Genomic DNA, 72,089 nt, shown 5'->3' with positions numbered 1-72,089 from the left:
TTTATAGTATACTAGAGGCCCAGTGCACAAAATTCATGCACTGGTAAGGTCCCTAGCGCCTGTCGGCTGGATGCTCCCTCCCTTCCCCAGGCCAGCCTGTCCCTTGGTCGAACTCCCGAATGAACTCTGGGTCGAGGGAACAATTTGCATATTACACTTATATTATATAGGATTTTAAAAAATATATATTTTATTGATTTTACACAGAGAGGAATTGAGAGGGACAGAGAGTTAGAAATGTCGATGAGAGAGAAACATCAACCAGCTGCCTCTTGCACACCCCCCACTGGGGATGTGCCCACAACCAAGGTACATGCCCTTGACCGGAATTGAATCCGGGACCTTTCAGTCCGCAGGCCGATGCTCTATCCACTGAGCCACAAACCAGTCCCAGCAATATATTATATAGGATTTTAAAATATATATATCTTTATTGATTTTTTTTTTTACAGAGAGGAAGAGAGAGAAGGACGGAGAGTTAGAAACATCGATGAGAGAGAACCATCGATCAGCTGCCTCCTGCACACTCCCTACTGGGGATGTGTCCGCAACCAAGGTATATGCCCTTGACCGGAATTGAACCTGGGACCTTTCAGTCCGCAGGCTGACGCTCTATCCACTGAGCCAAACCGGTTTCGGCATTATATAGGATTTTTAAGTAACAGTAATAGTTACAAAGTAGTACATATTAAAAAACTCTGGTACTTCTATTCAAGGAAATATTCTGCAGCTCTTTATTTCTTTAAATTTATTTTTATTGATGTTAGAGAGAGGAAGGGAGAAAGATAGAGAGATAGAAACACCAATGAGAGAGAAACATTGATCAGCTGCCCCTCGTCAAACATACCCCACTGGGGATCGAGCCTGCAACCTGGGCATGTGCCCTGACAGGTAATTGACCCAGGACCTCTTGGTCCATGGGATGATGCTCAATCCACTGAGCAACACCAGCCAGGCAGGAGACTTACTTTTAACTGCATTTTTTTTTTTGGTGCTTCTGTACCTTTCAAGTTTTATATTGTGCACATTATCACCTATTTGAACAATAAATAAAATAGAAATAAACCACAATATGTGTATTATGTGATACCATTTTTATTTTCTAAAGTAGATGTATATTTGCATGAGAAAAATTCTGATTGTAAAAATAACAAATAGTCATAATGATTATTTTGGAAGGGGTTATAGGATCTCTGTAGGTTTAAAAAGATATCCATAAATTCTTTGATACTCTTTCCTTCAAGAGTGTAGGTCTAATCCTATATAATAAAAGGCTAACATGCAAATTGTCCCCTTTACCAGGAGTTTGACCAAGGGGCAGGGCCAGCCATTCAACCACCCTCGTCCCCTCCCCCTTGGCCAGCCTGTCCTGATTGGCCTGATCAGGGCAGGCTGGCCGGACCCCACCTATGCACAAATTCATGCACGGGGCCTCTAGTTAGAACATAAAAGGCTTCGTGGCTTCTTTCTTGATCTCTTTCTTGGATCACTTTCTCAAGGGACAGTCATCTGCCATGCCATAGACACTCAAGCAGCTACTGAGAGGTCCAAAAGCTACAAGGCAATCAGGAACATTTTGCCAGGTGTGAAAATCAGACACTTTGGATATGAAACCCAGCCCCCGTCAAGCCTTCAGACGATCGCATCTCTGGCTGACACCCTGATTACAACCTCATGAGAAACCCAGTTCAGCCACTCCCAATTCCTGAATCTGAGAAACTCTGAGAGAATAAATGCTTGTTGTTTGAAGCTACTAAGCTTTGGAGTAATTGTTGAACAGCAATAAATACAATAATACAAGGTAATTTTAGAATTTTACTTTGTTTATTATATTTATACATTTTTATTATAATTAATGCTTATTCTTTGGGAAATTCAAACCGAGAAAAAAAGAGAATGAGCAAGAGAGCAATGGGAATACAGTTCCATCTGACTTTCATTCACTCAGCTCTGTATTCCTTAGATGGGGGCACTTTGGCCTCTTAGCAGATTGAGTGAAGAATTCTTGCCGAAGCAGGTTTGGCTCAGCAGTAGAGCGTCGGTCTGCAGACTGAAAGGTCCCGGGTTCGATTCCGATAAAGGGCATGTACGTTGGTTGCGGGCACATCCACAGTGGGGGGTGTGCAGGAGGGGGCTGGTCGATGTTTCTCCCTCATCGACGTTTCTAGCTATCTCCCTCCCTTCCTCTCTGTAAAAAAATCAATAAAACATATTAAAAAAAATAATTCTTAAGGGTGCTAGAGAACCAAATGTACAAGTTACCATCAAAAGGCTGCTGCCTTCCTAGGTTGTGTTCATGGGAATGTCGTGCCTGCATTAGGGTAGCTGACCTCGTGGTTCCCCAGACCTCATATCAGACCAAATCTGGGCCTTAAACACAAACACTGGTGTCCAGAAGTTGCTGAAGGACTTGAAGGTACCTCCTCCTACTTTTTGGGCTCCTTGCCTCACTGCTCCTTCCTCAGTTGCACTAGTACATTCCAGTGAGACTGGGCCTGGTTGGGCTCCTGATACTCCATCTGACTTTCTCACTATCTGACTGGCTCTTCCTGCTCCCCACACACCGCACTTGTCCCCATGATACTGCATTTCCCAAATGAGCAAACTAAGCTCAGGGTACCGGCAAAACTCTGCAGTTTTTCTTTAAAACCATTGATATTTGAACAGCATTGAAGCTGCTCACTCTTTGCCTGACCACAGGAAGTCTTCGCAGGCCCCAAGCTGAGGGCCGTGCCTCCTGCTCTGTGTCAGCTCAGATCTCTCCTATTTGGCCTCATGCACACTTTATTTTTATTTTTCATTTTTTTAATTAAGGTATTATATGTGTACATATCTTACCATTGTCCCTCCCCAGACATGCCCTCCCTCCCCAGAGTTTTGCTTTATGCTTATATGCATGCATACAAGTCCTTCGATTGATCTCTTATCTCCCCCATATCTCCCTACCCTCCCCGCTGTAATTTGACAGTCTATTTGTTGCTTTAGTATCTCTGTATCTATCGTTTTGTTCATCAGTTTATTATGTTATTTATTATCCATAAATGAGTGAGATCATGAGGTGTTTTTCTTTCATTGGCTGGCTTATTTCACTCAGCATGATGTTCTCCAATTCCATCCTGGTTGCTGCACACTTTATTGTTTTCGGGTTTGCTTGTTGACTTCTTGGAAAGCCTAAAGGCCGGGGAGGACAGGAATCAACTTGCTTGTTCTCTGCTATGGACTCACGGCGTAATATACAGTAAATGCTCTATGTATAGTCATGAATGATGAGTAAACAAAGAACCTCAGGGGAATTGAGTAATCGCTTCAAGTGTCTGAAGGGCTGTCTGAGGCAGAAGAGGCTTCCTCTCTGTGGCCACAGGAGGCAGAAGAACTAGGGCAAGTCAATGTGAGTGCCAAATTTTGGTTCCTAAGACAGGAAGAATCTTATAACAATACAGGCTGCTTGTGAGGAGGTAGCTGTAGTCAGTCACCAACCGGGTTTCCAAGAAGCCTGGTGGGCTCTCTGAGGGACAGGCTGCAAAGAGAATTCCAGACTTGTGAGTTGCCAAGGTCCCAGGCAAGCTGGACTGTTCAGAAAGTCATGAGGGTGTATTTTGGGTGGGGGAAGGGCAAGGAGGTGAATGGTGTTTTTGTTTTTTTTCATTTGAGGAACTTGCTCTGGTTCAGGCTGGCTGAGGGGAGCTGGTCAGATTCACTCATCCACACTTCCCTATTCCAGCTCGCCTTTTCTCAGACCTTGGAGAGGCCTTATGACTGGCACTGGTGACACCTGGTGGCCAATTGGACTTGAACAAAGGCAGCTTCAACACCTATCTGTCCAGTTGGTTCATGGCTGAATTCCTGGGCCTAGTACAAAGGTGAATGAATGAGTGAATGAGTGAGTGAATTAATGGTTAAATACAGACTGTAAAGAAGAGAAGGAAGAAGAAATACTGTCTCTCTGAGCCTGAGGTCTAACCAGGGGACCAATTGGAATGGCAGGAGGGGGCCAGAGAATTCATCCACTTAGAGATACATAGACAGAAGACCCTCTGCTCTCTCTCCTGTCTCCTTCCTCTGTGCCTGTCCTGTGTCCCAGGGGGACCTGTGAGGTGAGGAAGGGGCCTATTTAAGGAAAAGACTTAAGTTAATTAAAAACTGCCTCTGCATCTGAGGTTAACTGTGCTCTGGAGCTATGGATAGAGAATGATGGGCTCGCTTGGAAGTTCCCAAACAAGGCTTCTTTCTGAGATAGGACACTGAGGCCCAGAGAGAGTGGGAGCCTGCCTAAGGTCCCACCGCCAGGATTCCCACCTTCAGTTCTTTAGGTCAAATCACAGCATTTGACCACCTACGATAGAAACACAGGGGACAGGAGCAATTGATATGGGGCCTAGAGGAGCAAGTAAATGCACCTTCGCCTGGCAAATAGGACTTACCCACCAATGGTGATGCCTCTAGCACATGCCTTTCCTTCCAACTAAAGAGCTACGGCACCGTCTGCCCCAAACTGAACGTGCATCACTTCCTCACTCACCCAGAGCCCTCCTCACAACCACTCTGCTTTATACCCTCCTTCCAACTGCAAGGACAGGGCTAACCTCCCTGAGCCTTAGTTTCCTAATCTGCAAAGGGATTGTTTGAGGTGTGAGAGAGGCTGCATGCCAAATGCTTAGAACAGTGTTTGGCACCTGGTAAGAATTCAATAAGAATCACAGCTGTTATTGTTGTTGCTATGGTAATCCAGACCCAATTCAAGCCCTTCCCACAACCCACAACCAGATGGAGACATCCTTGAGGGCAGAGGGCAGAATTCCTTGACTCTATACCCAGAGAAGACTCAGGACATGGCAGTGGTCCCTATTGGCGCTCGAGGGCACCTGCTGGCTGACTTCCCTTAGTGCCTTCGCTATGGGCAGGACTGCAGCCTGAGCCCGGCTTTCTGGCTTTCATTCCTTGAGGTTGTAATAAGTCATTTGTCTGGACTGAGTCTGGGATTTCTCTGATGGGTCAAAACAGAGTGACAAGGTGCTGCTAGAGTACAAAGATGTCTTCCCCCGTTGCCCTGGATGGCATGGAGAGACTCAAAACCCCCATTAGAGGGAGAGGTAGTATGCCCAGATAGTCTTTCATTCCATATTCAAGAAGTACTTATTGAGCCAGGGCCCTTCTCTGTGCCAGTCGCCTGGCCACAGGAGCTTACATTCTGTTTGGGGGACAGGTAAACTCCACTTATGAGGGCTGTTTTATTTTTATTTTTTAATATATATTTCTTTATTTCAGAGAAGAAGGGAGAGTGAGAGAGAGAAACATCAATGATGAGAGAGAATCATTGGTTGGCTGCCCTCTGCATGCCCCCCACTGGGGATCAAGCCTGCAACCCAGGCATGTGCCCTTCGCTGGACTCCAACCCGGGATCCTTCAGTTCGCAGGCCTACACTCTATCCACTGAGCCAAACCAGCCAGGCATGCAGGGCTGTTTTAGAAGTAAGCCCAGGGCTTGGGAGAGCAGGAGAGAGGTGACCTTTCAACTCAGTCTGAAAGACGTGGAGAACCTGTGTGCAGACCAGGAGGGAAGAGAGCCCTGGTATTTTTTGAGGAGCTGAGCCCACGGCTGGACAGAGACCAGAGAGGCCCAGACCGCAGGCAGCTGGGTGCATCCCCTGCCCTTCCCTGTCCCTTTGGTAACCTGCCCCCAGCGGCTGCCTTTCCCAGCATGCCTTCTGGCGGTGACTTCAGGAGGCGCGGGTGCCAAGGCCTCGGCCGCCGCTAGATGGCACTGTTCCCAGCAGTCCACCTCGGCCTCGGCTTCCCGCCGGCTCCTGCAGCAGGGCCGCTGGGGCAGCAGGTCCGAGGCCTAACCGCTCCATGAAAATAAAACCATTTACCTCCTCTCCTCCACTCCAGCTTCCCTGCATGAGTGCCCAGTCTCCCATCCTCCAGGGCCTCCCAAGGGAGGCAAGCCTAGCCCCTGTGAGTGGGGACAAGAGTGTCTCCACTGGGGACCAATGGTGCTAAACTGATGCCCTAAACCACTTTGCTCTTTCTCAGCTTTTAATTTTAAGCATCGTGCTAAATGATTAGCAGACACTACATAATTTAATTTTCACCCAAGTTTTACCCTCTGATCCCCACCTTTTCCTGATGGGAGTGGAGTTCTTGGGGTACCAGGGAACAATAATTTCCTGAGGCCACACGGGAGGAGGAGGGATGGCGGGAAGCTTTATTGATGATATAACGTTAAAGGGGCTCCCTTCCAAGGTCCCATTTCCCTCCGTCCCACCATGGAAAGAAGTCCAGCGGTGTCTTTAGCGGGGCAAGAATGAAAGCCACTGCCCAGGGTCTCCACTCCATATTGCTTAAGCGCCCAGCCTGTTTCGTCTTCTGGAGGGAAAGTACAGTGTCAGTCACCGGTGACTGATAGGGCATTTAATGTGTTCAGTCCAGCATCTGGATCCGTTAGCTTGTGTTCCTAGCGGCAGTCCATTGTGTGTGGGTCTGCATGGCCATGGGCTGCTAAGGCCACATGGCTACAGAGGTGAGCGCAGGTCATGGAGCAAGTGAGAAACAGGAGTGCAAGAGCGAACAAGCAAGATGACAAGAGAGAGAACTCTTTTGTCTGGGGTTATAACTAAGCGTTTAATCAATGAACCCTTCAGAATTTTGCACTCTTGCAGTAGCTCCATCCCTTATAGTCAAGTATCTGTTTCCAAAGTTAGGCTGACAGGTAAGCACCTTCCCTATGTCACCCGGACTTCACTATGCACGCACCCAGTGATTTGCAGAAAACGGACTGGTGATTCCATGGGAAGTGTGAAGTTGCAGCTTCCTGTGAAGCTCCCCAGATGACCATGCTTGTAAGATCCGGCCTCCCCTTTGCCCCTTTCCTATCACTAATAACTAGCTAGTTACGACAGTAACAAAAGTTCCAATTTCTGGATGTGGACAATGAGAACGCAAAGTTGCTAATGGAATAGCTCTGAATCTTGATTTTGGTGGTGATTACAGAAACCTGCACATCTAATAAAATGTCATTATATATACACATTGTACCAACAGTATTTCCTGGTTATGATATTGTGCTATGATTATGTGATGCAATCAGGAAGGGAAACTATTATAGATGAGGGCACACTGACATTTTCTGTATAATTCTTGCTCCTTCCTATGAATCTATAAATATTTTTAAAATAGGCTTAAAACAGTACATTCATAGAACCATCTATGTAGTAAGTGTCCACATATGTAAAAAAAAAAAAAAGCAATTATTACTTATTATCCTCATTTTATATTTGAGAAAACTGATGTCCAGATTAAGTGTTGGTTGTCAAAGTCAGCCTGTATTCTTAACCACTATGTCATACTGTATATATATTTATATATACAATATTTACATTAAAAAGTTTGGAGGGATACACATCATTTGTAATGGTGGTTATTCCTGGGAAGTTAGAATTAGGGAAGGGAGCTTGAATTTTCAGCTCCATAAGTTTCTATACTGTTTGACTCATTAACAACAAACACTTATATCATCAGAGTAAAAATATTTTATTATTATTTTTTTTAATATATTTTATTGACTCTTTGTACAGAGAGAGGAAGGGAGAGAGATAGAGAGTTAGAAACATCGATGAGAGAGAGTCATTGATCAGCTGCCTCTTGCACACCCCCTTACTGGGGATATGCCCGCAACCTAGGTACATGCCCTTGACCGGAATCGAACCCAGGACCTTTCAGTCCCCAAGCCAACGCTCTATCCATTGAGCCAAACCGGTTTCGGCTGGAGTAAAAATATTTTAAACATTTTTATTTCGGAGAAGGTAAAGGTAGTGAGTGAGGCACCCCTCCCCCATGCCCTAATGATGGAACTGCAGTTTCTTTCTTTTTTTAAAAAATATTTTTTTATTGATTTCAGAGAGGAAGAGAGAGATAGAAACATCAATGATGAAATAAAATTATTGATTGGCTGCCTCCTGCATGCCCCCTACTGGGAATCAAGCCTGGACATGTACGCTTGACCCCAATCAAACCAGGGACCCCTCAGTCAGCAGGCCGACACTCTATCCACTGAGCCAAACCTGCTAGGGCTGCAGTTGCTTTCTTAAAAATATTTTTGTTTTTACTTTTTTAGTTTTTAAAAATATATATTTTATTGATTTTTTTTACAGAGAGAAAGAGAGAGGAATAGATTTAGAAACATCAATGAAAGAGAATCATTGATCAGCTGCCTCTTGCACACCCCCTACTGGGGATATGCCTGCAATCAAGGTACATGCCCTTGACTCGAATCGAACCTGGGACCTTTCAGTCCGCTGGCCGACGCTCTCTCCACTGAGCCAAACCGGTTTCGGCCTTTACTTTTTTAGTTTTAAAAATTGATTTGTGTGTGTGTGAGAAAGAGAGAAATATCAATTTGTTGTTCCACTGATTTATGCATTCATTGGTTGATTCTTGTATGTGCCCTGACAGGGAATGATACTCCAACCAACTGAGCTATCTGGCCAGGACATATTTTTTATTTTTTAATTATAGTTGACATACCATATTATATTAGTTTCAGGTGTACAGTTGTCTTTTTGTTTGTTTGTTGTTGTTGTTTTGTTAATCCTCACCCAAGGATATTTTTTCCATTGATTTTTTTATAGAGTGGGAAGGAGGGAGGAGGAAAGAGAGAGAGACATTTATTGGGTTGCCTGCACCTGAGACCAAACCTGTAACCTGGGCATGTGCCCTGACAGGGATTGAATCAGCGACCTTTCTGTGCATGGAACAACACTGAACCAGTTGACTACACCAACCAGTGCTACAATTGCTTTTTTTAAAAAACCTCATAATATTGTAATAGTTCTTCTACAGTGGTACATATAGATGAAACCCAATCTTTTCATGATGGCATAGTATTTTGTAGTATAAATTATAGTACTCTTTGTCCTTTCCCAATTAATGAGTAATTAGACTGTGTCCAATTTTTTTTTGCTATCAATATATGTCACCTGATTTTAAAACTTTGATTTATTTAAAAAATATTTTTATTGCCAAAACCAGTTTGGCTCAGTGGATAGAGTGTCGGCCTGTGGACTGAAAGGTCCCAGGTTCGATTCCGGTCAAGGGTAGTTGGTCAATGGTTATCTTTCATCGATGTTTCAAGTTCTCTATCCCTCTCCCTTCCTCTCTCTCTGTAAAAAAAACAAAACAAAAAAACCAAAAACAATAAAATGTATTTAAAAAATATTTTTATTGATTTCAGTTAGAGGAAGAGAAACATCAATGATGAGAGAGGATCATTGATTGGCTGCTATCTGCACGCCCCCTACTGGGAATTGAGCCCCAACCTGTCACATGTCCTGACTTGGAATCGAACCCTGACCTCCTGGTTCATGGGTCAATGTTCAACCACTGAGCCACTCCAGCCAGGCTTATTTTTCTTTATATAAAATTAGAGGCCTGGTGCACGAAAATTCATGCACTCTGGAGGGTCCCTCAGCTTGGCCTCTCATAGTCTGGGACCCCTTGGGGGATGTCCACCTGCCAGCTTAGGCCCGTTCCCCAGGGGATTGGGCCCAAGCTTGCAGTCAGACATCCCTCTGGCAGCTCGGGAGCTCTTGGGGGATGTTCAACTGTGGCTTAGGCCTGATCCCTGTGGGGAGCCGCAGTCAGACATCCTTAGTGCTGCCAAGAAGGTGGTAGAGGCACCCACCAACACTGCTGTAGTTGCAGTCAACCTAGTTTGTCGCTGAGCAGAGCTCACCTTGTGGTAGGGGAAGCTCTTGTATTTAGTGTTTGCCCCTTGGTGGTTAGTGTACATCAGAGCGACCAGTCATTCCAGGTTGTTCAGCCTTTAGGGTCAATTTGCATATTACCCTTTTATTATATAGGACTAGAGGCCCAATACACGAAAATCACCCAAGAGTAGGCCTTCTTCTCCCAGCTGCTGGCACCGGCTTCCCTCTATCAACCAGGACTCAGGCTTCCCTCCAGCACCTGGGACCCGGGCTTCCCTGGAAGCCCCAGCTTCATCTGGAAAGTCTTCCGGAAGGATGTCTGAACTAATTAGCATATTACACTTTTTAAAAATATATATTTTTTATTGATTTTTTTACAGAAAGGAATAGAATGTTATGATAGAATACATAGCTATTAAAATGATAGGAATGTACATTGAAAAAGAAAAACCCTCTATATTGTTTATTTTAAAAGTAGATTCAAAGATTTCAGGTGCTCTCACTTCCTGCTAAAATGAGGAGATAGATATGTTATCTTAACTGTAGTAAATGATTTCACTATGCTTATGTATATCAAATCATCATGTTGTCCACCTTAAATATTTACAATTTTTATTTTCAAATAAAGGTAGATGAGCAAATAGTATTGTGGTATGTTATTTTTTTCAAAGACAAATATGTATATTTATATGTAAGGAAGAATACTGGGAGGATATAAACAAAATGTCAAAAATAGATAATCATTGGATGAGAGTGTAGTTCACTTTTATTTCTTTCCTTTTGCTTACCTGTATTTCTTTATTTTAAAATATATTTTTATTGATTTCAGAGAGGAGAGGGTTAGAGAGTTAGAAACATCGATGTTGAGAGAGAATCATTGATCAGCTGCCTCCTGCATGCCTCCCACTGGGGATCAAGCCTGCAACCTAGGCATGTGCCCTTAGCCAGAATTGAACCCAGGACCTTCAGTTTGCAGGCCGACACTCTATCCACTGAGCCAAACCTGCGAGGGCATTACCTGTATTTCTTACACAAATAAATATATATCGCTTTTTTAATACCAAAATAAAAAGCTGTTGTTGAAGAAAATATATTTTTTTATTTATTGATTTTAGAGAGTGGAAGAGAGAGAGAGAGAGATTTGTTGTTCTACTTTTTTATACATTCATTGGTTGCTTTTGTATGTGCCCTGACCAGGGATCAAACCCAAAAACTTTGACATAATGCTTTAACCAACTGAGCTGCCCAGCCAAGGCTAAAATATTTTTAAAAATATGACTGATGGGCATTTTTGTACTTCTCCCTCACATTTATTAGGAAGAAAAGATTTGGGGCTGTGGAATGTTCCTCTTCACCTCCAACCTCAAACACTCCCACCCTGGATGACTAGTTTTTTCCTCTTCTGAGTCCACAGTGGCCCTGTCTTATTGGCTTAACATTCTCTACTCAGTAGGTGAGACAATGTTTTCTAACTGCCCTACTGTGTGACTTTGGGCAAGATCCTTCTCTTAGGGGCTCGTTTCTCCTCTTCAAATTTAGAACTTAGAATCAATGATCTTCAAGGTCCCTTCCAGACAGAAAACACACACACATAGATTTAGAATCAGAAAACCTCGGGGTGTGCTTGAGAATGGTTATCCCCTCTCAGGAAAAGATTCCTTATTACTCTCCAGTGAGAGTGTGTCCAGCCGGATAGTGTGTCCAAACCTCTCAGTTCAGGCCTGGCCTTATATCTCAATGGTCCTGATGTAGGGCTTGATACAGAGTAGTTGTTCAGTGAATTAGCTTTTTGCCTCCACCTCCTAAAAAAAAACAACCCTCAGAATAGGTTTGCTATGCTTGCTCCTGATGGTGATCTAACCCAGATTGGTTTTCTCTCTCTGCCCCACCACACACTTCCTCTCTCTCTCTAAAAATCAATCAATAACTTTAAAAATATTAAAAAATAAGAGCAGAAATCAATAAAATAGGAAGTAGACAAACAAGGTCACACATTTTACTGGAGCACACACTTTATTTTATTGTGTACCACTTTTCCCTCCCCCTGAGGTAATTGGTACAGTACTTGTTTCATCCATCCATCCATCCATTTTAGTGAGGAAGAGAAACAACCACTGATTGTTTCTTTCTTTTTTTAAAATATATTTTATTGATTTTTTTACAGAGAGGAAGGGAGAGGAATAGAGAGTTGGAAACATCGATGAGAGAGAATCATCGATCAGCTGCCTCTTGCACACCCCCTACTGGGGATGTGCCCGCAACCAAGGTACATGCCCTTGACCCGAATCGAACCCGGGACCTTTCAGTCCGCAGACCGATGCTCTACCACTGAGCCAAACCGGTTTCAGCTGATTGTTTCTTTTTTTAAAATATATATTTTTGAGCGGCCAGGCCCGGAGCAGCCGGGTCTGGTGCGGCCAGGCCAGGAGCAGCGGCTGCCAGGCTGGGAGCGGCCAGGCCCGGAGCAGCAGCTGCCAGGCTGGGAGCGGCCAGGCCCGGAGCAGCCAAGTCTGGTGCGGCCAGGCCCGGAGCAGCGACTGCCAGGCTGGGAGCGGCCAGGCCCGAAGCAGCCGGGTCTGGTGCGGCTAGGCCCGGAGCAGCAGCTGCCAGGCTGGGAGCGGCCAGGCCCGGAGCAGCCGGGTCTGGTGCGGCCAGGCCCGGAGCAGCGGCTGCCAGGCTGGGAGCGGCCAGGCCCGGAGCAGCAGCTGCCAGGCTGGGAGCGGCCAGGCCCAGAGCAGCAGGGTCTGGTGCGGCCAGGCCAGGAGCAATGGCTGCCAGGCTGGGAGCAGCCAGGCCCGGAGCAGCGGCTGTCAGGCTGGGAGCGGCCAGGCCTGGAGCGGCCGGGACCGGAACAACCGGTCCCAGAGCAGCTGGGTCGGGTGCGGCCAGGCCTGTAGCAGCAACAGCCAAGTCCAGAGCAACTAGGTCGGGAGCGGCAGTGACCAGACCCGGAGCAGCTGGTTGTGGAACGAACCAGAGCAACAGAGGCCAGGCCCGGAGCAGCCAGGCCCGAAACAGCTCGCTCCTCGCCTGTACCTGCCCACGGCTGCCTCTCAGACATGGCTGGAAACTTTTGCGGGAACTTGAGGGTCTGCTGAATCAAGTGATGAAGGCTTAGATCTGGATGTGTTGAGTTAGTATAGCGCTGGGGTGTTGATCTGTGAGTGCCTTGGGTGGGGCCTGGATGAGGCTGGTTGACCTATTTGGAAATGTCTTTTGTGTGAAGTATCATTGGGCATGTGGAGGTATTATTGATATGAGAAAATGCTAAGTAACAGATTTACTATCTGAAAAGGGATTTACTATCGGGGAGAGGGAGGGAGGAAGAGACTGAACATAAACTGTGCACCTATGGATGAGGACAATGGGGGATGGGGAGGGGGCAGAAGGTGGGGTGGGAACCTGGTGGAGGGGGGAAGAAATGAGGAACCTTTGTAATAATATGAACAATAAAGATTGATTTAAAAAAAATCAATAAAATATATTTAAAAAATATATATATATATATTTTTTTTATTTATTTCAGAGAGGAATGGAGAGGGAGAGAGAAATATCAATGGGAGTCACTGACCAGCTGCCTCCTGCATTCCCACACTGGGATCTGAGCCCGCAACCCAGGCAGGCGCCCTGACCTCCTGGCTTATAGGACCACGCTCAACCACTGAGCCATGCCGACTGGGCCATTGATTGATTCGTTTACTTGTCCTGCCTGGGATTGATCCACAATCACAGCTTACCTGAACGTTGCTAATTTAACCGAACGAACTACCTGGCCAGGGCGGGAGAGTGCGTGTTTGCAACAATTTACCAAAGTGAGGTCTGGGCACTTCTACGATTGCCACGACTGAGACACATTCAAGCTGTCATCTAGCTGGGGCCTTGATTTAAAAAAAAAAAAAAAAAAAAAAAAAAAGCCATATCAGGGCTGCCTGCGTTGTAGTGGAGGAACACGTCCCTCGCAGGTGACCAGGCTGTTACCACGCGGCTTCGGGAAAGGACCTGGCGAGTCCGTTTTGCCAATGTGGACCTGTGTGACCTTGGGCAAGTCCCTTCTCCCTTCGGGAACGCTGCGGGGGGCATTAGTGCCTCCTCCCGGATCGGCCTATGCTATGGGGACAACTCAGTGACCTGGAAGGCATTCTTCTTTAAACGTTTACCGATCTCTGAAGACCCTCGCGTGGGTGGCCAGGAGCGAGAGAGTCGAGAGTCCCTGCGCGTGAGGTGCCTCGTCCCGCGCAACGGCTCTCGCGAGATTTCCTCCCAGAGCTTCTCGGAGTCAGCCTCTCCGCGGCCGCAGCGGAGGCACGTAAGCCACTCACAGGGGCGGCCCGTATCCCTCCGCCGCCGCCGGCGCAGCCCGGCCCTCCTTCCCCGGGCCCGCCAATCCCCGCGCCTCCCGACCTGCCCCTCGGCCTGGGCCCACCCCGCGCTCGGGCGGCCCCACCCCGGCGGCGACGCCCGCGCGTCCCTCGGTCCACCTGCAGCAGGCTGCCCCTCCGGCTGCGCGACCGGGAGGCGCCGGCCGAGCCCGAGGCCTGGGCGCCTGCTCCGCGGCGGAGGGATTCGCGACGGCCGAGGAGGCGGCGCCGAGCTCAGAAGGAAGAGGCCCTACCGCGGCGGCGGCGGCGGCGGCTGCTCGGGCGGCAGCGCATAAAGAGGCCGCCGCCGGGTGATGCGGTGACCGCTGCGGCAGGCGCAGGAGCCGAGTGGGCCTCGGCCCTCAGCAGGTCCCGCCGGGCCCGCGCCTCCGAGCCCTCCATCTTCTGTCGACCCGCGATCACCGAGGCGGCCTCGCTCTCCTTCACCCCTTCCCCGTCCCTTCCCTGTCCCCGTCCCCGCGCCGGGGGCGGCCGCCACCCGCCTCCCACGATGGCTCTGAAGAGGATCCACAAGGTAAGCGGCCGAAGGTCGGCGGTGGGTTTGGGCCGCTGGGCGGGCCGGCTGAGCGGGCTGCGGCCTGCACTCCCCGCCGTCGCCTCCGCCTCCGCCTCCGCCGGGCTCGCGGCCTCTTCGGACCCGGCTGTGGGCAAGGGCCTCGCCGGCGGCCTCACACCCGCTCCCAGTGATGGCGCCGCGAAGGCCCCGGCGCACCCCGCGCTTAGGCCGGAGGTGCGTTCGTCCGCTCCGTGCTTCTCCCCGGCCTCCTTCCCAGGTTCTGCGCGATGCGGCGTCCCAGAGTCTCTCCCGGGCCTGGGGCTGCTGCGCCGGAGGGCCATTGTCCGAGCTGCCGGGAGGGGGGGCTGGGGCTGGGGCAGCCCCTTCGACCCAGGTCGAAGGTGCTCGCCCCATCTTTGCCCGTTGTCTCCCCCGCCCTCTTCCTGGCCCCCTGCACGGAACCACCTGAGCTGGGGCCGGGATCTCAGATAGACCCAGAAGGCCTTTTCTCCGATCCACAAGAATTTCTTAAGTTCTCTCACCTCGAGGCCAGCACACACCGGTCCACTCACTCTACTTGTCCAGAAACTGTTAAGAGTGGGAAGTTCAGAAGGAAAAAAAAAACAGAGTCTTTTGATGGGGAGGGAAGTAGAGGGAGAAGTATTTTATTCCTTGAGATAGTCAGAAATTAACACTGCAAGTTTGCAGGACTTGATCTAATAGAAAAGCTGTTAAATTGGCAAGGGTAGAGGTAGAAACGTGAGCATTGAAAGCCACAGGAGAAAACTACGCAATTTTCTTTTTAAGATTGAATTAGGTGATACGTTCAGAGAGACCGTTTTAATTTAGAAGGGATTTTGTTAGTCTCCCCCCCCCCCCCCATTATAATGGACTTCTTTGCCCTTTAAAGACAAAGCGTTCTTTATTTCGTTATTTATACTGAGGTTTTCCTAATACTGCTTCTAGAATATTGGCTTGGCTTAAAATTTAGGGTACCCCTCTCCTAATACTGTAACTTTCTAGTGCCTTTCACTATCTTCTTTTTCTTTCTTTCTTTTTTTTTTTTCCTTTAAGGAAGTGGGGAAGTGCCACTGGTGATTTTTGGTTGGTGTTTCTCTTGGTTGTATTAAATCTAGCGACTTAGAAGTAGATCCTGGAATTATGTGTCCTGAAGGATGGATGGAGATACAAGGGGAAGAGAACCAGTTTTCACTTTGCCTTAAACTCAGTGAAAATACAGGTTGTTGGACAATTTAAACACTGCAGCTCAGCAGTTGGTCTTCATTTCATTTCATTCTTGATAAAAGACCTTTAAGGTGAAATTAATCCCACTGGTTACTGTAAATTAGGTTAGATGCTTACCAAATTCTTTTGGCTTCTTTGATTTCTAACAAATGAAAAAGGGCAGAATTTAGAAAGTAAATCTTGTATTGAAACGAAGCAGGTTATTTGTTAAAAGAAGCTTTACCTTAACCAAATGTATCTTAAAGAACCATTCAAGGGCAGGAGCACTTCAAGGTAATCGAAGTGAAAATATATATGCATTATTTTTAAGGCTTTTAGGAATTACTAGTTTCCTATACAGGCTAGTTGGGAAGTTGTCAACTTAAGATTCTACCTGTACAAAATTGTGCACTTACTTTAGAACCTGAAGAGGAGTGAGTATAATGTGTGATAACTTATAGTCAAGAAATGTAGCCTTTCATCTTTACATTGATTGATACCTGTGTTTCTTTCAGAGGGGAATAGCTCTCAAAACATGAATTTTAATTTTTAGGTATATTTGCCCCCAGTATTATGGTTTCTTTGAATTACTACATATTCTCTAGATTTTCTTTAAAATATGGCCATATAAAAATTTTAATAAGGAGTATCAAGGTTATTCAATGATAATTTGAATTTTTGAAACCCAATATTAACCTATTTTCTCCCTGGCTTGTTACCTAGAGCCTTCCTTAAGTATGGTTCAGCGTCTGAGACTACCAGGGATTAGAAAAATAAAATTTATTTGGTATACTAGTCAATAAGATTGTGAAAACAAAATGGAGGTTTTCCCCTCAAACTTTTTGTGTGACCAATTTTAAGTTGTCTTACCTAGGTATGGGTGAGATCATCCTATCTTATCCTCAGCCCTAGTAATGTATCTATAACCGAATCCCCAAAAGATTTACGTTTAGGTGGCTTATATAATTGGACTTGGTTTTGAACCTTCCCAATTATTATTCTCTGGGAAAACTAGTTCTATGTGAATACCCTCTCAACTATCAGAACCGCTGCATCAGGGTTCTAATAAAATTTTGCTAAGCACAAGTACATTTGACATGTGGCATCTTGAGGAATTCCTTATCTTGTTTCTTTGATAGAGGGAAATAGTATTCTGTGAATTTGACAATGCTATGTCTCATTTGGAAAAAGCTTTTGATGGACTTCATTTTGATATACACTTTAAGCCGAAACCGGTTTGGCTCAGTGGTAGAGCGTCGGCCTGCGGACTGAAGGGTCCCAGGTTCGATTCCGATCAAGGGCATGTACATTGGTTGCAGGCACATCCCCGATAGGGGATGTTTAGGAGGCAGCTGGTCGATGTTTCTCTCTCATCAACATGTTTCTCTCTCATCAACATTTCTAGCTCTCTATCTCTCTCCCTTCCTCTCTGTAAAAAATCAATAAAATATATTTTAAAAAAATGAATAGATATACACTTTAAGATCTCCTGACCTATGTTTTAACAGTGTACCAAAGAGGGTCATTGTGGACATCCAGTGTAGTTTTGTGCAGGGATTGGGACCCTCTGGGATTATTTGTATCTATAGCAAATGGCCCCAGCCTGGTATGTTTTGAGGTTTTTCTGCTGACTTTATTAGTCTTGAGCTTTGATTTTGTTGCTTTGAGTGTTTGCCTCTAAAAGCACCACCCCCAGACTTTTTCTAGTTGGCTGCATCTCATCTGTTGTGGGCTGGGAAACCAGATCGCGGAGCTTATTAAAATTATGTCTAAAATAAGATCCAGCAGGCTCTGAATGAAGAGGGCTTCATGTATTCTGTGAACTGTGTGGTCTATTTGGCTGATCAGAGATCGCTTCCTGTTTTTCTTTTTACTTTTGTTATACATATGCAGGAGGCTAAGATTGAAATACAGGGTTAATTTCTTTATTCTTGGGAATAGTGTAAGGCTGAATATTTTGATTTTTAGAGGAGCTAAAGACAGACCAGTTAGAACACTAAAAACTTTTCTTAACATCAACAATGCCTTGTACATTTTAATGGTATTCTGCTAGTTATAGTTAACATTTGTTATACATAGCTTTATTGCCAGGATCATTACTGACTTAGTCTGTTTCTTTTCTCTTTTTTTTCCCTTCAAAATACGATTTTATTGATTTTAGGGAGAGAGAGAGAGACACGGATCACACATTCCCTACTGGGAATCAATCCCACAATCCAGGTATGTGCCCTGACCAGAATTGAACCAGCGACCTTTTGGCACAATGCTCAACAACTGAGTCGTACAGGCCAGGACTTCATTTAGTCTGTTACTATGTTGAAGATTTTAAAAAATACGGTATATCTTCCAATTACAGTTGATAACAATATTTTTATTAGTTTTAGATGTACAACATAGTGACTAGACAATTACAAAGTGATTACCCCAATATAGTGTACACCTTACACCATACACAGTTATTACAATAGTATTGTCTATATTCCCTATGCTGTGCTTTATATTCTTGTGACTATGTTTATAACTGGCAGTTTGTATTTCTTTCTTTTTAAAAAAATATATTTTATTGATTTTTTACAGAGAGGAAGAGAGAGGGATAGAGAGCTGGAAACATCGATGAGAGAGAAACATCCATCAGCTGCCTCTTGCACACCCCCTACTGGGGATGTGCCCTTGACCAGAATTGAATCTGGGACCTTTCAGTCTGCAGGCCGATGCTCTATCCACTGAGCCAAACCGGTTTCGGCCAGTTTGTATTTCTTAATCCTTTTCAATTTTTTTTCACCCATTCTCTCAATACCCTTCTCAGTGACCATCAATTTGTTCTCTGTAACCATGTTAAGATTTTTATGACTAGCTTCCGTTAAGGCTGCTTAAGAGTCAACACATACATACATACATACATACATACATACATACATAAATACAATTCTCAGTAAAATAAAGATTTCAAACTCTGATGGTTATAAAGGCCAGACAGGTGTAACACCAGTGAGCAAAGAGAATTGGGGGAAGGGGGGAAGAGCTAGAAGTTGCATGTGCTGTCAAAAGAGGGCAGCTGCTACCCAATCTCCCCAAGTGTTGCTATTGCTAGAATCTGTGAGCCTAATGTTGCCAGATTTATCTTCCTCCTTTCTCCTCCCCTTTCCTCCCCTCCCCTCCCCTTCCCTCCCTGGGAAGCCACAAATCCAGATTTTTGATAACCAATTCAAATCTTGAAACAGCCACCACATTCTTTTGGGAGGTTGGTAGGCATCAGTTTAATAGGTGAATTAAAAATAACAAAAGTGAGGTTTAATAAGTAATCAAGAGTATAAGGATTAAATAATTTAAACCTTATTTTCTTTTTAAAAGTTTCAAAGTATTGCTTTATGTAGATGGGCAAGATTAGGTAGTTTATGTAAACTTCTAATTAATTTTGCTTAGATTTTATATGGTTATGTGTAAAGTTATAGGGAAAGCCAATTTAGTAGATGCACCGATTCCATAGAAGTAGTTTACATCTTAATCTTAACTTCATTATGATGTGTTCATGTTATGAGTCATCTTTCTGTAGGCTGCTTACTTTCAAAATGTCTCAGATTTGAACATTATCAAAGCTTGATTCTTAAAGATATAGGAAAGGAGTTGAAACACTATAAATATACTAAATTAAAAAAATTATTTTAAAATACTGTACTAGAAGTGTAATACAAGTAGTATTACATTAATGTTATTAGAGGTAAGGGTTGAGTGAATTCCAGTCAAAATGATGAAACAAAATTGCAATCGTCTGTGGGATATTGGGAATCTTAATGTAATCAATGGTTGGCCAAAGATAGCTGTTTGAATTAATTCTGTCTTGGGAAACAGACATACTTACTGTCTTACTCCAAAAGGTAAGCTTCTTAAAATATCCAGGAAGTTATTTTTATTTGTTTGTTTAGAAAAGGATGCTTTGCTTTACAAAAATTTCATTGAATTGAAAAACTTTGCCTTTTCTAGGTTGCTATTTACATGTAATTTAAATAGCCATCATTGAAGAAGAATTATTACCAAATCTAGGTTTTCTTTTAAAAATATGTATATATATTATATATATTTATTGATTTCAGAGAGGAAGCGAGAGGGAGAAAGATAGAAAAATCAATGATGAGAGAGAATCATTGATCAGCTGCCTCTTGCATTTTCCCTCTTGGGATAGATTCTACAACCCAGTGATGTGCCTTGACCTCAGGTCAGTGCTTAATCACTGAGCAACACCATCCAGGCAAATCTAGGTTTTCTTTAAAGTCTCCCCTGAGTATTACTCTACTGTTGCCTGATAATGAGGAAGTGTTGACAAAGTCCATTTCTGGATATTTTAGCCCAGAGAGAGAGGACTGCTAAAATATCCTAGGCAGTTCTTAGGATAGGAATACCTGACTCATGCCTGTTGCTGCCAGGAACATCTGCAGAAATGCAGAAGCACACTTGTTTTTTTCTGTAGAAATAAAATTTTGCTGGTTAGGTTCCTAGGCAAATCTTCAAAGCCATAATAAATGATAACAGAAAAATAAAGTATAATTTGTTCTTTTGACTACAGAGTCATCGAGATATCAAGTAATCTATATATATAAAAGCCTAAGCGACTGGCCGACTGGTAGCTATGACACACACTGACCACCAGGGGGCAGATGCGCAACACAGAAACTACTGAGCTGCAGTGACTTGGCAGCTGCGGTTCTTAGGTGATGCACCGGGAACCAAAGAAGAGGGAGCCTGCTTCCGGAGTGCGGCACCCGAGAACCACCCTCTTGGACATCCGGGACCCCTTGGGATGTTGGAGAGCCAGTTTCAGCCCGATCCCCGCAGGCCAGTCCGAGGGACCCCACCAGTGTACAAATCCATGCACTAGGCCTCTAGTAAAATCATAAATGTTTAGCACTGCAACACATCTCAGAGCTGCTTTCTGAAAACGCCATGTGACTTACTGGGGTTGGATCAAGAACCTGGATTTCTTGACTGTTTCCAGTGTCTTTTTGGCAGGCCATGTACCCCTTTTATAGCAGTTAAGTTAGGTATGTAAATAGAAGATGCAGTCTTTTTCTTTTGTTCAAACAATTGAGTATTTAAAACTGTGCTCTGGAACCAGGAGATCTTTTCCTTAACATCTCTTTATTGTGGGAGAGGTATCTCTAACTCCCTTAAAACTATGCAAATTTTGGATGTTATGTCCTCCACATATTCATGAGTCAAATGAGTTTTTTAATTTCTCTAAAAGATTAAGAATCACTTTCTTGCCTCCTTAAGCACTTTTAATCTCAGTAGGTGACCCAATTACCTATTTTACAGAGAAAATAGAAGAATTTTAAGTGTGAAAAAAAATTTTTTATTTCATTTGAGGCCTTTCAAAACAAAAACAAAACCCCACAGCTACCATATTTAGAGTACTCTGTGTCAGAATTACTTAATCTGAATATCCCTATTAGAATTCTGTTCTCCCTGGTTAGATGAGACAATGGAAACTTGGAGAAGTAAATAAACTTGCCTATCTATCATTATATGGTTATGGTAGGAAGAGCCAGGATTTAGATGAAAGCATTCTTGACTACAGAGCCAGCCATTGCTCGAAAATTACCTTAATCATTGTTCTTTCTCTTTTCTCCAGCCTTTTTTCTCCGGATAAGCTATGCTTTCCCCTTTGCCAAGCTAACTTTGGTTTCCAGTTTTTTCTTTCTGCCAGATCCTGTGCTCCTAGTTCCAATGTCTTCTCTATTAATTTTCCTCAGCACCCAAAGTTATCCAGGATTTCCCTCATCCTAAAAACAAAACAGACAAAAAACCTTTAATTCCCTTTCCCCACAAGAGCCAATGCCTTCCTCTTCTTTTTTTTTTTTTTTTTTTTTTTTTTTTAAATATTTTATTGATTTTTCACAGAGAGGAAGATAGAGGGATAGAGAGTCAGAAACATCGATGAGAGAATCATCGATCAGCTGCCTCTTGCACACCCCCTACTGGGGATGTGCCTGCAACCAAGGTACATGCCCTTGACCGGAATCGAACCCGGGACCTTTCAGTCCTCAGGCCGACGCTCTATCCACTGAGCCAAACCGGTGCTGGCCCTTCCTCTTCTTTATCCTTCCCATCTTTGGCATTTCAGTGCTAAAAAGTTCTTGAAAGAATAGTCTGTTCAAGTTTAGTAAGGTTACTTAATTGCCAGATTCAATGGATACCTCATTTTTTATTTAACTTTTGTAACAGTTAACATGGTTATCACACATTTCCCTCAGATTGTGATAAACTGTCTTCTCTTTCCTCATATCTATGTTTTCCAACTTTATTAGAATACTTTTCAAACTATTATTATTGATGGGTACAAATGAGTTCATGAAATAATGCACACTTGGCTTAAAATTGACAGCACAGCTCTAACTGGTTTGGCTCAGTGGAAAGAGCGTCAGCTTGCAGACTGAAAGGTCCCAGGTTTGATTCCAGTCAAGGGCATGTACCTTGGTTGTGGACACATTCCCAGTAGGAGGTGTGCAGGAGGCAGCTGATCAATGTTTCTCTCTCATCAGTGTTTCTAACTCTCTCTTCCTCTCCCTTCCTCTCTGTAAAAAAAAAAATCAATAAAATATATATTTTTTTAAAATTGACAGCACAAATGGGACCAGGTAAATTAATAAAAATATATAATTAAAATACCACAAGCACAAATTTAAGTAAATTATTTAAAAACAAAATATATTAAGATGGACCTACATTGTTGTTTTGTTATAAAATAAAATACACTTGAAGAATAGTGTTTTCTGCCGGGACCGGTTTGGCTCAGTGGATAGAGCGTCGGCCTGCGGACTGAAAGGTCCCGGGTTCGATTCCGGGCAAGGGCATGTACCTTGGTTGCGGGCGCATCCCCAGTAGGGGGTGTGCAAGAGGCAGCTGATCGATGATTCTCTCTCATCGATGTTTCTAACTCTCTATCCCTCTCTCTTCCTCTCTGTGAAAAATCAATAAAATATATTAAAAAAAAAAAGAATAGTGTTTTCTTATGTAATAAAAGGGATACTCATCAGATTCTGCATTAAATATGTTATTGTATATAGTTTTCATTATAGTATAATATGTAAATTTGTTTCAAACAGGTGCATTATAGCAAAAGAATGAAAGCTGCAAATTTCCAATATTTATACAATTAGTCTAGTACCAACATTGTTTCATAGGCCACCTAGTTTAAAAAATGAGAAGTCTATGCTTTGTTCATGTTTATCTTAAAATAATCTAACTTTGGGTTTAAAAATCGAAGGACTTTATTTTTTATTTACATTCTTTTTAAAGATTGAATTTATTGGGGTGACATCCTATATAATAAAAAGACTGATAGGCAAATTGACCAAATGGCAGAACGACCAGTTGCTATGACGTGCACTAACCACCAGGGGGTAGGTTGAGAACCACTAGCAGGGTCGCCTAAGACCATTGGAAAACACAGATATTTATGTTACGATTCATAACAGCAGCAAAATTATAGTTCTGAAATAGCAATGAAAATAATTATATGGTTGGAGGTCATCACAATATGAGGAACTGTATTAAAGGGTCGCGGCATTAGAAAGGTTGAGAACCACTGTTCTAGTGGTTCCTGGGTAGCCCCAGGTTAGAACCACTTCTTGGTGACATTGAGGTGGCTGAAAGGGTCGACCAGCATACTATGTCGTGGGAACTTGGCCTTGATGGGCCTGGAAGGCGGCTGCCCTGAAGGCGCAGTGTACCCAAACTCTGGCATGGCCAGTATAGATTCTCTGCCTCCATCTCCAGGCAGACCAGATTCTGCTTTGCATGGAAGGACACAGATTGCAGTCGCTGCTTTTTGATCCACTGCTGTCCAAGAATGCGATTGTGGCACGGGAGCGCTGTTAGAAGCATGGCGCCAGTCCTGTGCCTCTGCACCCTGGCTGAGGCACCGCTGAAAGTGCCAGCTTTGATTTTTATTTATAACTTCCATATTCTAGCTATAAGTCGGGTAATGGGTTAGTATATTAGAGATATTTAACATACAATAATTTTTGTTAAATAACTTCTCAAATGTATATTGAATTATAACAAGAAGCAAGAGATTAGTGGAATCAAATAGTAAGGCCTATGATTTTTCTTTAGGCAACTCACTTAGCTGGTTTTCTTTCTTTCTTTTTCTTTTTTTAAAATATATTTTATTGATTTTTTACAGAGAGGAAGAGAGAGGGACAGAGAGTCAGAAACATCCATCAGCTGCCTCCTGCACACCCTCCACTGGCGGTGTGCCCGTAACCAAGGTACATGCCTTTGACTGGAATTGAACCTGGAACCCTTCAGTCCGCAAGCCGACACTCTATCCACTGAGCCAAACCGGTTTTGGCTTAGCTGGTTTTCTTTAGCCTCAGCTTACTGTGTACAGAATGGGGATAATGTCACATACCCTGCAAGCCTGTGGAGGGTGAGTAGAAAGAAAATATGGACTACATAAAAGGTAGTTTTTGTTTTGAAATCCTCTCCCAGTGATGTTTTTATTGAGAGAGAAATAAACATCCATGAGGGAGAGAAACATTGATTGGTTGCCTCCTGTATTGTGCCTTGCCCGGGAATTGAACCTCAACCTTTTTGGTGTAAGGGAAGACACTCCAACCAAGTCACGTGGCCAGGACAAAACGTAGTTTTTAATATTAATTATCTCTGTGGCTTAACTGCCCAGTAATGTTGATCCATTGAATTGGTAGAATTTTGAGATCTTAGGTGTTAGTGTTGTCTGTTTAGCATTTCACTTCATTGCTACCTCAAACAAAAAAAGAAAACACCATGGTGTTGTTAAAGTAATGTCTTATACTATTTCTAAGTGGGAAACAGGTCTGAATTCCAAATTTTTTCTTCAGCAAACTTCAAAATATTATTTCCCAGATGTGTTTTGAATACATGTGGTATTTTTGTTGGTTTAGAAGTGAAAAAAATTCTTTTTAACGTCTTGTATTAGAAGTATCTGCTTCTGTCCTTTGAGCACTCCCCCTACCACTTGTAGAGCATCATGCCAGTATAAATGATTGTATTCCTTTGCCAACTTCTTAAGGGCTTATATCAGATGGCAGTTTTGAAAAATCAGAGTTGTTTTACAGAAGTGACAATGATATCTGTTTAGAAGTAGATTACTTAAAATAATAGTAAACTAATGGGAATCATAGATTTCCTTTAGATTAAATGTCTCCTTATTTATACCATCTATATTAGTTTCATAAGGCTGCTCTAAATTACCAAACAACTAAATGGCTTAATACGAGAGTTTATTCTCTCACAGTATTGGAACCCAGAAGTTTAAAATCAGCAGGGTTCAAGGTACACTTCTTCTGGTGGCTGGCTGTTAAGCATTCCTTGCTTCCTTAATTTGAGCAACATTCCTCCAATCTCTGCCTTCATCACTTCATCACCTGTGGGTCTTCTCCTTTTTTGTCTCTTATAAGGACACTGATATTAAATTTAAGGCTTACACATATAATCCAGGATGATCTTACCAAGATCCTTAATTTTTTTTAAATATATATTTTTTTATTGATTTCAGAGAGGAAGAGAGATAGAAACATCAATGATGAGAGAGAATCCTTGATCAGCTGCCTTACCCTCTACTGGGGATCAAGCCCACAACCCAGGCATATGCCCTTGACCAGAATCAAACCTGGGACTGTTCAGTCCACAGGCAGACGCTCTATCCACTGAGCTAACTGTCTAGGGCATGATCCTTAATTTAACCCTAATCGGGTAGCTTAGTTGGTTAGAGTGTTGTCCTGATACCCCAAGGTTGCAGGTTCAGTCTCTGGTCAGGGCACATACAAGAAGCAACCAATCGATGCATAAATAAGTAGAATAACAAAATTGATGTCTTTCCTTTTCTCTTTGAAAACCAGTAAGTAAAATTTTTAAAAATCCTTAATTTAATTACATCTATAAAAGACCCTTTATTCCAAATAAGGTAACCTTCACTGGTCCCAGAAATTAAGATTTGCAACATATCTTTTTGAGGACCATTCGATCCAGTGTGTTCTCTAACTGCAACCCGGGCATGTACCCCGTGACGGAAACACCGTCACCTCATGCTTCATAGGTTGACGCTCAACCACAGCCATACTGATTGGGCTAACTTTCTAAAATTTTGGAACAATTTCAAACCTACAAAAGTTACAAATACAATACTTAGAATATTTTTTCTTTAACCATTTTATTTATTTATTTATTTATTTATTTATTTTTAAAATATATTTTATTGATTTTGTACAGAGAGGAAGGGAGAGAGATAGAGAGTTAGAAACATCGATGAGAGAGAGTCATCGATCAGCTGCCTCTTGCACACCCCGTACTGGGGATATGCCCGCAACCAAGGTACATGCCCTTGACCGGAATCGAACCCAGGTCCCTTCAGTTCCCAAGCCGACGCTCTATCCATTGAGCCAAACCGGTTTCAGCTCTTTAACCATTTTAAATAGTCAACATGATGCCTTATCTAACCCAAATACTTTAATGAGTATTTCTTACAAACAGTGACATTTTGTTACATAATCACATTACAGTCATCAAATTAGGGGAAATTTCTGTTGAGATCTCACTGCCATCTCATTCCCAGATCCCATTCAAGTTTTGCCAGTTGTTCCAATAATGTCCTATAATAATAGGAAAAGATCCAGTCCAGAGTTACCTTGCATTTAGTTATCTGTCTTTAGTGTCTTTCATTCCCTTAGTTTTTTCTTGGCTTTGTGACCTTGATACTTTTAGAAATTATAGTCTAGTAATGTCAACCCATGAAATTGGGGGAATCTTGAAATCTTAGTTGTCAATATTATCTGTTTAGCAATTCACTTCATTGCCACCCCCAACCAAAAAAGAAAAGGAAAAAAACAACAACACAACTTCACAGTATTGTAAAAGCAATGTCTTATAAATATTTCAGTTATTTTGGAGAATGACCCTTAGCTTGGGTTTGTCTGATATTTTCTCGTGATCAGATTTAAGCCATATGTCTTTGGAAGGAGTATCACAGTAGCAGTGCTGTATCCCATTCTTTGTATCCTATCAAGTGGTGTATGATCTTGGTTGGATTCTGTCAGGGGGTATGCAGTTTTACTTTGACCCATTACTGGGAATTTTTACTTCTATCACTTGACTAAGGTGGTGTGTACCAGTATACCTTTTACCTTCATAGTGAGTAAGTGATTTATTAGGAGACATGTACTTACCCTGTTTGTATTTTTTTTTTTTTTTAATCTAATCCTGCATAGGAAAGTACCCAGAACTTAGCTGCTTAAAATAACAAGCATTTATTGTCACATAGTTTCGGAAGATCAGGAATCTGAGAATGTCTTAGGTGGTTCTAACTCAGAGTTACCTGGGGCTACAGTTCAGTACCACAGGGCTTACCCTATAATTCTTATTTTCAGTATGGGTATTCCTTTTCTGACAGTGAGAAACATATCTTCTGTAGTTCTTAATATATATATTTACTCATTTGATCAGTCCCCCTGTATATAATCAACCTCCCATTGGTGTGGCTCTTCTACATATTGATACCATTCTTGCTTTCCGCAGATGCTCTTTATAACTCTGTCCTGACTTGGACATCCTGTACTGGGTCATGCCCATCCCTCTGTGTATGTCCTCACCTTTTTTTTTTTTTTTAATCCTCATCTGAGAATATTCTCTCCATTTATTTGTGTGCTTTTTAGAGGGGAGGGAAGGAGGAGAGAAACATTGATGTGAGAGACCCATCAATTGATTGCCTCCTGTATACACCCTGACCTGGGCCTGGCATCGAGCCTGCAACCGAGGTGTACATGCCTTTGACTGGGAATCAAACACTTGACCCTTCAGTCAGAAGGTTGATGCTCTAACCACTGAGCAAAATTAACCAATGCTTTTTTTGTTTTCTTAATCCTTGAGGACATGCTTAGAGAGAGGAAGGGAGAGTAAGATAAAAACATCAATGTGAGAGAAACATCTATCAGTTGCCTTCTGTTTATGCCCATACTAGGGATTGATCCTGCAACCTTTCAGTGTACAGGACAAGCTCAGCCAACTGAGCCAGTCGGGCCAGCCACTATTTTAAAAAAAACTAAGTAAAACACATGATTTATTTGACATAAATAATTAGATTAAAAACTATTTAAAACAGAAGTTCAACCCAGTGATGGTGACCATATAGTACTTTTCCAAGCTAGGGAACATAGCATTTTCTATAGCCCCATTGTTGGAGAAAACTAAGACCATAATTTTAGTATTATTCTTCTGACACAATTTTTGGTAACTCTAGTAATCAGTCTCCTAAAAATACCTGGAATCCCAAAATTTATCTTTTTATTTATTTCAGAGAGGAAAGGAGAGAGAGAGAGAGAGAGAGAGAGAGAGAGAGAGAGAGAGAGAGAGAGAGAGAGAGAATGAGTCTATCTCTGAATCCTGAAATTTATCTTTTAAAAAAAATATTTTTATTGATTTCAGAGAGGAAAGGAGAGAGAAACATCAATGATAAGAAAGAATCATTGATCGGCTGCCTCCTACATGCCCCCTTCTGGGGATCGAGCCTGCAACCCAGGCATGTGTCCTTGACCAGAATCGAACCTGGGACCCTTCATTTAGCAGGCCAACGCTCTATCCACTGAGCCAAACCAGCTAGGGATTGAAATTTATCTTTCATTAGGAGATATTTTATGTATAAAAAAGTTTTTAGCACAGCCAGCATGGCTCAGTAGTTGAGCATTGATCTATGAACCAGAAGGTCATGGTTCGATTCCTGGTCAGGGCACATGCCCAGGTTGCAGGCTCAATCCCCAGTGGGGGATGTGCAGGAGGCAGGCAATCAATGATTCTCTCTCATCATTGATGTTTCTCTCCCTCTCCCTTCCTCTCTGAAATCAATAAAATATATATATATATACACACACACACACACACACACACACACACACACACACACAACCAAGGCATGTACCTTGGTTGCGGGCACATCCCCAGTATGGGGTGTGCAAGAGGCAACTGATCGATGATTCTCTCTCATCGATGTTTCTAATTCGCTATCCTCTCTTCCTCTCTGTAAAAAATAAATAAAATACATTTTTTTTAAAAAGGGTTTAGATACTGATATGGCCAATACCTATGTACTTTCTGCTTCAATTTAAGATTCAGACCTACCTAATTTAGCTTGAAGTGTTAAATTTTAGTCAGGAGTGATAGCTTCTCTTGATAATTAATGAGCTTGATATTTGCATATTTAGAAATATTCATGTTCTGATAAGGATACAGTGTTGTAAGTGATGGGGAATTACTTCCCTTACTTTCATTAAGGCAATAATATGTCATCACTTAGTTTAGTGATAGGCCAGATTCCTGTCCATTGAAAGGTTATTTTATATTTAATCATTGTGCTTCACTTTTGTGGAAAATAAATAATAATAAACTTTTAAATTATTGATCTTCCAGGACTATATTGTATGTTTTTAGGCTCTTTTTAAAATTGTGAATTGCTGTGATAAGACTGATTAAATTGGCTTAAGACAGAAACTTGAATTTCTTTTCAAAAGAGAAATAGTTATGACCTTTATTTCTGTCATATTGGACAAACCTCTAATAAAATCTGACTTATAGTGGCAATCCCGAAACATGCTTATGCAGTACCTTTTTATTTTTTTCAGTGTATGTGTGTTATTTTTATTCTTTGTTGAATCTATAACTTGATGTGGAAATTAAATTGTGTGAGGTCACATACAGATAAATAGTATTCCATTGATAGATGGTTAAGAAAATTGTTCAGACTTTGAGGAACAACTTGAAGCTAGCAATGCTTATTGGCATTTGGAAAGGAGCCAGCTATTAGTTTCTTAGGCTGCACCACGAACATAACTTGATCTCTCTAATCTTAGAGCCTGAGATAGGACCACCAATAGTGGTGGCATTATTTTTCACTTTTGTATTCTAGTTTCCGTATTGCTTTTCAATCCAAAATCATTCTAGTTCCTGATCCTATATATGTGAAGTTTCATTTCTTTGTCCTTGGTGTTTTAAAATTTCATGATGTTGGTGATGTAGGTCAATTTTCATTTATTTTTTTTTGGGGGGGGGGCGGTATTCAGTTGATCTTTTTGAGCCATAGATGCATGTTCTGAAGTTTTTAGGTATTTTATTGAATCCCCCCTCCCCGTCATGGTTTCATTAACTCCATTTTCTCTGTTCTCCCTTTTTAAAAACTATTTTTTGGATATTGAACTTTGTGGACTCGTTCCTCCCAACCCCATTTATTGGGATTTGCTTATTCTGGATATTTCATATAAATTGCGTTATACAATATGAGACATTTTGTGTCTGGCTGCTTTTGTTCAATGTTTTCAAGATTTAGCCAAGTTGTAGTATGTATTAATATGTAATGCCTTTTGATAGCTGAATATTCCATTGTATAGATACAATACATTTTATTGTTCCATTTATGATCTGATGTGCATTTGGGTTGTTTCCAATTTGTAACTATTAAAAAATACTGCTATGAACTTACTTTTCAAATATTTTGTGAGCATTTGTTTTCATTCCTCTTGGATATATACCTACAAGTGGAATTGCTGAATCGTGTGGTCATTCTACGTTTAACTTTTTGAGAGCCAAACTGTTTTCCAAACTGGCTGTACTTACTATATGACATTCCCACCAACAATGTATGAGGTTTCCAGTTTCTCTACATCCTCAGTTTGTTACTTTATTATTTTGGTGATAGCTTTCCTAGTACATCTCAAGTATCACATCATTATGATTATGGTTTGTATTTCTCTAATGACTAAATAATGTTGAGCATCTCTTCATGTGCTCATTGACCATATACTAGTATATCCTCTTTGGAGAAATGTGTATCCTTTACCCATTTTTAAGTTGGGTTGTCTTTTTATTGAGCTGTAAGAATTTTTTATATATTCTGGATACTAAAACATTATCAGATATGTAATTTGCAAAGTTTTTCTCTCATTTTGTGGGTTGCCTTTTCACTTTATGGCTATACAAAATTTATCATATTCACAATATTCATTTTTACTTATTGATTTAGGGGGAGGGAGAGACAGACAGACATCCATTAACTTGTTGTTCCACTTATTCATGCATTCACTGTATGTAGATTCTTATATGTGCTCTGACCAGGGATTGAGCCCACAACTTTGGTGTATCAAGACAACTTTAACCATCTGAACTACTCAGCCAAAGTTACCATACAATTCAGTGGTAATAAGTACATTCATGTTGTTGTGCAACCATTGCACCATTCATTTTGGGATATCTTTGATCTTTCACAACTGAAACTGTATACCCATGAAACAATAACTCTCCATCCTCTCTCCTCTCAGCCCCTGGCAACCACCAATCTCCTTTTTCTATTTTGACCAGATTTCTTTCTTTTTTTTTTTTTTTTTTTTTTTATTGCCCCCCTTTCTCCCTCCCACACATCCCCTCCCTCCCCATAGTTTTATGTCCATTGGTTGTACTTATATGCATTTATACAAGTCCTTCGGTTGATCTATTATCTCCCCCTGATATCCCTACCCTCCCCACTGTAATTTGACAGTCTGCCTGTTGCTTTACTTTCTCTATATCTGTCTCTTGGTTCATCAGTTTATAAAGATCTTTATCATCCACCGATGTGTGAGGTCATGTGGTGTTTCTCTTTCATTGATTGGCTTATTTCACTCAGCATGATGCTCTCCAATTCCATCCAGGTTGCTGCAAATGATGAGAATTCCTTCTTCTTTATGGCAGCATAGTATTCCATTGTGTAGATGTACCATAGTTTTTGGATCCAATCATCTGCTGGCGGGCACCTAGGCTGTTTCCAAATTCTGGCTATTGTAGATTGTGCTGCTATGAACATAGGGGTGCATATATCCTTTCTGATTGGTGTTTCTAGTTTCTTGGGATATATTCCTAGAAGTGGGATTACTGGGTCAAATGGGAGTTCCATTTTCAGTTTTTTGAGGAAACTCCACACTGTTCTCCACAGTGGTTGCACCAGTCTGCATTCCCACCAGCAGTGCACGAGGGTTCCTTTTTCTCCGCAACCTCGCCAACACTTGTCGTTTGTTGATTTGTTGATGTTGGCCATTCTGACAGGTGTGAGATGGTACCACATTGTTGTTTTGATTTGCACCTCTCGGATAATTAGTGACTTTGAGCATGTTTTCATGTGCCTTTTTGACCAGATTTCTTATAAGTGTAATCATACAGTATTTAACAATTCATCTACTTAGTTCACTCATTCATTTTTAAGGCTAAATAGTATTCCATTTTATGTATATACCCCATATTACCTATCCATTTATCTACTGTTGGACACTTGGGTTGCTTACATTTTTATTTATTTATTTACTAGAGGCCCAATGCATGAAATTCATGTAAGGGGCTCGGCCCTCTCAGTCCCCCTGGCTTCATCCAGAAAGGTGTCCAGCTGTCTGGTCTAATTAGCATATTGGGCTTTTAATATTATAGATATGTTAATCCTCAGTCAAGGATAATTTTTCCATTGATTTTTAGAGAAAGTGAAAAGGAAGCGACCGGGACTGGAAATCAAACCTGCAACCCAAGTATGTGCCCTTGACCAGGAATTGAACCTAAGACCTTTTGGTTCACTGAGAAACACTGGCCAGGGCTGGATTGCTTACACTTTTTAGGTATTCTGAATAATACTGTTATGAACATGTGTGTGCAAATTCTCTTTTAGACAGTTCTCTTGGGGTATATACCATATGATATAGCAATTCTACCCGAAAAGTAGAATTGCTAGATCATATGGTAATTCTATTTTTAATTTTTTTAGGAACTGCCATACTATTTTCCACAGTGGCTGACCATTTTACATTCCCACTAACAGTACACAGGGTTCCAGTTTTTCTACATCCTCACCAACAGTTATTATTTTGTGTTTGTTTTGTTTTTTTAAATATATTTTATTGATTTTTTTACAGAGAGGAAGGGAGAGGGAGAGTTAGAAACTTCCACGAGAAAGAAACATCAAGCAGCTGCCTTTTGCACACCCCCTACTGGGGATGTGCCCGCAACCAAGGTACATGCCCTTGACCAGAATCGAACCTGGGACCCCTGAGTCTGCAGTCCAAATCTACTGAGCCAAACAGATTAGGGCATGTTTGTTTGTCTTTATAGTAACTATCTTTACGGGTGTGAAATGGTGGTCTTTTACCTATTTTACATTAAGTTTTGTAGATGGTGTGAGATAGAAGTCTCAATTCGTCAATTGTATGGATTAGTTCTCCTAGCACCATTTGTTGAAAAGACCACTCTTTCTCTCACTGAATTGTTTTGGCAGCTGTGTCAGAAACCAATTGGTCAGTGATGTATGGTTTTATTTCTGGTCTCTCAATTATTTTCTGTTGATCTATATGTCTGTTCTTAGTACCATACTGTCTTTAATACTGTAATTTATATTAAGTTTTTAAATCAGGAACTGTGTGTCTTCCAACTTTGATTTCCCGAAATTGTTTTGTGTTTGGGTCTCTTCCATTCACACATGAACTTGAGGATCAGCTTGCCATTTCTATAAAATAAAACAGAAAGAAAAAAAAACCAGCTGGAATTTTTATGGACATTGCATGGTTTTGGACTAGTCTTCCTAAATTTTCATTTCTGTTATCCATCTTTGTCTTTTATCTACTTTTTATTTTATTTTTCAACTATAGTTTACATTCAATATTATTTTGTACTAGAAGCCCAGTGCATGAAATTCATGCACTCGGGGAGGGGGTGGGCAGTCCCTCAGCCCAGCCTGTGCCTTCTTGCAGTCCGGGAGCCTTCAGGGGATGTCCAACTGCTGCAGAGGCAGGAGAGGCTCCTGGCATGGCGGTCCCCCTGTGGGAGTGCACTGACCACCAAGGGGCAGCTCCTGCAATGAGTACTTGCTCCCTGGTGGTCATTGCACGTCATAGTGACTGGTTGTTCTGCCATTTGGTCAATTTGCACATCATCCTTTTATTATATAGGATTAGTTTCACGTGTATAGCATAGTGGTTAGTCATATACTTTACAAAGTGGTCTCCCTGATATTTTATTTTATTTTTGTTAATTCTTACCCAGATGTTTTTCCATTTATTTTTAGAGACAGTGGGAGGGAAGGGATGAGACACAGAGAAACATCAATGTGAGAGAGAGACATCGATTGGTTGCCAATCGATGACTCTCTCTCACATTGATGTTGACCAGACCTGGGGATCCAGCCTGCAACCAAGGTATGTGCCCTTGACTGTAATTGAACCCAGAACCTTTCAGTCCATGGATTGACCTTCTATCCATTGAGCAACCTGGCTAGGGTTCCCTGTAAGCACCCACCTGGCACTGTACAGTTATAGCAATATTATTGACTATATTCCCTCTGCTGTATTTACATCCTCATGACTATCCTCATGACTATTTTATGACTGCCAATTTGTACTTAATCTCTTCACTTTTTCATCCAGCCCCCCAACTCCCCTCTCCTCTGTCAGCCATCAATCTGATCTCTGTATCTATGAGTCATTTTCTATGTTCTTTGTTTGCTTATTTTGCTCTTTAGTCTCCACATGTAAGTGAAATCATGTGATATTTATCATTCTCAGTCTGGTTTATTTCACTTAGCATAATACTTAGGTCCATCCATGTTGTTACAAATGTAAGATTTCATCAGGCCAAGTAATACTCCATTGTATATGTACCACAACTTTTTTATCCACTTGTCTATTGATGGGCATAATATATCTTGGTTATTGTAAATAATACTGCAAGCTCTGACTAGTCTGGCTCAGTGGACAGAGGGTCGGCCTATGGACTGAAGGGTCCCAGGTTCGATTCCAGTCAAGGGCATGTGCCTTGGTTGCAGGCACATCCCCATTAGGGGGTGTGCAGGAGGCAGCTGATTGATGTTTCTCTCTCATCGATGTTTTAACTATCCCTCTCCCTTCCTCTCTGTAAAAAATCAATAAAATATATTTTTTAAAAATAATACTGCAAGTCTTTTATCTATTTTCTGAAAGACTTTCTCATTTTCAGAATATAAGTTTGTTTTAAGGATTTTTTTTATTTCATAGGAGCAGTAGCTTTTCTTACCTTTAAAGGTATTTATGATAGTTTTTTGTTTGTTTTGAAATTTTCTTGTCCCTGTATGGTCTTTGTTTTCTTCTTTTTCCCTCTGCATTGTTTTGGTCTTTGAAGCTGTTGCAGATGAATCATTTGGCTAATTCTTTAAGAGTAGGGCATAACAAGCTGATTAAAAGGTCTGAGCACATGGGGATAATAAAGTTTGGCAACTGTGGAATACAATTTATGGTTTACTGGCTTGGCAATTTCTCCAGATGAACCACTAATGCCAGTAAATTGTATAGCTCTTTATCTTATGTTGGTTAAGTTATCTTGAGGATTGTCTAATCTCCTGCCTGGAAGGTATAGGCTAGGCTTACAGTGTTGTGTGTTCTCAGAACCACAGTAAACAAAGTGTGTATGGAAATGTTCACTTAACCTTCCTGTTTTTCATACCCTTCCATGCCCTTGTTAGTGTCTGTTAGTCCTAAGACCTGTTATATCCTCTCCAGAGAACAAACCCTCCCGCCTGTTGCTTGGGTGGGGATGGCATTCACTGGAGGAGTCCAGAGTCAGAGAAGTGACCTAGACATCATTTTATTAGTTTTATGTTTTAAAGTTTTAAGACTTTTATTCATAAGCAACATATAGTGTTGTTTTGAATGTTGTCAAAATTTACATAGATGTTAAGGAAATGTGCAGATTCTCCTCAGTTTACAATGGAATTTCTTTCCGATAAACCCATTGTGAGTTGAAAATATCCTGTTAAAAATGCATGCAAGTAAGTTACGGTATACTGAACATCATAACTTACTTAGGCTAGTCTATCTTTTTCTAAAATATATTTTATTGGCTTTTTTACAGAGAGGAAGGGGAGAGGGATAGAGAGTTAGAAACATCAATGAGAAAAAAACATTGATCAGCTGCCTCTTGCACACCTCCCAATGGGGATGTGCCCACAACCAATGTACATGCTCTTGACAGGAATCGAACCCAGGACCCCTCAGTCTGCAGGCTGACACTCTAGCCACTGAGCCAGACCGGTTAGGGCTAGGCTAGTTTATTTTATTTTATTTTATTTATTTTTTATTTTTTTTAGTACATTTTACTGATTTTTTTACAGAGAGGAAGGGAGAAGGATAGAGAATTAGAAATATCGATGAGAGAGAAACATTGATCAGCCGCCTCCTGCACACGCCCTACTGGGTATGTGCCCACAACCAAGGTACATGCCCTTGACTGGAATCAAACCTGTGACCCTTGAGTCCGCAGGCCGATGCTCTATCCATTGAGCCAAGCCAGTTAGGGCTATGCTAGTCTATCTTATACTTGCTCAGAACATTTAAATTAGCCTACAGTTGGGTGCTTATCTTTAGTTTAATCTCAAGAGTAATTGCCCTGCCAAAACCGGTTTGGCTCTGTGGATAGAGCACTGAAAGGTCCCAGGTTCGATTCCGGTCAAAGGCATGTACATTGGTTGCGGGCACATCCCCAATAGGGGGTGTGCAGGAGGCAGCTGGTCAATGTTTCTCTCTCTCCTTGATGTTTCTACCTTTCTATCCCTCTCCTTTCCTCTCTGTAAAAAATCAACAAAATATATATATTTTTTAAAAAGAGTAATTGCCTTCCTCTTCTCAGGAGCAGAGGAAGCAGGAGACATAAATGGGTGTTTTTAGAAGTGATGGCATGTAAAAACCCAAAACAATATTCAGACAATGATAGCTACACAGTATGTTGTAGAATATTGGTTGTTTACCCTCATGATCATGTGGCTGATTGGGAGCTTTGGCTCACTGCCCCTGCCCAGTGTCATATCATGTGTTGCTAGCCCAAGGAAAAGATAAAAATTCAGAGTATAGTTTCTAATGAATGTGTATCACTTCCCCACCATTGTAAAGTCAAAAAATTGTAAGTGGAACCATTATAAGTCAGGGATCGTGTGTATACATTTCAAATAACATGCATTTTCATGGAACACAAATATACCACCAATATATTTTTAAAAAATTCTTCTTCTATGATAGACATTTGTTTTTAAGATTTTGCTACAAACACTTAAGCTTCAATATTTCCCATATATGTCTCTTGGTGCACATGGGTGTTTCTCTTTATAGTTAGTAAAATTGTTTGGTTCTAAACAATGTGAGCCTTTTCATTTTTTTGTAAGATATTGCCAAAACGTTTCCCAAATTTTTTAAACAGCCAACTACAGGATATGAAAATTTGTAATTAACTTTTTTTTTTAAATGTTCCTTATTATAAACATAATACACTATAGGAAAATACATAAAGTAGATGTCCAATAAACTACAATAAAATTTTCAAGCACAATTGAACATTGAGTGTTCCATAACAGATTTCTGTGTGCCCTATAATTCATTATTTGCTGTTAATTCTTGATTATCTCTTCTACCCTCACTGGATTATTTTGAACCAAATGTCATATGGTTTTATCTGTAAATAATTCAGAATCCTATCTAATCAAGAGGGAATATACTGACAGTCACACCCTCACAAAGATTGTGGCACCCACAGCCAATAAGGAGGGAATATGCTAATTGACTGCCATGCCCTCAAAGATGGTGGCACTCAGTCCCCTCAGCTCCACTGGGGTAGCAGGCTTGCAGCATGGTTGGGTCTGCCCCCAGGTGGGTCTGGCTGCTCCATGTGCCTGCCTTCAGAGTCCCCCAACCCCCCAGCCGCCTAGGCCTGGCCCAAGGTGCAGGCAAGCCTCGGATGGCAGCTACCCAGGGCCCCTGAGGCTCAGGTAACCAGGACTGGCCAAGGCTTGTGCTGCTGGAGTGGCAGAAGCAGAAGTGTGATGGGGTTATCGCTTTCCCCTGATCGCTGGGTTGCCTCGCGCCCTTGAGGGCTCCTGGACTGTGAGAGGGAGCAGGCCGGGCTGAGGTACCCCCCTCTCCAGTGCATGAATTTTCATGCATTGGGTCTCTAGTGTATTACTAAGAGAAATAAGCCAGTGGTTCTCAACTGGGACAAGTTTGCTCACTAGGTGACATTTAGCATTGTGGACATTCTTGGTTTTCACAACTGGAAGACTACTGGGTACTACTGGCATTTAGAAGGTAGTGGCTAGGATGCTGTTAAACATCCTACAATGTAATGGAAGAGCTCCCAAAAAAACAAAGAATTATCTGGCCCCAAATATCTGTAGTACCAGATTGAGAAACCCAGATATAAGGACTCTAAAAAAAATTATACACACAATGCAATGATTATAATCTATACTAATAAAAGGGTAATATGCTAATTAGACTGGGAGACCTTCCAGGCAAAGCCATGGTGGCAGGGCCAAGGCAGAGGCAGTTAGGGGCAATCAGGCCAGGAGGAGAGGGTAGTTGGGGGTGATCAGGCAGGCAGGAGACCAGTTGGGGGCGATCAGGCTGGCAGGGGAGGCAGTTGGGGGTGAGAAGGCTGGTGTGTGTGTGTGGGGGGGGTAGTTGGAAGCAAGCAGGCTGACAGAGTGGTTAGGGGCGATCAAGCAGGCAAGTAGGTGAGCGGTTAGGAGCCAGCAGTCCCAGATTGCGAGATGGATGTCCAACTGCCCTGTGGGATTGGGCCTAAACCAGCAGTCGGACCTCCCCTGAGGGGTCCAGATTAGAGAAGGTGCAGGTCGAGATGAGGGGACCCCCCCCCCATGCACGAATTTCATGCACCAGGCCACTAGTATGAACAATAATTTCCTAATATTAAATGTCCAATAAGTTAAAATTTTTCTCTTTCAAAAATTATTTTTTTTATATTTGATTGGTTTAAATCAGTATAAACAAAGTCAACTAATTGATTGATATCTTTTAAGTCTTTGCTAATATATAGCTTTCCTTTTCTTTTCATATGCTTTCTCCCCCCCCCCCCCTTAATCCTCACCTGAGGACATTCTGAGAGAGAGAGAGAGAGAGAGAGAGAGAGAGAGAGAGAGAGAGGGGGGGGGGGGGAGAGGGAGGGAGGGAGGGAGGGAGGGAGGGAGGGAGGGAGGGAGGGAGGGAGGGAGAAACACATTGATGTAAGAGAGAAACATTGTTCAGTTGCCTTCTGTAATTGGGGACCAAACCCACAACCCAGGTATATGCCCTGACTGAGAATCAAATCGGCAACCTTTTGGTAGTGCACATGACAGCAGTCAACCAACTGAGCCAGTGGGTCTCGGTCACCTTTTTTTTTTTTTTTTTTAAGAGAAACATCAATATGGTAGCAAAACATCCATCAGCTGCTCCCTGCACTCCCCTCCTGCATGCCCCCTACTGGGGATGGAGCCTGCAATCTGGGCTTGTTCCTGGACTGGGAATCCCCAAGCCAGCAACCTTTCAGTTCATGGAGGATGTGACCATGAAAAAACTGAGCCAGGGCTTTCCATTCACTGTTTTTATTATTGAATAAAACCAGGTCCCTTATCCTGTATGCTGTCTCACATTTTGCAGATACTGTTGATTGTATCCTTTCATATGCTTTCTCCCCCCCCCAGATTTGCAAGCAGTACTCCTGTTTTTATTTCTGCTTCTAGGAGTTGCTTGCCCAATCAACTTTTTTTTTTTTTTTTTTTTTTTTTTTTTTACAAAGCTACTTTTAATACTTTGGGGTGAGCCCCACAGGAATAAAAAAACACTGGGAAGTGGTAACCCTCTCACCCCCAGGCATGGCCCAGGGGGAGAGAGGCTACCTGAGGGGAAGGAAGCACAAAAGGGGCCCGCTGCAGACTGGGGCAAAGGGAATGCCATCGGTGCTGGGACCTGTGAGCACTACAGGAGGAAACGCGAGCGTGGTGGGACTGGCTCCAGGCACACAGGCGAAGGGCAAGAGGGTTGGACACGAAGCCACAAAGCTACTTGAGTTCCTCCTCCTTCTCGTTTGCCTTTTTCTGCTTCTGCTGCATGATCTCCGAGTCCCCGAGTCACTCTGCTTTTTCATGTTCTTCTGGCGGGCAAGCTCGGGCTGGTTACTGCGGGTCATGGGGACGGCAGCGGCTCCGACCTGCCTCCGTTGCGTCCCTTCGTTCGCTCCGACGTTGCAGGCCCCCCCCCAATCAACTTTCGAGCCTTTGTAAATTTAATTTGTTTCCTTCTTGTCTTGAGTTTTCCCCATTTATTAGGATTCACTTTTTTCCCCATTAATTAGGAGTTTTTTCCATTAATTAGGATTCATAAGTCACTGTCACTTATCAGTCTCCTTTGTAGCTTCCAAAAGTGTTGCTGCTGTTATCTCGCTCATTCTTTGTACTTGTGGGTTAAGCCTTAATATTTTTCTTTCAGTTTCCTCTTATTGTAGTAGGGTTTTGGGAAAGAGTGAAAGTCATGTTTGTCACTTTGCTTGGAAGTCTGAGATAACTTTCAGTGGTTCTCTCTGTATGTACTGTTGTACCAAAATTCATATTTCTAGGAATTCTAACTCTAAAGGAATTGTACTTTAAAAATCATAAAAATAGTCCTGGCCGGCTAGGCTCAGTGGATAGAGTGTCAGCCTGTGGACTGAAGGGTCCCAGGTTTGATTCCAGCCAAGGGCACATGCCTGGGTTGCAGGCTCCATCCTCAGTAGGGGGCATGCAGGAGGAAGCCGATCAATGATTTGCTCTCATCATTGATATTTCTTTCTCGCTTTCTTTCTCCCTACCTCTCTGAAACCAGTAAAGATATATATTTTTTAAAAGAGTCATAAAAATATAGAACCCCTATGGATGTAATTATTCTTATGTAGCTGGTAAAAATATTGGACATTTACATATTTTATTTATTTTAAAGGCTCAAAGTGGGAATCACCTATTTTTTAAAAAAACACATTTTTTTCTTTAATTTCAGAGAGGAGGATGGGGGTGAGGGAAGAGAAAGATCAGTGATGAGAGAGAATCCTTGATTAGCTGCCTCCTGCACGCCTGCAACTGGGGATTGACCAGGGCATATGTTCTGACCTGGAATTGAACTGTGATCTTGTGTACATAGATCGGCTCTCAACTACTGAGCAACACCAGCTGGGCAGTTACAACTTTAAATAGTTATTTTAATCCAAATTTACAGTCAGGAACTGGACATTTATTTTTCAAATAGGAGATAAATACACTTGTTATCGAATTTATAAGGTATAAAAGGATTAGAGTTCCCATTCTTACCCCTCCAAAGTAGGCTTCCTTCCTGAAGGCAAATACTATTTTTTTTTTTTTTAAATATATTTTATTGATTTTGTACAGAGAGGAAGGGAGAGAGATAGAGAGTTAGAAACATCGATGAGAGAGAGTCATCGATCAGCTGCCTCTTGCACACCCCGTACTGGGGGTATACCCGCAACCAAGGTACATGCCCTTGACCGGAATCGAACCCGGGACCTTTCAGTCCCCAAGCCGACGCTCTATCCATTGAGCCAAACCGGTCCCGGCTGAAGGCAAATACTATTAAGAATATTACATATTATTCAGAAATACTTTATGCATATACAAAGATGGATGGATATATGTGTTGTTCTTTTTTAATAAACAGCTTTGGAATGTATATTACATACAATAAAATTCAACAATTATAAATATCAGTTTGAGTTTTGCTAAATATATATTTATTTATTTATTTATTTATTTATTTTAATATATTTTATTGATTTTGTACAGAGAGGAAGGGAGAGAGATAGAGTTAGAAACATCGATGAGAGAGAGTCATCGATCAGCTGCCTCTTGCACATCCCCACTGGGGGTATGCCCCCAACCAAGGTACATGCCCTTGACCGGAATCGAACCCGGGACCTTTAAGTCCCCAAGCCGACGCTCTATCCATTGAGCCAAACCGGTCCCGGCTGAGTTTTGCTAAATATATATTTAATTGTACAATCTCTACTAAAGTCATGATATAACTTCCCTCATTTTTATTGTTCATTATAGTCAATCTCTCCAACTCCCTCCCTCCCCATGAATTATTATTGATGTTTTCTGTCAATATAAATATGCCTTTTCTTGAATATCATATTAATGGAATCATACAGAACATTATCTTTTTTAGAATGCAGTCTTTTTTTTTTTAATATATTTTATTGATTTTATACAGAGAGGAAGGGAGAGAGATAGTTAGAAACATCGATGAGAGAGAGTCATCGATCAGCTGCCTCTTGTACACCCGCTACTGGGGATATGCTTGCAACCAAGGTACATGCCCTTGACCGGAATCGAACCTTCAGTCCCCAAGCCGACGCTCTATCCATTGAGCCAAACCGGTCCCGGCCAGAATGCAGTCTTTTTATGTCTGATTACTTGCACTTAGCAGAGTGCTTGTGAGATTAATTCATATCTGTGCCTTGAACCAAGGAAATGTTGAATGAGTATGTTCAATGTCTATTAGCCTAAGTTTGGGTTAGGTTTTTAAAATTATATCATAATTGGCTCATGAAATGGACTAATGAATTTTATATTCATCTTAAATAAATAAATTTAGCTCTCATTGTTAAACTTTGATGTCTGTCATTCAGCATGGAAAAAAGTGACTTAATTTGAAACAAAATATTAAGGATAAGTCACAAGTAAAATTTTATTTAATGGCCCAAACCGGTTTGGCTCAGTGGATAGAGCATCAGCCTGCAGACTGAAGGGTCCCAGGTTTGATTCCTGTCAATTGGTTGTGGGCACATCCCCGGTGGGGGGTGTGCAGGAAGCAGCTGATCTATGTATCTCTTTCATCAATGTTTCTAGCTCTCTATCCCTCTCCCTTCCTCTCTGTAAAAAATCAATAAAATATATATATATATATATATATATATATATATATATATATATATATATATATATTTTAAATTTTTATTTAATGAACATGGTAGGACATCAGCATAGCTTGCTCAGTTCAAAATTTTTTTTTTTTTTTTCAATCCTCACCCGAAGATGTGCTTATTGATTTTAGGGGGAAGGGAAGGGAGGAAGAGAAACATAGATGTGAGAGAGAACCTGGTTTGGTTGCTTTCCTTACATGCCCTGACCAGTAATGGAACCTTTTGTTATATGGGACGTTGCTCCAACCAACTGAGCCACACCAGCCAGAGCCAAAGTATATTTTCATAACAATCTATAGTTATATTATTAAAAAAAAAAAAAGGTAAGATAATTTTTGTGTTTTAAATTAGGCAAGCATTCTTGGTTATACTGACCTTGAGTTGGGCATTGTATATAGGTTACCTTTTTCTTGAGTTGGGTATGGAATCTTTTTTGTAGAGAGGTACAAAATCCAAAATTTGAGATACTTGAGAAAGTAATTATTGTTAAATCTTTATCTCAATCTCAGCACTTTATTTTTTTATTTTTTATTTTTTTTAAATATATTTTATTGATTTTTTACAGAGAGAAAGGGAGAGAGATAGAGAGCTAGAAACATCGATGAGAGAGAAACATCGACTAGCTGCCTCTTGCACACCCCCTACTGGGGATGTGCCCACAACCAAGGTACATGCCCTTGACCGGAATCGAACCTGCGACCTTTCAGTCCGCAGACCGACGCTCTATCACTGAGCCAAACCGGCTTCGGCTCAATCTTAGCACTTTAAAAAGACATTTTATTTCTATACTTTTATGCTTTGTACTCAAGCTTACAGATAAGATAAAACAATAATTTAATGTACAAAAATGACTGGTTGAACACAGAAAGGGCTAACATAACTATTCTACTGCAAATTTAAAAGTATATAATATTTGGAATATCAAAGACATACTTTGGTTAACTAATTAATAAGATTCTAAATAATTTTTATTGTATTAAAACTATTGGATTTTACTGTTATATTTTTAAAATAAAATCTAAACTAGTCCTTCCCCAGAGCTTAATTTTATCTCAAATACCAAGCCAGGGGGAAAGGGAATACAGTATGATTTTCTGCCTTGAATTTTTAAAAATATATTTTTTAAATTTTTTTATAGAGAGGAAGGGAGAGGGAGAGAGAGTTACAAACATCCATGAGAGAGAAACATCCATCAGCTGCCTCCTGCACATCCCTTACTGGGGATGTGCCCGCAACCAAGGTACATGCCCTTGATTGGAATCGAACCTGGGACCCTTGAGTCTACAGACCTACGCTCTATCCACTGAACCAAACCAGTTAGGGTTTTTTGTTTGTTTGTTTGTTTTTAAATATATTTTATTGATTTTTCACAGAGACAAAGGGAGAGGGATAGAGAGTTAGAAACATTGATGAGAGCCGAGACCGGTTTGGCTCAATGGATAGAGCGTCGGCCTGGGGACTGAAGGGACCCGGGTTCGATTCCGGTCAAGGGCATGTACCTTGGCTGCGGGCATATCCCCAGTAGGGGGTGTGCAAGAGGCAGCTGATCGATGACTCTCTCATCGATGTTTCTAGCTCTCTATCTCTCTCCCTTCCTCTCTGTACAAAATCAATAAAATATATTAAAAAAAAAGAAAAAAGAAAGAAACATTGATGAGAGAGAATCATCGATCAGCTGTCTCCTGCATGACCCCAACTGGTGATGTGCCCGCAACTAAGGTACATGCCCTTGACCGGAATTGAACCTAGGACCCTTTAGTCTGCAGGCTGATGCTCTATCCACTGAGCCAAACTGGTCAGGGTCCTGCCTTGAACTTTTTAGGCATCTCTACCCAGTAACAAATCTCAAGTTTGTGGGCTCTTATGTTAAAGCTAGAGCCTGGTGCACAAATTCATGCACATTGAAAGGAAATTAATTAGAAGAAATATTTTAATATCATTATTTGCCCTTTTCCTATAATGGAAGTGTCAACCAAATTCATGATCGACAATGACAGATGGAAACACACATGTGAGATTGGCACCAGCGAGAGCTTTATATCTATATATATAAAAGCCCAAGTGATAGAATGGCTGGTGGCTATGATGCACACTGACCATCAGGAGGTAGGCACTCAATGCAGGAGCTGCCCCCCGGGGGTCATTGCTCTCCCATAGCCAACCTCCTGTGGCTGGCCAACCTCCCGTGCCAGCTGGCCCTGATCACTCCAAAGGGACTGGGTGAGATGGTCCTGATGGATCTCAATCACCGGCCAGGCCAAGGGACCCCACCTGTGCACAAATTTGTGCACCAGGCCTCTAGTACTTAGATAAACTTGTTTAATTAGAACTGCTTTCTGATTTAGCTAAACTTTTTCCAGCCCAGCTTCTCTTTCAGGTAGTTGTGAGCAACACAGCAATAAATATCAACATGAAGCAGATTATTATTGCAGATCATGCAGGGAGAACAAATGGTGAAATATTTGTAGCAGTGTTTAACTATATTCTGTGCAGTGAGAAAACCTGAAGTTATTTTCAAGTTTCACCATTTCTTCTTATCAGTCAGGTCAAGTTTCTAAAATTTCTAAATCTCCGTTTTCTGGCTAATGAAAAGAAAATAGGATTCTACTGAGTCTCCTATTTATAATACCTACTCCAGGACTTCTCTGAGGATCAAATAAGATGAGGCATGTGAAAACACTTCACAGACATTTGGTTAAAGTGTAAACTGTTTCACCTAGCTACAAAGCTAGTCATGTTCCTGGTCTGAAGAATCTTCAAGGAGACTAGTTGCTATGGAGAGAAAGCCAGGCGATGCTACATGACATCATTACCCAGGGACCAAAGCCACCTTTTCTAGGCTGGGTTGGGCTATGGGCTGCATTTTGTGCCATGGGGTCTTTCTTGGCACTGTTGGCTGTGATTTGATGGGGCATTGCTCCGGGGTGGTAGCGGGGCCTGTGTCCCCCTTGGGAGAAGCCGAGTGTTGCTTTGTGGGCACCAGTTCTGTAGTGCTGTTTATTGTTAAATGCCCTATCACGAGGGAGAGGAACCGGGTGTTGCTACGTGATATCATTACCCGGCACTCATAGCCACTGCTGCTGGGCTGCACTGGGCTGCGGGCCACATTTTGCGCCATGGGGGTCTCAGCAACGTTGGCTGCGGTTTGGTGGGCTGTCGCTCCAGGATGGTGGTGGGGCCTGTGTCCCACTTGGGGAAGCCGGGTGTGGCTTTGTCAGCGTGCCAGGTCTGTGGTGCTGATTCTTTGTAAATGGCCAGTGGGTGTCACGGCAGCTCCTGCGTTAAGCATCTGGTGGTCAGTGCACATCATAATGACCAGTCGGTTGGTCGGAGGGACATTTAGCATATTAGCCTATTATTTATATAGGTAGCTAAGAAGCTAGCATTGATAGACCATCTCTGATTATAAAACTTTATTGCAGGTCTTATTACTTCAGCCAGCGTTTTTAATGTATCCTTTTAAAAGTTTTCTTCTACTACCTTTGGAACCCTGGTGGTAGATATCTGAAACATCAATATCTTGTTAGATGGTCTCATATAATTTGGAATATTAATTATTTCAAGAGCTTTAAGTGTAACTTTATAGTTTTGTGACTCTAGTCACATAATCATGTTAACTTATATCTGCTTACTGAACTGTAAGTAAAAATGATCCACTACTTAAAACATACATTTGTACTTAATCTAAAATACTTTAACCTACCCACCTCTCTCTGGCTCTGAAGGAGTGTTCCCAACAGAGCTTTACTGGTGGGACAGAGAATACTGTGATAGTGAAACATTGTATTAATGGGTAACAGTTAGATTTATATTGAATACATTTCTTCTTTCTCCTTTCTTAAGGAATTGAATGACCTGGCACGGGACCCCCCAGCACAGTGTTCAGCAGGTCCTGTTGGAGATGATAGTAAGTATTTAAAAGGAATGATGGAGTAAAAGAGTATAATAACTTGCCTCTGGGAACTTGAGAACTGATGAATTACCTCTCCTAAGGTTATTTTGGGTGAAGGGTAATTTTGCTTTAAGAAAGAGGTAGTGTTGCCGAAACCGGTTTGGCTCAGTGGTAGAGCGTCAGTCTGCGGACTGAAAGGTCCCAGGTTCGATTCCGGTCAGGGGCATGTACGTTGGTTGCAGGCACATCCCCGGTAGGGGGTGTGCAAGAGGCAGCTGGTCAATGTTTCTCTCTCATCGACATTTCTAGCTCTCTATCTCTCTCCCTTCCTCTCTGTAAAAAATCAATAAAATATAATTAAAAAAAAGAAAAAAAAGAGGTAGTATTTACCCTTACTTGTCCATGATAGATGGCAGTTCTATGTATATCCCATCATCTTCTGTATTGTTCATTACATTTGGAACCTCTTTTGCCAGACATTGTGTAATTATTCTGACCCCTTCCCATCTATCTTTCACCCCATCTGGGTATTTTTTTTTTTCCTTTTAATCCTCAACTGAGAATATGCATAGAGAGGAAGGGAGAGAGAGAAACAGTGATCAGTTGCCTTCCATTCGTGCCCCAACTGTGCCCTAATTGGCAATGTAAATTGGCAACCCAGGTATGTGGCCTGACAAGGAATCAGACCAGCAACCCTTCTGTGCACAGGATGATGCTCAATCACCTGAATCACTCCATCTGGGTAATATTAGTATAACTAGGCATTGCTCTTTAATAAGATAATACTAAGGATGATTGTGTATATGCATGTGTCTGTCTTTCTGCTGGCTCATACTTGTGAATATGGGTACAATCTGCTTAGTTGTTAAATTTGTTTAATCCTCACCTGATGATTTTTTTTCTCATTGATTTTTAGAGAGAGAAGGGAAGAGGAGGGAAGGGAGGTGAAAGGGGGGTGGGGGAGGGAGAAAGAGATATCAGTGGTTGCCTCCTGTTTGCACCAGTGATCGAGTCCACACCTGAGGTACATGCGCTTTACTGGGAATCAAACCATCAATCATAAGATCCATGGGCTGACGCTCTAATCATTAAGCATACTGGCCAGAGCCAGTTTGCTTTTTTTTTTTTTTTTTAATATATTTTATTGATTTTCTTACAGAGAGGAAAAGAGGGGGATAGTTAGAAACATCGATGAGAGAGAGATATCGATCAGCTGCCTCTTGCACCCCCCCGCCCCCCACACTGGGGACGTGCCCGCAACCAATGTACATGCCCTAGACTGGAATCGAACCTGGGACCTTTCAGTCCACAGGCTGACGCTCTATATCCACTGAGCCAAACCAGTTTCAGCCAGTTTGCTTATTTTTAATGTTCAATATATCTGTTTAATCCTGTCTAAAATAATTTATTAGCCGAGACTGGTTTGGCTCAGTGGATAGAGCGTCAGCCTGCGGACTGAAAGGTCCCAGGTTCGATTCCAGTCAAGGGCATGTACCGTGGTTGCGGGCACATCCCCAGTAGCAGGTGTGCAGGAGGCAGCTGATCGATGTCTCTCTCTCACCGATGTTTCTAACTCTCTATCCCTCTCCTTTCTTCTCTGTAAAAAATCAATAAAATATATAAAAATAAATAAATAAATAAAATAATTTATTAAATCTTACCATATATGTTGGATAATAATTTTCTTTTCATTCTACTTTGTCTCAACATAGCTTTTCCCCCCATATACCATTATCTGGCTATACCATCATCTAGCCTTTTTAAAAGGGAAGATAAGTGAATAAGACTCACTTTTTTACACAAAACTCACCAAAAAATGAAATATTTAGCAAATAGAAAAAATGAGCATACTTAGAAACATTTGTTAAGAAAAGTGTATAGATTAAGACAAGTAAACATGAAGTTATATATTATCTTGTTTAAAACCTACTTTTTCCTGATATTTCTTAAGAATTGTGTTTATAGCTCTTGCTGGTGTGACTCGGTTGAGCCATCCTCTGATATACCATGAGGTCACTGGTTCTGTTTGATGTCAGGGCACATGCCCAGGTTGCAGGCTCAATCCCCACTAGGGGCTGTTTAGGAAGCAGCTAATAGATATTTTTCTCTCCCTCTCCTTTCCTTTCCTCTAAAAATTATTAAAAACATACTAAAAAGAAATGGTGTTTTTAGTTTGCTAAATTCATAAGAATCAAAATGAGGTCCTATTATAAGAATTGCTTTACAGATAAAAGATAGATATTATCCTATATAATAAAAGCCTAATATGTTAAGGGTCTGGTTGTTCGTTTAATGATTAAACTTTAATCAATCAAAGTACAATATGCTAATGATATGCTAAGGCCACTCAACTGCTTGCTATAACATTCACTGACCACCAGGGGGCAGACGCTCCAATTGGTAGGTTAGCTTGCTGCTGGGGTCCAGCTGATCGGGACTGAGTGAGATGGGCTGGACACACCCTGGAGCCCTCCCATGGTTCCTCCCTGGATGGCCAATCTCCTGCATCCCTCCCTGGCCCCGATTGTGCACCAGTGGGGACCCAGGGCCTGGCCTGCATCCTATCACAATCCAGGACCCCTTGGGAGATGTCAGGGAGCTGGTTTCAGCCTGATCCCACAGGCTAGGCCAAGGGTCCCCCAGTGGTGCATGAATTCATGTACCAGGCCTCAAGTAAAGTATGAGACCAAGTGCATGTGATGAAAAATCTCATTTGCAATATTATATTTAGACCTGTCCAGTATTAGTAACTATAGTATTTGATACTAAACAGGATAGGCCAAATACTTTTAAAAAATGTTATCTCATTTAAGCTTCACAATAATAGTTTGGATGAGTGGAGTTAGAAGTTGTGAACTATTTTAGAGAAAAATCTAGTGCAAGACTCATAGAGGTTCCCAGGGTAATCTCATATTTAGGTTTCATGATTCTAGTTGTCATTCCACATTATTATATAGTGTACCTGCATTTGTATGCTCTTTCAAAAGTGGTTTTACTTCAGACAAATTCCTCAAAGTTGAGAATAGCTAATCTTTACTTGAAAGTATTTAAGGTCTGGGGATTAAATTTCATTTTTTTAAGTTCTCTTCAGTGTGCTTAAGTAATTTTCCTTTGCTTCCAAACTAGTTAATGCTACCACATTTCTTTCTCAGATAGAAAACTTGTTACCTCAGAGAGTTAAATAAAACTCTCCCAAAGTATAAGTAATAAAAGAAAAAAAAAGAGAGAGAGAAATTAGAATTCATCAAAATTTAAAATCTATTGTAGGTGCTTTAAGAAAGCAAAAAGACACAGTTTGGGAGAAAAATTTTGCAGGTCATAATTTCTGATAAGACACATTTATCCAAAATACATTTATAAAAACTAAAATTCAACAATACAAACAACCCAGTTTTAAAATGGGTAAAGGATCTGAATAGACATTTCTCCAAAGAAAATACACAAGTGGCCAATAAGCACATGGAGAGATGCTCAATATCATTAGTCATTAAGGAAATGGCAGATTTCACTTTATACCCATTACGACAGCTAGAATAAAAAAGACAAATACAGCCAAAACCGATTTGACTCAGTGGATAGAGCATCAGCCTGCGGACTGAAGTGTCCCAGTTCGATTCCGGTCAAGGGCATGTATCTTGGTTGCGGGCACATACCCAGTAGGGGTTGTGCAGGAGGCAGCTGGTCGATGTTTCTCTCTCATCGATGTATCTAGCTCTCTATCCCTCTCCCTTCATTTCTATAAAAAATAAAATATATTTAAAAAAAAAAAAAATACAGTGGAACTTTGTTTCTTGAGCATCTGCCATCTCAATTCACTTCTCAACTGACAACCCTTTCCTGTTGCTGATACCTGTATGATCAGTCACGCACCTCTCGTGACAAACAGAGAATGCATGATTATGAGTCAGTTTACCATTAAAATTTCAATATATTGCGCTGTGAATGTTCATATTTTTTTGCTTTTGTCGCTGCTTATAATAGTTAAATTTTCAATTTTTAAGGTTCATTTTCTTTTTGTTAATTTTCACTTACATTTCATGTTCTTTTTGTTTTTAAAGTGTTTATAGGTTAAACAGTAAATACTGTATATAAGAAAGGTTAAAATTGGTAATCATTTGGGGGTCTGGAATGGCTTAATTCAATTTACATTATTTCTAATGGGGAAAACTGATTTGAACGGCCTTCCGGAATAAATTAAGTTCAAGAAATTAGGTTCCACTGTAATACCAAGTGTTGATGAGCAGATGGAGAAATTGGAACCTTCATACATTGCTGATCAGAACACAAAAATGGTACAGCCAATTTGGAAAACAGTCTGGCAAGTCCTCAAAAAGTTAACCCATATGTGACCCAGTGAGTTCACTCCTTAGGCATATATCCAAGAGAAATGAAAACATATGTTCACACAAAAACTTGTACGTAAATGTTCATAGAAGCATTATTTATAATTGCCAAAAAATGTGAACATCACAAATATCCAACAACTGATGAAGGGATAAACAAAAGGTGGTGTGTGTGTGTGTGTGTGTGTATATATATATGTATATATGTATGTGTATATATATATATGTATATATATGTATATATATATACACGTACATACATACATACATACATACAATAGAATATTATTCAGCCGCAAAAGGAATGATCCCCAGTAGGGGATGTGCAGGAGGCAGCCATCAATGTTAACCATCTTTCTCCTTCCCTCTCTAAAAATCAATAAAACCATATTTTTTTAAAAGTTGATTGGCAGCCCTAACTGGTTTGGCTCCGTGGATAGAGCGTCGGCCTGTGGACTGAAGGGTCCTAGGTTCAATTCTAGTCAAGGACATGTACCTTGGTTGCGTTCACATCCCCAGTAGGGAGTGTGCAGGAGGCAGCTAAACAATATTTCTCTCATTGATCTTTCTAATTATCCCCCTCCCTTCCTCTCCGTAAAAAACAAATCAATTAAAATATATATTTTTTAAAAAGTTGATTGGCAGAAAATGGGTATTCTAAGAAGGGAAGCCTCAGCAATACCTGTCCTTCATTTTTTTTCATAATAAACAGGATACTATTTGTGGGTTCAGGCCTCAATGAGGAGCAAAAAAATCATAGTCATAGTTTCATATGCAGAGGTAGAGGATATGGGCTGACATTCCAGAGGATTTTCATATGACTTCTTAGCTTTCACATTTCCTACTTGTGACAACCTACCTGGTTTCAGTGGTTCACATGTAATCTCAGTGATAACATCTCTTAGTTTGCCAAGATCTTAGTATGAATGTTAAGTGCTGAGTAGCTTGCTTGTAAGTGAAAATTCTGGCTTTTGGGGTTCTATACTGTACTTAGTTACACCACCTTTGAAATGGAACAAGCGTCATTTTTTGCTGTTTGAAGAGAATATTTCATTATTATGCAACTTTATAATTTCTTTGGCTTTTCCTTAGAACTTATAATTAAGCTTGAAGCTTTCAGCTAATTTTTTTTTAAATTGTGAAACCAATAATTCTAAGGATCTACACAGAGAGCTTTTAGAAATCGTTTCTCATTTGTAAAAACTATTCTTTCCTAATTTGAGTATTATCTACTTCAGAGTAAATTATATATATTTGTGTTGGGGAAATGATGTAACACATCAAAGAATTGAATTTTTTGGCTCTTTTTTACCCTTTGAGGTGAGGAAATATCTGTTTAAAAGTGGAACTTTGAAGCTTGTCAAAGAGTTCTGTCTCCTTGACATGAATTTTCATGTTTCAGCCCAAATACTTTTTCATTGAGCATCTTATCAGTGGGCTAGACCATGCTAGTCCTTTTTCTCACTTCAGGCTCAAAAATTTTATTTAGATTCCTCATCCAGCCCAAGACTCATCATATTGCTTATAAATGAACAGATTATGATGTAGGTACAGTGTGGATATTGCTTCATGATAATTTTATTGTTGTTCTTTTCCAGTGTTCCATTGGCAAGCTACAATAATGGGGCCAGTAAGTATTCACATTAATTTTAGAATAAATAGTTTATGTAATTCATTCATTTTAATCCCACTTTTCTTGTTATCAACAGAATGACAGTCCCTATCAGGGTGGAGTATTTTTCTTGACAATTCATTTCCCAACAGATTATCCCTTCAAACCACCTAAGGTAATTGGGATATGTTAATTGCTTTTAATGTGTTTCATATGATACTAATAAACCAGTTTACAAAAATGTTTTTCTTTTTTTCTATAGGTTGCATTTACAACAAGAATTTATCATCCAAATATTAACAGTAATGGCAGCATTTGTCTTGATATTCTGCGGTCACAGTGGTCTCCAGCACTAACTATTTCAAAAGGTAATGGAATAGATATTCAATATCAACATAAAGCAATGTGTTTTAAAAGTGTTTTTTTTTAAAGTATTACTTATACTTATTGTAACAGGAAGTAGTAATTCCCCTTATTTTTAAATAATAGATCTTGAGACCCATGGAGAGCATTGGATTTTCAAGTATATTTATTATTTCTTTGTGATTGTGACTACTCTTTCCATTTTGCTATTCTAAATACTATAGGTTGGAAAATAAATTTTTATTTGAGCATCTTAACAATCTTTGGTATATAGTTGCCTGTGTGTTTGAAAATGTATAGAGAAAGTTAGTTACTAATTTTGTAATGAAAGGTCCAGTAGTTCTTCTAAATAAGACATTAATTGCATGAGTAGATGGGGGATTTTTTTTCATATTATAACATCTTATTTTTCAGTTACAGTTTATATTCAGTATTATTTTGTATCAGTTTCAGGTGTATAGCACAGTTGTTAGGTAATCGTATACTTTACAAAGTGGTCTTCCTGGATATTTCAAGTACTCACCTGGCGCACCATACATGGTTATTACAATACTAGAGGCCTGGTGCACAAAATTCGTGCACTCGGGGGTTGGGGGTTCTTCAGCCTGGCCTATACCCTCTCGCAGTCCAGGAGCCCCTTGATTGATCACCCTGCAGAGGGAGGCCCCGCCCACCACTGCCAGCTGGGTAGCCTAGTCCTCCCTCTTTGGGACAATTGCAGAGCCCCCTGGCAGGTGGCCTGAGCCTCCCTCTGTGGGGCGTTCATGGAGTGATGGCGGCAGCAGTCAGTGCTGAGTCACCACAGTGCCCGCGACCCAGGAGGGACCGAGAGGTCAGCAGTTCATCCCGCTCACCAGTCCCCACCCACCCGAGCCTGCTGCATGTGCAGCCAGGCATTCAGTTGTCCGTTCGGTCGTTTTGGACGTTACGGACCCTGGCTCTTTATATATTAGGATTGTTAACTATATTCCCCATGCTGTACTTTATACTCCTGGAACTGTTTTGTGACTACAAATTTTTAGTTCTTAAGCCTTTTTTACCCAGCCCCAGGATTTTTTTTTTTTTTTTAATGTCAGTGAGATGATTGGGTAATTAATAAACTTTAATGTGTTGATTTGAAATTGTGCAACCTTTCAATATCATACCTAAATGAAATCACAAGTGGATTAAAGTTGTCAAAATACAAATATAAGCCATAGGCCATCCTGCCAGGGTTCTTGTTTCAGCATTAAGAAGGGTTCAGTAATCTGGAGAAAAGCTGTGTGTAACTGAAGTAAGAGTCCAGAGCGAAAGATAATTTTGAAAGGCATTGGGGTTCAGAGGAGCTTCAACTAAAGGAGCTAACTTCTCCTTGTCTCAGGATCCCTTGCTTTTTATTAACACAAACTGTCCTAAGGCAAAGTGGAAGGGTAGGGTTTCTGTACAGAAGCATTGTCAGAATGGGGAATAGTCTACTGCTGTTTAGGTGTTTGGCCAACAGGAGGCAATAACATGTAGATTAAGATGCCCTGGCAGCAAATAATCATCCTATTCAGGTCAGGGGGAATACCTTCACCTATTCCCAACATGTGATACCATATGTGACTCGGCCCTTGTTGAGTCCCCAAGTTCCATCAACCTTTTGATAAAACTCTTGCAATTATCACATGCTGGAACTGGCTTCCAGCACCATCCAATATAATAAAAGCCTAATATGCTAAGTGTCCAGTCATCTGGTCATCCATTCAGCCAATCAAAGCATAATATGCTAATGATATGCTAAGGCTGCTCAACCACTCACTATGATGTACACTACCCACCAGGGGGCAGACAGTTGACCAGTCGCTATGACATGCACTGACCACCAGAGGCAGACTCTTCCAATCGGTAGGTTAGCTTGCTGCTAGAGTCTGGCCAATCAGGACAGCAAGACAGGCTGGCTACGCCCTAGAGTCCTCCCATGGTCCTTCCCCAGCTGGCCAAATCTCCTGTGTCCCTCTCCAATCCTAATCATGCACCAGTAAGGTCCCAAGGCCTGGCCTGCACCCTATCACAATCTGGAACCCCTTGGGGGATCTGGGAGAGCCGGTTTCAGCCTGATCCGATCCCGCAGGCCAGGCTGAGGGACCCTACTGTTGCACAAATTCATGCACTGGGCCTGTAGTAAATAAGGTAACGGGCTAATATGTTTATAATACAAATAACATATAAATCAGTAAGAGAAAAAAAAAAACGTAGATTCCAGTGGATGAGAGGACAGAAAGGGACAAAATAAAGAAATTTATAGTTCCCATTATTCACCTTTTTAATTAACAAAGATCTTTCAAAAAGAAAACTAAATGCTGATAAGGTACATTACAATGAGTATTCATATACTATAGTAGCATAGGTTTGTATAGCCCAGGATGTATTAAGAGATTAGACTTAATAATTAATACCCTTTGACCCAGTAATTCTGGTTTTATTCATTTGTAATAAGAAAACAACCCCAATAATAAAAAAGCATTGTGTGCAAGTACATTTGTGGCAGTGTTATTTATTTCTGAAAATTAGGAATTATTTACAGGCCCAACCATAGAGGAAGAAATAAATCAGTTCTAACACATGCATTTAAAAGAGGATTGGCCGAAACCATTTTGGCTCACTGAAGGGTCCCAGGTTTGATTCCAGTTAAAGGCATGTACCTTGGTTGCGAGTACATACTCAGTAGGGAGTGTGCAGGAGGTAGCTGGTTGATGTTTCTCTCTCATTGATGTTTCTGGCTCTCTATCCCTATCCCTTCCTCTCTGTAAAAAATCAAAAATATATATTTTTAAAAATAAAAGAAGATTGATCCTTACAGATACTGTGAAAATGGGGAAATGCTGTGTTTGAAAAAAAAAAAAATATAAGATTAATATACACTAATTTAAGTTATATAGAAAAGTATGTTAAAATAGGTACAAAGAAACAGTTTGGGTATTTGCGTGCTGAAATTTGGTGTATAAAAATATTTTTATTTTCCATCTTATAGTTTATCATTTATTTAATGTACACATTTAGACAGAGGCAGCATAGTTTCATGTTAAAGAACATAGATTCATTCTGGTTCTAACGACCCATATTCAGATATCAGCTTCACCTCTTATTGAATAAGACTTTAGACAAATAAGCTTGTTTTCTTTCTTTCATGAGAATAGGGATGATAATTACTATTTCATTGTTATGAAGATTGAAAAAGCAAAAATGCACAGTTATCTGATTCCTTATAAGCACTCACATAACTGGGATAAAGGTATTATTGTACAAAGTGTATATTTGTCACGTTATAATTATTATAAAACTTGTATATTCTGACATTAATTTTTTTAAAGGAAACAAGAACTCTGGGGCATTAAATTAAAATTGTGGGGGGGAAGAGATCTAGGCAAAAATCAAAAACAAAGAACTAGAGGACCACGTTTTAAATTGTAACATAGTTTATCAGATAAGTAGCCTCTTTTCTTTTTGTAGGCCCTTTGTAAGTCATGGGCTGCTTGTGAAAGTGTTCATATACTTTTCTTGTGACTTCCTGGCCTGCTTGCTCTTCCTGCACAAAGTAGCAGTTAGCAGTAGAGAAATAAATTTAGTAAAATTAGGGGACCAAGAGAGGTGGAATAGTGTGTGTGGCTGGGATTAGGGGGGGGGGGGGGGGCGGTTGGAAGATCTATATAGCTGAAATTGTTACCACAGATTTTTTTTTTTCCTTCCTCTTCTGTGCCTAGTGTTGATTTTTCAGTTACTCTCAATCATAAGGGGCTACTAGTTTTATTTGACTTAATGTTCCTTCTATTTGGGTAGCTATCTTTTAAAATCATTGCAGTGCTATTTTAGTGAATTTGATTATATCAGGGTGTCTAGGTTTAATGTTTTAATGATTCCTTTTTGTAAATGGAATGTATAAGCAAGCAATTCTGTGAAAGACCTGAGTCCTGTTGTAAATAATTATTTTCTTCTTTTTCTTTCTTTCTTTGTTAATCCTCACCATAGGATTTTATTTTATTTTTCATTGATTTTTAGTGGAAGAGAGTGAGGGAGAGGAGGGGAGAAAGAGACAGAGAGAGATATCAAGACAGATTAATTGTAAACCAAGTGTGTGCACTTGATAGGGAATCAAACCTACAATCCTTCAGTGCTCAGGCCAACGCGCTCACCACTGAGCAATATCAGTCAGGGCAATTTTCCCTTTAATATAGTCTGCTTTCAAGGGCCATAATTTTGACTCGAATTTCTCTCTACTCTGACTATATATGTTAGATATCTGAATATATTGAAAACTTAGATAAATGTACCATAAAGCCTCTTTGTTATATGTTTTTAGAATTGGAAGTGACTGGGTTATGACACTAATGAAAATGAATATATACAGATGAATATGTATACATAGGTGAAAAATTAGTTATTTCAGTGAAAAGTTTATACAGGTTGTAGAAATAGGAGTTAGTTTCTTTACAGCGAAAGAAGGTATATAAGGCATTCAGTTTAACAAATTGGATTATAAGGCAAAATCAATTTTCTGTGAATTAAAGGAACTAAGTAGTATACTAAGAATCCTTTTACCAGGTCCAGATAACCACCACTCCAGTTTCCTTTCCTGGAAAGAAAGTAAGACAAGTTATTTCTTTAAAATGTATCTTTTAAAAGTCACCTTATTGAAATAATCAGAATTGTAAATAAAGAAAAATTTAGCCCTAGCAGGTTTTGCTCAGTGGGTAGAGCATCAGCCTATGAACTGAAGGGTCCCAGGTTCGATTCCGGTCAAGGGCACATGCCCCAGTTGTGGGCTCAATCCCCAGTCAGGGGTGTTCAGGAGACAGCTGATCAATGATTCTCATCATTGACATTTCTATCTCTCCCTCTCCCTTCCTCACTGAAATCAATGAAAAATATATTAATAAAAAAAATAAAATTGGTAACTGATACTGTTTTGGTAGTATGTCTAATTTTAGGTGAAGAATCAGTTGTACTCTTCCCAGTTTGATAGGCTGGACAAGTTTCTTCTTTTTATAGTCAGTAATTTCATGAACATTCAAAAATCTATAACTCCCTGTTGTCATTTCCAGGAAATACATGAAATCTTTCCTAATTGCTGTTAGGATGTTCTGTGCTTGAAGAGGGCATCAGGTGATATACCTGACAATGGGAAGAGAAGATGTTTTGGGAATGCCATCTGCCAGAATTGTGGGCAACAGGAATGAAGAGTCAGAAAACATCTTTCCTGATGTTTTTTATTTTCCATATATTCTTAAGGCAAGGAAATAGCTTTTTTTGTTAAACTGAATGATAAAGGGCATGTAAACTTTTTCTTTACCTCTCAGAAGCCCTTGATCTCTACAAAATAGACTTGATAGGAAAATGAATAAATCCTCTCCTGCTAAATTGATGTTTTGGGAGTAAAGTGAGATCAGAATTATTATCTCTTGCTGCCAAACATTAAAGCTGAGTTCTGTTAGTCTCAGAATAGAAGGATTGGGATTTATTTCAGTATACCAGAAGCCACTGTATTTTATGTAATTAGTGGCCTTGGCTTTCTTTTTACATCAATAATAAGTACATAAATTAACAAAGAATTTAACCGAGGAAATTGTGCTATTGAGATTTTCTGCTTAGATGAGATTCTAACTCGTCACTGTAAAGAATTTGAGACTTTAGTAGAAGTGTATTGTACCCTCTGTAATAAGTATGGCTAGCCCCATTTGGGGGCAAATACTAACCTTTATGTTCTTGGATTAAATTGTTTTCAACTGAAAATGACACAGATCCATTGCATCTGAATGTAATATCTGCCATTGAGAAAGCAGTGATTGTTGGATTTCATGTTGGTTATTTCTGACTAAGAACATTCATTAGTGTGGTTGTCTTTGGAATTTTGAAAGCCATTTATTCCTGAACATGGGTTTCTAAAAGATTAAAGTTTATGAGCTCTGAAAAAGTGTCATTGGTCCGGGATTTGGAAGACCTGGATTCTAATTTCACTATAATTACTAACTAATGGGACATTGGGCAAGTCACTTCACCAGCCTAGGCTAATTTCCTTAGGGATTTAAGCATAGAGAAATCTTATAATCTTTGTTGATTACTGTAACTGTAAAGTTAGGTAGAGCTTAACAAAGCTGCTAGGCACAGCAATATAAGTAAATTCTTAGAATTTTCTCATGTGTTGGCACCTCATGTTTCTTTGAATTCTTTGCTTTTATTCTTACTAATTTATATGTTTTCTTCATTCTAGTACTCTTGTCCATCTGTTCTCTGTTGTGTGATCCTAATCCAGATGATCCTTTAGTGCCTGAGATTGCTCGGATCTACAAAACAGATAGAGAAAAGTAAGTATGGCCACCATACAGAAAAGTACCTGTGGTATGGTAGAGATGTTTGGGACTCAAATCTTCCTTAACTAAGGGCTGGGTATAGATCAGATATTGAAAATGAAATCCTAATACATTCACCTGGGGATAGAAAAGAGGAATATTTGCATTGATACTTTTTATTGATTTGAGAGAGAGAGAGAAACATTAATTTGTTGTTTTGCTTATTATTAATGCATTCATTGGTTGGTTTTTGTATGTGCCCTGACCAGGGATGGAATCCACACCCTTGCTGTATCAGGCCAATGCTCTAACTAACTGAGCTTCCCAGCCAGAGCTGATATTATCTCTTAATTATTTCATATGACTCCTACTGTCTAAAACAGTGGTCACCAACCTTTCCTGTTTCACAGACCACCAGTGGTGACCTGTGACCGCTGCTCCAAAGGTTTCCTTAAACCACCATGAGGTCTGAAAGGTTGGCGACTGCTGGTCTAGAGAAACTTTTCTGCATTATATTTTCAACAGTTTTATGTCTTCTTGGCTTTTGATATATAACTCATTTTGCATCAAGAGCCCAATTTTCTTAGCTATTTGGAAATTAATGGGGAAAGAAAATTGTTTTTCTACCATTTGGTATAATTTTAAAAAGAAAGAAAATAAATGCCATCATTCATTGTTAAACTGAATGATAAAGGGCATGTAAACTTTTTCTTTACCTCTCAGAAGCCCTTGATCTCTACAAAATAGACTTGATAGGAAAATGAATAGATTTGAGTCCCAAACATCTCTACCATGAAAACCCAAAATTTCCTTCAAAAAAAATAAAACTTAATGTAGAATTAACATATTTTGGAATTGTACTATAAACTGTTAAGAAGGGTCAAGATATCCAAAGAAATAGTAACTAAAAGTATTCTGATCTTTTTTGGGGGTATATTCATTAAAATAGGAGGAAATAGGTGGGGAAAAGTGGATAATTTTCTAAAGTTAAAATATAAAGAATTATTTAAATTCTACTGGGTAAGATAGGCATATAGATATAATTTTTTTTTTGTGTGTGTGTGTGTGTGTGTGTGTGTGTGTGTTTTCTTGATCTTCACCCAGGGATTTGTTTTGTTTATTTTTAAAAGAAGGCAGAGAAAGTGGGGGGAGAGAGAGAGAGAGAGAAAGAAAGAGAAAGAAAAACATAAATTGGCTGCCTCTTGTACTATCCCCCCAACCCCCCAGTTGTGGACTGAAACTGCAGCCTTTTGGTGTATGAGACGGCACTCTACCCAACCAAGCCACACCAACCAAGGCTAGATGACATATTTTTAAGTGGGGCATTGGGGGATTGTAACAGCAGTTGGTTATTAGTTTAGTTTTGTCTGTACTTAGGTTTGAATAGTCTCTGTAGTCATGTATTTCTGGCTACATTCAGAATAAAATTAGATCATGCTTTTTTCTATTTGTGAATTTATTCAAATACATTTTTTTTTAATTGGAGAACCATTTTGTCAAATATCTGGAATTGTGGGCATAAACAAAAAGGCATTTTCTAAGCCATTGCAGTTGTAATGTTCAGAAGAACTTGCCTGCTTTCCTTTTTATTTATTTTTTAATTGTTTTTAAAATATGTTTTTGTTGTTAATCCTCATCTGTGGATATTTTTCCATTGATTTTTAGAGAAAGTAGAAGAGAGGGGGAGAGACACAGAGAGAGAAACATCAGTGTGACAGAGACACATGAGTTGGTTGTTCCCACACGGATGGGAATCTAGCCTGCAACCAAGGTATATGCCCTTGACTTGGTATTGAAACTGTGACCCTTCAGTCCATGGTGCCAGTGCTCTGTTCACTGAGCCAAACCAGCTAGGACTAATATGTTTTTATTGATTTCAGAGAGGAAGGGAGAGAAAAATCGATTGCTGCCTCTTGAGGTCCCCCCTTCCCTCTCCCCTCCTTTACTACTGGGGATGGATCCTGCAACCCAGACATGTGCCCTGACTGGGAATTGATCTGTGATCTCCTGGTTCATGGGTTGACACTCAATCACTGGGCAACACTGGATGGGCCTGCATCCCTTTTTAAATCAAAGAATTAGCGAACCTTTTGGCCTCCTTATTTTTAGTACTAGAATGTTCTGGAGCAATAGACCTATTCATTTTAGAAACCAAATTGTTAAAATACATTCTGAACACTAGAGAGGATAAAAGATGGGATAATGAATGGTGTCTTCTGACTGACTTCTCACCTGTGTTAAGCTAAGCTTCTCTTTGTGTGTACAGGTACAACAGAATAGCTCGGGAATGGACTCAGAAGTATGCGATGTAATTAAAGAAATTATTGGATAACCTCTACAAATAAAGATAGGGGAACTCTCAAAGAGAAAGTCCTTTTGATTTCCATTTGACTGCTTTCTATGAGCCCACGCCTCATCTTCCCCTGTGCACATGTTTACCTGATACAGCAGTGCTGCGTGTTGTACATACTTCGAACAACAAATAGAAATACTGTACTTCTGTACCAACATTGCCTCCTAGCAGAGAAGTGTGTATGTGACAAGCCAGTTCTTCAGACATAACTAGGTGTGAGACTAAAAGCTTTCCTATTGACTTAAATTTGGATAACTACAAATTGAGGGGTGGTGGGTATGTTGTGTGCTTGGATGGGAAAGAAAAGCCCACTGACCTGTAGGAGATGTTTTTTTTAAGTGGAATCCTTTTAAACTCAAAACAGATATGAAAAGCAAGGCGAAGAACATGAAGCTGTTTCTGTATTCGTTTTATGCTGAAGGACCTACATCTTAGGTGAAAGTTATGACCAACCAGATTAAAACCTACCCACATCCTGTATTTTAAGGTCTAAGTTTTAACTGGATTGGAGCTGTTAGTATCTGAAGTGTGATGGGCTTGGTTCCCACCTCTTACATTACCCCACCCTGCAATCCCCGTCCTTCCGGCCCTCCTTTCTCTCTCCCATATTCTTTGGTTTGTATGTGGTTTCTCAGTTAATACATAGCTAATAGCTCTTATTTTTCTTATGTTTTTAACTGCTTAGGTCTTTCTGGATGTAAGGGTGAAAATTCATTTGATGGAAATACTTGTGTATATTTAAAGACTCAGTTGCTCCTCTGGAGCTTGTACGTTCAAGAATGATTAATCTGTGTAATAAACTGATTACTACAGTCATTACATATAATTTTGTGTGAATAGGCTTTTTGATTTTAAGAACTTTATCTAGCTGAAATTAATGGTGGATTTTCCCCTTATTCTTTAAATGTCCACTGCTTTTGGTTTTCATTTATACTGGTTGTATTTCAAAATCATGAAACAGTTCCAGTTTACATAGTAAAAAGGATATCTTGAAAGTAATTTCACTGAACAAGATAAGGGCATAAGCTTAAAAGCTTTTCCATGAAATTTATATGTATAGTATTCCAGGAACATGACTGTTAAACTAAATAAGAAATTTTCTTTATTAATGAAACCAAGTGCATTTCACCAAAACCTTGTGACATTCCCTTGGTACATAGGACATAAAACAAAGGCATTGCTATTTGGTAAGTTAAGCTTCTGTGATTGTAAAAGAGCAACATTGACCAAACCTGGGAAACATGAGCACAATCTTGTATTGGAGAGTCTTCATAATTACTTTGCACTAACATTGCAGGATGTTCAATTTTAAATTGTACTGTATGTGGCTTTTTTGAAGTCTTCCCTTGACTCTAGTAAAATGTAGTTTGAAACTTGTAAACAACTGTGTTTGCCAGAAACATCATTCATGTGAACTAGGCAAGTTACCTTTTTTCCCCTCCTTCTAATCTAATTGTAAACCTGGCCAGCCTGAAGGCCATGGCTGGTGCTCACTAGCCATTAGGTTCTTTCAAATGCATCTTTACACTCTTGCACAAAAATTGAGGAATAAATGTCCACTGCTTTTGGTTTTAAACTTGTTCAACTTGTCTTATCTTCCGTGTCACTACTCTCCCATCTCAGAACTAAAGTGTGACATAACCTGAAAACTATTAAAGTGTTGCATTTTAGCTGTTGACTACTTATTAGTATTTCTAGCATTCTTGACCTTGCAAAGAAGGTTTGACTGTTAACAGTTGTGGGGAAAGGAGTTAAAATTGAGCTCTAATTTAAAATTATCTTGTATTCTCATTATCATGGGCAGGTGGGAATTCATCAATTTTTGACTTGCTATTAACTGTACTGTTGAGTATGGGACAGTTGCACACATCCTTAAAGCTGATTCTTTGTTATCTTAGAGAGCTGCCAGTTCATTACTATTTATTAGGTCAAAATGTAAATATTTTTACAAAAAGTTCCATAAGTATTTTTTAAGTGCTAAGTAAGACATCCTGGTGTGCAAGTTTCTAATGAAAGAGTTTACATAGTCATAAACATTAGACCTTTGAATGCAGTTTGGTTTTGCTCATTTGAGTATGGAGCATATTTGGTTCACTTCATAAATATATGCCTTGGTCAGAATGAAGGCTCAGTCAGGGAGGTACCTTCCCTTCTCACCAAATAAATAAATTAAATAAATAAATAAATAAATAAATGTATGTGTCACTCAGGATGGTTCTCACATTGCTTTTTACAGGAGTGTCTCAGCTTTATCACATGTGAAAGCTTGTTTGCAATAACCCTGATTATCTTAGCGAGGCAGTAGTTTAAGGGAATGTCAATTGTATGGTTTCCCTTTGCTTTGCTTTGCTTTGCTTCTTAATTACATGGAGTGCTGGGTCAAGTTATAGTTGGAGTAGTTTCTCTTTGTGAAACTACATGATTTCAGATACATGCTCTGTTATTGGCCAGTGGTCAAAGTTAGCGTTGTCCTGGTTTCTATACTTCGGGTAGTACAGAGACTTGGAAGAAACGCTGTTGGGGTAGGGAGTGGCAGGGAGGTCTGTAGAGAGAAGGTTATGGTGGTGGTCAGAGAAAGGGATTCATGTTCTCTGCCCTCTATTGCCCCTTAGAAAAAGATTTTAGCAATAGAGGCAATCATTATGCTTCCTACTGCTCCAGTATTACACTTTTTGAGTCTTTGCCTCAACAAATTATTTTGAGCTCTAGGTAGATTGTCATGAGAGGTGAATTATTTCTTCATTACAGCTGTAAACTGTTCCTTATTTTCAATTAAGGTGAAACTGTGGGTTTTGTTTCAGTCTGCTCTACAGTACACCTTAACACCTGGTGGCTAGATTTTAATAGAACTTTCTTCAGTTCTTGGGTCTTCTGAATTATGAGCATATATTTTCTTCCTACTCAGAAATAAACATCTTTATTGCCCCTGCAGAAAAGAGTTACCAGTGTTAAGAACTCATTATTTGTGAATACTCTATTTCAAGTGATGATGGGTTATTTTGGTGGGTTTGATATTATATAAGAGAAAAATTTTTAATATGAAAATAACTGAAGGTAGTAGACTATCAAATATGCATTTATACACATCTAAGGAGAGAAAATAGACCTTGGGGACATTCTTAGAGCCTGTTCCTTATTTAATTTTTCCTTATGTTGTGTATGCACTTAGATGAAAAGTGGCTCTGAGTTTACTGCCTGACAAAAGCCTTTCTTTAAAATCTTTTTCTAATCATACTTAGCCCCGGCTGGTATAAGTGGTTAATAATCAGGCCCTCTGAATATTTCCAGGCCAATTCCTGGGATGGGCTTAGAAATATGAAAACTGGCTATGGGATCTCTTTGCCAGAGTTAATATTTATAGTATTAATTCCCCCATTATTGCTATATTTTATTTTAAGTAGGAAAGTTCAAAAGATGGGACTACTAAAGCTTTAAGGCCTTGGGTCTCAGTAGGTGATGTATAACAACACAGTTACCAACCAGCTTTGCCCTTTCTCAGTGACTGTTCCTGGACTGGTTGAGATAGAGGCGACATTTTTCTTGTAAGTGGTCACTTTTCATCTTTGAATTATTTGTGGAGCTGTACCTGATTGAAGGCAAAGTATACTCTGTCTCTTAGCAGATGGTAGAGCTATGAATATCTTAGCATCAAGACAGAAACTTAATAGTTTTCTATTGAGTGAGGTTTTTGTTTTTAACCTCCTGTGTAAGTTATTGGTAGAATGCCTTTTCCAGGGCTAGGGCTCATGATTGCCCTAAGGTGTACTCTCAAACAAATGGTTGACTACATTTGGAAAGGCAGAGAAGAAGCCACTAAGTGCCTGGCCAGGCCTCTGGTAACTGCTGTCCAGGGAAGAGCAGTGCCAACCTTGGTAAATGTGCTGTGTATTCTTTTCAGACTTCTAAGGATATGAGTGGTGGTAGCTATCATTTTTCCAGGAACTAATCTCCTTGCCCGGGGTCACTTGTTCTATTGAATTTCTTCCTAAGAACTGAAAAATCATGACTGTTTATTAAAGGGTACACCCCTGCCCTAAATTGTAGGACCCCTAGGCCTAGGGAATGAATATGAGTAGGGAGGATTTAGTTTTGCTGACCTCAAGACCAACCACTCCCCAAATCGCCAGCTTTCTCAGCTTGACGTTTTCCACAAGAAATTAGGGAAGCTTTGGAAGCTCCAAAGCTTGGGGCTCCTTGGAGGTTTTCTAGAACCAGTCCACAAATACCACCTGACCCAGCACCATCTTGGGTGATAGTTAGCAAAAGCTAGGCTGCCTATTTGTTAGAAGGGGCATCAGAACTTCCCCCAGCCAATTAGAGGCAATACTGGTTAGGTCTTTCTCAGCAATTTCCCCTACCTCCAGTCAGCATCGCTGCCATCTTTGAAAGGTGTGAGTGCTTGCAGGATGTTGAACTAATTTGAGGAGAACTGAACTTGTTTCAGAGGACCCCCAGGATTTCAGTGTGACAGAAAGAACCAGGGAACTTTTTCATCCTTTTTGGAAGGATGGCTCTAGGTCATCTCAGTCTATCCTTCCTTTAGGAAAAAGGGCAGAAGAGAAGGGGTGAGGGGAGATTATGGGATAGGTAGTTTCTTGAAGGTAAGATCAACTTCCAAGCTGTATAAAAAGGGTACTTTCTTTTGAAGTTTCAGGTATAAATTTTGGGGAAAGGGGCTTAGTGATTTCTGACCCACTGTGTGCCTGGGTTCATTCTTGCTTTTTCTGCCCCACACCCACTGACTATAGATAGATGGGTTAAAGTTTCTGTGCCCACTGATGGAGAGGATGTATCTGAAGTGCATTTGCTTAAAATGGATGCTAGTACTTGAGTGGCCAGCAGAGGGCAGTGTTGACCCACAGCTGTAACAACCGTGAGATGGGTGATCAGTAAATCTGCTTGGATAGTATCTGAGAGGGGCTTTTGTTGGGGTGTGGAAGCCTGTTTGGGCTTGGCTTTTTTCACAAGTTTATCTAGAACTACCTCAGGGAGGCTCCATCATAGGCTTAGTGAGGAAACAGGTTAATATTCTAGCCTTAAAGTCTGCCAGAAGAAGTATCAAACTGCTAACCCTCCTCTCCCCTCTCCGTTGGTATAGCAGCCATATCCTGTGTGTAGACAGGTTAGTAAGGTCCAGACCAGGACCTTTGCCCACTTGGCTGCAGGCTGCATGAGGGCAAAGGTCTGTCCATTGCTTTATGTGAACAAGGGGACCCTATTTCTGGCCACTCTCTACCTGGTGCTCACTGTTGCCTTTTGCCAGAGAGGAAGGCAGTCCCTGTGACTCCAACCAATTTAGCCCAATCTCATTTGCCTGTCCACTTATTCTGGGCAACCAGAACATAGCTTTTCATACCCTGAGGGGGGGTGGCCTGGGGACTGGAGTAACAGAACTGTGGGGCTAGTGATAAAGCCTAAGAAATGAAATGTCTTGTGTTTTGGGGTCCCGGGCTCCCCAGTCTTCTAGCCCAACAGCTGTGAGCCTCCAGAGCCACTACCCATAAGCCAGCTGCCTCTTCTTGGGGAATTCTTTGAAATTCCAGACTTGGCCATCTGGGTATGCAAATAGCTCCAGATCTGCTGAGTTCGCCAAGTGGCTGTATCCCAAACAGAGCTGTGAGAATTAACCCCTACTCCCCCCAGATGGGGAAAGCTGCCTTGGGGCTGTTGGTGCCTGGAACCCAGGCTTTCACCTTCTGAAAGATTCTTAAGAGGGGAGGGAGAGAGGAGTCCTGGAGGCTCCCAGATCCTGTTCTAGCTCTTAACTTTGTAAGAGATTTTACATCCAAAAGGTGGGTTGAAAGACTTTCTGGAGCAGAAATTCTAGACCTAAGAAAGTCTCTGGAGTAAGGAAGAAAGCCTTGGGGCTAGCCTGTCTAGAGAAGTGGGGTATCCCTGCAGGAAAAGCTCGCTCCTACCATGCCATACCCAGGCAGTAGAGCAGCGTTTAGGCAGCCCAGAGTAGGGCCTGCAGCTTGACCCCCAGAATGCCTTGCTCTCCCCCTGGCCTCCCCTTGGGGCTGGTTATCTGGCTGCAGCAGGAATGTGTGCTCTGAGTAGGGGAGGGCGGGGGTCAGGGTCAGGGCGGAAACCTGGGAATGTGGACTGCCTGCCCCTGTCCCTGTTGAAGGGAGGGAGCCGTGGAGAATGTGGCTGACAGGCCTCAGGCGTGGGAGAGTGTAGGCCTGTGTGTGTGTGGGTGTGTGTGTGTGTGTGTGTGTGTGTGTCTGCGCGCACAGGGGGGCCGCTTGTGTGTACAGGAACTTGTAAGAGTGTGAGAATTGTGAGCATGAACATTCCTTAGTGTTTATGCATATGGGTGTGAGCCTAAGCTGTGTAGCCTTTGAGGAGCAGGAATCAAGTCTGGTTTTAAATTACAGGCCCATGACTTCAGTTGTATGTTCTTAGGCAACTAATTTATTTCTCCTTTGCTTTGTTTTTTTTTTCATCTAGAAGATACCCCTCCTTCCATCCATAGGCAGTGCTTGGTGGAAAATGTCCTTATCGAATTAAAATGTTGTGGCTGTGATGCCTATGGGTTAAGGGAGGTAGGCATGGTCAGTGGGGCATCTTTCCTGGGTTCCTGTACAGGCCAGAGATTTGCTTCTCTCGGAACAGGACTAGCTCCTGGGACACCCAGGGACCCTAAGCAGGCTGTCCAGGCCCATTTGGGACCCACTTGGCAAGGCTTGTAAATATTCACAAGCAAAATGGATAGGCATTTGGATGGATTGGCCTAACCATCCTGTGTGACTGTGACCTTGCCCAGGGTCTGCCTGTCCATCTGCTTCTCTTGGGGGACAAAGGAGAATCCAGCTATCTCGGTAAATAAGAGCCTGAGCTGGTGGTAGGAAGAGTTGCCTCCAGCCATGGAGGTTAGGGGGTAATATGAAGGGGGGCCAAGCCAGACTTCTCCCATTTGTTTCCCAGACCTACCTGAAGGATGAGAGTAAGGATAAGCCATGGATGGTTTGTAGCTTTGCCTACAGCCCAGGATCCTTGCGTTCCCATCCTAGGTCACAAGCCGACCTAGTGGACCTACAACCAACTCTCCCTGGTTAGTGGGTGTGTGTCTGTGTGTGTGTGTTGGGTCAGCAAGCAGGATTTGGGATCTATTAGGTCTAGTAATAATGTCGTTTTCTAATACCTTTTTAAAATCGAATTTATTTAAACAATACAACAAAATTTAATCAACAATATAGTTGCCGTTGTTTTCTACTACTTGTGCCCAACGCTCAGGAAGCATTTTAATCCCTCTGTTGTAAAATTCTTGTGATTTTGATGCAAAAAATTCGGTCAATGCATTTTTGAGGCATTCTTCATTATTAAATTTTTTTCCAAGAAGAACGTTTTGCAAAGAACGAAACAAATGGTAATCGGAAGGGGCAATATCAGGAGAATATGCAGGTTGAGGGAGAACTTCCCATTCCAACTGGTGCAGTTTTTCAGCAGTGATTCTTGCAGTATGTGGTCGTGCGTTATCGTGGTGAAGAATTACGCCCTTCCGATTAATCAGCGCGGGTTCTTTTTCTCTTAAAGCTTGGGCTAACCTTTCCAATTGGGCACTATACACTGCACTTGTAATGGTTTGGTTAGATGGTAAAAGTTCATAATGAAGAATTCCTTTAAAATTCCACCAAACACACAACATCACTTTTTTCTCATGCAAGTCAGGTTTTGGCATGGGCTGCGGAGCCTCATTTTTGTCCAATCATTGAGGCCGCCTTTTCAAATTAACATACAGCACCCATTCTTCATCTCCGGTAACAATTTGCTCTAAAAACGACAAACGGTTTTGACGAGAGAGGAGCGAACTGCAAATTGTGACTCTTTGATTACGGTTGTTGTTGGTCAACTCATGAGGAACCCATTTTCCAAACTTTTGGACTTTGCCAAGTGCACGCAATTGATTGGAAATTGTTTTTTGTGAACAATTTAAAGTTGTCGCAAGCTCTTGTTGGGTAATTTGAGGATTTTGCACCAAAAGAGCTTGAAGAGCTTCTTGATCAAAATTGGACACACGGCCTTGACCACTCTTGTCATCTAACGAAAAATTTCCCTCGCGAAATTTGTCAAACCAACGCTGGCATTTTCTGGCGCTAACTGCATCTTGACCAAGAGCACTACAGATGTTTTTTGCAGCCTCACTTGCTTTTCTTCCTAATTGGAACTCGTAAAGCATGCAGTGCCGAATATGCTCTTCATCCGCCATCTTCTTAGCCCTAGTTCTGCAACAAAAACCAAACCAAACACAAACTTTTTCAAGCAAAACTTGTTAATTGCACTTCACACGTTCTGTAGATACCACGTGTTTGAAGGTTATGTCAATACAAGTCAACGCCAAGCAAGATTTTAAACGAATGTTGGAAAACGACATTAATTATTACTAGACCAGGCATATACAGTTTGGGGAATTAGCTAAGGTCACAGTCAGGCAATACTTAGGAATCTTGGAAGTCTTTCCAGGTGAAATCTTAAGGGGGAGCACCCTGGCTGCAAGGGGCTCCTGGAAGCCCTTGGGGAGGACCCAGGCCTCACTGGAGGAAGTGGCCCTACACTGGAACAAACCCCAGGAGTGGCCTATAAGGGTGTGTTGAAGGAATGATCATCTGGCTCTGCTCCCATGCACAGGCACCACTGAGAATGGGTGTTGGAGGGGGGATGGCTGAGAACAGGAGCTACTCCAGTTTCCTGCTTTGGATTTGGACTAGGGAGTGTGTTTTTCTGAGGGCTCTAGAACTGATGCCTCAGTTTATCCACTAAATAATGGACCACAGAGAGTGACTGGTTAGGGATGGTCCTCAGTAAGTTTACGTGGGAGGTTCTGGGACCCTGTGTAACTGGATCAGTGTTGGGTGGGAGGTGCTTTGTGTTCTGTGACTTAGTGAGAGTGGCAGGAAATAGGGTCAGGAGCTATGTACCTGGTCAGAGATCGGGGGTGGCTTCCCCACCAAAGTCCCAGAGTGTGTGGCTGTTGTGAGTTTACTAGGGGAAGTGATCATGTGTGGCCACTATGTGGGTGAGTGCAGCAGGGCTGGTCACACTGTCACACAACCAGTGAGTTGTGTTTGTGAGACTTGAGTTATGTTTTCAAGGTGTGTGTGATGGTAGATTACTATGATATGTATAATCATGGTAGGTCCCAAGACCCTCTGTGTTTTAAACACTTACCAGATGCCTGGCCCTGTGAGTTAATGCTAGTTTGCCTGTGCCACAGTATTTGTTCATTGTGCCAGGTTATACAGGGTGCCCCCAAAAAATATGTACAGATTTTAACAACTGATAGCTCAATTTTGAAAATGAAATGTATTTTAATAAACACTGCCTTTATAGTTATTCAAAGTGTATATGTATAGCCTTAGCTGGTTTGGCTCAGTGGAAGAGCATCGGCCTGTGGACTGAAGGTTCCCGAATTCGATTTTGGTCAAGGGCACATGCCTGGGCTCTAGGCTGGATCTCCAATGGGGGCGTGCAGGAGGCAGCCAACCAATGATTCTCATCATTGATGTTTCTATTTCTCCCTCTTCCTTCCTCTCTGAAATTAAAATATATTTAAAAAATAACAACAAAATGTATGTATACATTTTTGGGGACACCCTATATTTGTGTTAGGGGATATGAGACAGCTGCATCTGTGTCTTAGTTGCGGGGGTACAATGTGTGCTGTATGGCTCTGTTTTGGGCGTATGATCTTATGTTGCCAATATGGGGCACCATTGTATTGTTGCATAGTGTGATACCCATTTGACTTTGTTTTGTTTTTTAATTGTGGTGATGATGTATAATTTGGCTGTGTAACTTTTTTTGCTGTGTTGTGTGACTTTGTTGTGCAGCCAAAGTATATAACTCCCTACTGTTGTGTGGTTGAGACCAGCTAGTGGAATGTATGACTCATTTTGTGTCCTGGTGATGTAGGTGTCTGGTATAGGGTCATCCATTGTGGTATGAGGCCCTGTGGTGGTGAAGTGAACTGTTTGTGTGATAGTGTGACCAACTGGATAGTTGTGTGTATGTGACTCTATTATTGTATGTATTCACGTGAACCATTTGTTTGACCCCAGTTGTGTCAGACTGTTGTGGTGTGAGTGTGACTCCTTTGTGGTGGCACTGGCCCAAATTGGTGTTTCCCTGTACGGATTGTGTGTCTGTGCAACCCCTCTGTGCCGCTGTTCCCCCTTTCGGGTCTGTGTGTTGTTTGACCTCAGCCCCCGTCGCCCCTCCCCCGCACTGTCCGCCAGAGCCGCGCAGCAATCGATCGCCATTGATTGTCCCTGACGAGCTGCTCCACTTTCCAGCCAATGTCAGGAGGGGGGATCTCCGCCGCCCTGGCGGTGTCATTTCCACACACTCCCTGGGCTGCTGCCAGTGTGGGCGCTGCCAAGAGCAGGCCTGGATTGCCCAGAGCATGGACCGGAGTGTCCATCCGGTCCACACCACCCGGACAGCATACCGACCCTTGCCTGCCTGGCTTGCACCCAGGCCCCTCCCCTTCTCTGGGTGGGTGTCTGTTGTCACCACACCAGTTTGGGCGGGGCCTTGGGGGGCGTTGTAAGTCCTAGTGCTTGCCTGGGTGGGGGCGAACGGACCTTTTCTTGCGGGTGAAGGCTCTGGCCAGCCAACTTTGC

General features: G+C 41.2%; 1 protein-coding gene and 1 pseudogene across 4 annotated transcripts; one reads left to right on the top strand and one right to left on the bottom strand.

The window, feature by feature from the left end:
• Positions 1 to 14,046: 14,046 nt before the first annotated feature.
• UBE2D2 (ubiquitin conjugating enzyme E2 D2) lies at positions 14,047 to 63,045 on the top strand. 3 transcript variants are annotated; one of them, XM_084885118.1, is made up of 7 exons: positions 14,047 to 14,597; positions 46,440 to 46,503; positions 52,430 to 52,461; positions 52,541 to 52,618; positions 52,706 to 52,811; positions 59,033 to 59,126; positions 61,378 to 63,045. In XM_084885118.1, exons 1-7 carry the CDS (start codon positions 14,574 to 14,576, stop codon positions 61,421 to 61,423), a joined length of 444 nt encoding a protein of 147 aa, XP_084741244.1. In that variant the 5' UTR covers positions 14,047 to 14,573; the 3' UTR covers positions 61,424 to 63,045. The 3 variants fall into 3 exon arrangements, with proteins under 3 accessions (XP_084741244.1, XP_084741245.1, XP_084741246.1); XM_084885119.1 differs by lacking the exon at positions 52,430 to 52,461 and having other exon boundaries at positions 14,147 to 14,597; XM_084885120.1 differs by lacking the exon at positions 46,440 to 46,503 and having other exon boundaries at positions 14,158 to 14,597.
• On the bottom strand, positions 39,390 to 39,878 carry LOC311624016 (annotated as a pseudogene). The gene has a single exon. The product of its transcript is annotated as an uncharacterized misc_RNA (transcript).
• Positions 63,046 to 72,089: the final 9,044 nt, after the last annotated feature.

The sequence above is a fragment of the Pipistrellus hanaki genome (assembly GCF_964339955.1).
Source record: "Pipistrellus hanaki genome assembly, chromosome: 5".
NCBI lineage: Eukaryota > Metazoa > Chordata > Mammalia > Chiroptera > Vespertilionidae > Pipistrellus > Pipistrellus hanaki.
The sequence above is the reverse complement of the archived record's forward strand: the minus strand, read 5'-3'. Positions and strand labels throughout refer to the sequence as shown.

Coding starts and splice junctions, on each gene's coding strand:
- UBE2D2 (XM_084885118.1), top strand. CDS start 14,574: ATGGCTCTGAAGAGGATCCACAAG. Junction 14,598..46,439: donor CTCTGAAGAGGATCCACAAG/GTAAGCGGCCGA, acceptor TCCTTTCTTAAG/GAATTGAATGACCTGGCACG. Junction 52,619..52,705: donor ATCCCTTCAAACCACCTAAG/GTAATTGGGATA, acceptor TTTTTTCTATAG/GTTGCATTTACAACAAGAAT.